The sequence below is a fragment of the Biomphalaria glabrata genome, chromosome 15, assembly GCF_947242115.1.
Source record: "Biomphalaria glabrata chromosome 15, xgBioGlab47.1, whole genome shotgun sequence".
Taxonomy (NCBI): Eukaryota; Metazoa; Mollusca; class Gastropoda; family Planorbidae; genus Biomphalaria; species Biomphalaria glabrata.
Window position 1 is genome coordinate 3805824 of NC_074725.1, and position 54095 is coordinate 3859918.

The 54095-nt window shown below is 35.7% G+C and overlaps 2 protein-coding genes across 3 annotated transcripts; one reads left to right on the forward strand and one right to left on the reverse strand.

Annotated features, from left to right (window-relative positions):
- Positions 1–3663: 3663 nt before the first annotated feature.
- LOC106061000 (calpain-5-like) lies at positions 3664–29054 on the forward strand. 2 transcript variants are annotated; one of them, XM_056011810.1, is made up of 12 exons: positions 3664–3794; positions 12899–13106; positions 14292–14423; positions 15802–16010; positions 17320–17512; positions 18855–19051; positions 19472–19549; positions 20098–20278; positions 22042–22146; positions 22724–22929; positions 23716–23837; positions 25231–29054. In XM_056011810.1, the coding sequence occupies exons 2-12, from the start codon at positions 12936–12938 to the stop codon at positions 25554–25556; spliced, it is 1920 nt and encodes a 639-aa protein (XP_055867785.1). In that variant the 5' UTR covers positions 3664–3794; positions 12899–12935; the 3' UTR covers positions 25557–29054. The 2 variants fall into 2 exon arrangements, with proteins under 2 accessions (XP_055867785.1, XP_055867784.1); XM_056011809.1 differs by having other exon boundaries at positions 12902–13106.
- On the reverse strand, positions 28796–51892 carry LOC106062842 (importin-5-like). Its single transcript, XM_056011808.1, has 26 exons — positions 51766–51892; positions 48771–48851; positions 48478–48670; positions 48187–48289; positions 47863–47959; positions 47235–47339; positions 47012–47137; positions 46763–46883; positions 46562–46649; positions 46357–46463; positions 41821–41945; positions 41564–41653; positions 40723–40896; positions 39714–39814; positions 39421–39622; positions 39095–39227; positions 37006–37067; positions 36343–36499; positions 35950–36122; positions 35265–35432; positions 34367–34489; positions 34062–34136; positions 33149–33293; positions 32798–33026; positions 32023–32164; positions 28796–31211 (listed from the first exon to the last, which is right to left on the reverse strand). Exons 1-26 carry the CDS (start codon positions 51841–51843, stop codon positions 31137–31139), a joined length of 3273 nt encoding a protein of 1090 aa, XP_055867783.1. The 5' UTR covers positions 51844–51892; the 3' UTR covers positions 28796–31136.
- Between the last annotated feature and the right edge of the window lie 2203 nt (positions 51893–54095).

Sequence of the window (54095 nt, forward strand, 5' to 3'; positions counted from 1 at the left end):
AATGTCAAGGCTTCGATTGACTTGCTGAATTTCATAAAAGTGGAAGCGAATTCACAAATAGCAAGCTTGTTGTTGTTTTTGTAGTTGTACCTGCCTGTATCTGGTGTACAGAAAACAAAGTCTATGCCACTGGTCCAAACCAATGGATATTCCGTTTGACTACAATGGTCGCTATTGCTTCTCCTTCATCTTCTCTTGGCAGATATTACTCTGGTCATAAGTTTTTCCTTACATATTAATGTGTGCATTTCGAAGAATTAATTTGAAAGCACGTCATTTAGTTGTAAATCTCAATATCACTGGTTGAGGAAATCAAATATGCACCAAAATACAAAGAGTTTGGGATCTAACCCGATACATGCTGTAGGCCTAATTCCAGAAGACCTGAAACAAAACATTCGCAGTATTTTCACTGTCAGGTATTTTACCTGTATTTGTTGAGGGTTTGAGCTTATAGTAGCTTATGGATCCGGTTTTACCGACACGTATCTACATGTAGGTCTATATTTGTAAAATTAACCATTTTAGTGTTGTTTTTTAATCAGATTTCTTCTTCTTCCTAAACTGTCAGGTAGAGTTGAGCCTTCGGCTCTTGGAACTCTAGGCCAGCAAAAGTGAACAAGAGCTCTCTCTCACCGGCCTGAATGAGAACAGTGTACACTGTTCTGTCTGGCGGGTGGGTCAGACTCGCGGCAAGAGACCGCGTACACTAAAGACCCCCGCCGTTTTCCTTTTTTATACCAGGCTAACTGTGCGGGACACGCCATTTATGTAACGGCCCCTTGAGGAACAGCGCCTGGATTGTGACAAGGGTGTGGGAGCTTTTTTTACAACTCCGCACAGTGCAATGAGGATGCTCTCGCACCCCCTTAGGCACCCCCACGGGAGTCTTGTTTTGCTACCCTTTAGCCTAATCGTTTCCTCCTACGATCGTTTCCACCCGGGCGCCACTATGAGGCAGGGTAGCATGCCAGGGTTAATCAGATTTAAAATTAACAGTGGGAAAATCTTTGGTCTATAACTTGATCCGTAACTCTATAGTTCACACTGTAATAACACAAAACAACTTACACAAACACACACACACACACTTACATAGAAAATAAATTAAGCTCTTCTTACAATATCACCTTGAGGAGTGGTGCCCGAAACGCGGCATGCGGGTCATATCCGGCCTGTCGAATGTCCACAGTATTATAAGTTCGAATGCTAAAAACAAAAATGTTTTCTATTGCCGAATGTCCACCTACGTCCAAAATAAGCCCCTTTGAGTTTGTGGTACAGGGATTTTAAATAACACAAGTGTTAGAAGCCCTGAGACACCACACCATGACTGGCAAAGAAATCTCTGCTGCAATATATGGTTTTGCTCCTCCTGGTGAGAACTAGCGATAGATCTGTGACCGTGTAGCAAAGTCGATAGGTGTGTGACGGATGCAGCACCTTCAAATATTTATAACGAAGGCGAACTAGTGTGTGTGTATTTTTTATTTTGTAATTCCTCTTGAAACTCTTAAGCCAGCAAAAGTGAACAAGAGCTCCCTCTCACTGGCCTGAAAGAGAACAGTGTACACTGTTCTGTCTGGAGGGTGGGTCAGACTCGCGGCAAGAGGCCGCGTACACTAAGACCCCCGCCATTTTCCTTTTCTATACCAGGCTAACCGTGCGGGATACGCCATTTATGTAACGGCCTCTTGAGGAACAGCGCCTGGATTGTGACAAGGTTGTGGGAGCTTACTTACAACTCCGCGCAGTGCAATGAGGATACTTTCACACCCCCTTAGGCACCCCCACGGGAGTCTTGTTTTGCTACCCTTTAGCCTAATCGTTTCCTCCTACGATCGTTTCCACCCGGGCGCCACTATGAGGCAGGGTAGCATGCCCGGGGAGCTTGTATACACAATTAGATGACGATTGGGTGAGTAGACGTGGCAGAAAATTCGATCGCGAAAATTCAAACATGCAAGAAAGAGACAGAGTGACGTAATAGAGGCGTTGTAAAGATGGACTGAAATCTGAGTTGCAACTCAAACAATGTGAACTCGAAGCTAACTTGTCATCCATTCATTTGTTTCTGTGTAATCTGTTTTGATTGGATCATTGATTAAACAATTGTCTACTAGTATAAGTGATTTGGTCTACTGGTTTATTGTCAAGTATTTTCATTTAATTTTAGTTATTGTTGTTTTGTTTTTCTCTTTTTCCGGGATTGGTACTCTAAAATATATATATATATGTTTTTAAAATACTTTTTAAAAAAGAAAAAGCTTATATAAGTGAAAGAACTTACATTTACAGACATAGTTCTCAATAATGCAAGATTTTTTTTCCATTTTTCTAATTCAAACAATCAATTAATCACCACTAATTAATTAATTAATAGGCTCATATTTTTTTTTATTGATTTGTGTGTTGTCAGGGACAATGAATAATTGTGCACAGTTTCTTATTGATCAGAGAAAGGAATGTGGGAAAAATAACGTGTAGACTACAAGATGTGTACCAGACAGACAGAGGGACCTGATATAAGCTTTGTAAAAACATGTTAAAGGTTGAGCGTGATTGCGCAAGGTTTTTTGTTGATGGTGGCATGTTAGGGATGCAAGTGAGTCAGAGGGTGTGACAAACACATGTGTGAATCTTAGCGCGTTTCACAACTTTATGTAGGGCCTACAAACTTTTACATTTACTTCATTCAACGAGATCACATTTTTTTTCTATTTATTTATTTTGATTCTATACATAAAAACATCAAACGTGACATTTTTTAAAAATTACATTATAGTATATTTAGTAGACATATTCATTTAATGTATGCAATGTCCAGAATGACTTCATCTATATCATGGCGAGCTAGAATGTTGTCATTGAACTTCTCTGAAATTCTTTAAAAGTCGAAGACTCTTGAAACTCTAGGCCCACGGAAGCTCCCTATCATTGGCCTGCGCCTGACTGAGCTAATGTAGATGTAATTTGTTTGGCTTTACATCCTTATTACATTCAGGTTTGAATCGAGGCCGAAGGCCGAGCACCTGGGCAAAATCCACCATATTCCTTTTTGTAAAAAATGTTTTACATGTTTCGGATGTTCCTTCAGAGTTGAAGATAATTACTTCCTAGTCCAAACCTCCCGCAGGACGACGGGGGATGGGAGCGGGCAGGGTTTGAACCCGGGACCATCGATAAATCTGAACGACAGGCCAGCGTGCAAACCGCACGACCAGGCAGCCACATCACATCGGTGATCACTAGTGGAGGATCCACACACACACACAAAAAAAGTCCCCTGGTGTGAATAGTTATAGTGACACGGTTGTTGGTGCTCCCCGCTCACCATTGCACCCCAAACAAGGGTTCTTTTTTGCTTCCCCGGGCGCCACATTGAGACTGCGAAGCATTTCCATGTCGTAATTGAACTAAAGAGCAAAAGTTTTTTGTTTTTTTTTCATACCTTCTTCATTATCAAAAGAATTCTCTGGCCATTTTTTTTATAAATGACCTACAAAAGAAATTGCTTTTTTGGTACCGGTCCTTTGCAAACAATAATACTTTTGGGTAACTCATGTATCTGCTGATGAAAATTTACTCCTAGATTCTCTCCCCTCTACCCTCGCATTCTTCAAGGCGACGCGGGAGTCAAGAAAACACAAGAGCTCGGGACTAGGTCACGGTAAGTGTAACTTGCGTACGCTGTGCTTGACACACGGCTGTGTGTAGACAGGCAATACAAACATTCCATTATTTCCATTGAGAAACTTTATGGTCGCCGTCTGCTCAGTGTGTGTGGTGTATTTGTAAGTAAACGAAATTATGTTTTCGTATCTGTATTATACAATTTGTAGAAATGCATTTATTCTACATCTATAAAAATCTTGTTAGTCTTCGTCTTACTACTTACTAGGCTTTTCTAGATCTCTATAGATTGTAGATTCTATGTTCCATGAATAATTTTTAAATTACGAACTTAGACAACTTAGTTACAAATAAATATTGATCTAAAAAACAGATTTACTTCAAGAGAGTAGTTTAGATCTTTGTCTTTACTCAAGTTTTTCATTTGTGTTACATCTAGATTATTTTAGATGCTGTTGCAATAGAAAGGAGGGAGATCAGGGGCGAAATTGAAAAAAAAAATAGGGTGGGGGTGTTTGGGTGTGTCTGTGTAATAGATTGAGTGTATCCATGGGAGGCAACCACCATAGATGATAGGTCCATATATAAATCCAGCTTATTGCGCTGGGCTCAGTTACAGAACATCCTAGATGTAGACATCTATATATACACAAGTGGCTTAGTTTTAAATTAAACAAGCACATATACATTTAAACAAAACAAGTAAACTGTAATGTAGTGTTTATCTTGCTAGGAGTGATCTGATGGTAAAACTGTGGCTACTTTAGAAGACTTGAAGATCAACTAACTCTTAAAATACAACCATACACAATTCAAAGCCAATCTACTAGATGAACACATTTAATTTGCATGCTTTCTAAATGTCAAGAGCAAAATTATATAATTCCAACCAAATCCAACATGACATAGTGAAGTACCATATATATATACATAACATGACAGTAATAAAGTACACAATACATAGCCCGGCATTAATAAATTAACCTAAACATACACCTGGCAGTAATAAAGTAACCTATACATAACCTTGCATTAATGAAGTAATCTATATACTTAACCTAACAGTAATAAAGTGCACAATACATAACCTGACAGTTAATAAAGTGCCATATAGTAATAAAGTACCCATGCTGTATAGGCCTTCATAGATATGATATTTGTAAAAGCTCTGTAGATTTAAAGAATGTCTTTTTAATAATGTCAATATAAAGCTCAAGTTGTCTCTCATGACTTCAAGGGCTGAATGTTTCAGCATCTACTACCTGTGTTCTCAAGCCTGCCATCTTACCTCTATCACATTTACAACCGTTTCTCTTACCTAACTATCACACTTACAACTGTTTCTCTTACCCAACTATCACACAACTGTTTCTTTAACCTAACTATCACACTTACAACTGTTTCTCTTACCCAACTATGACACAACTGTTTCTTTAACCTAACTATCACACTTACAACTGTTTCTCTTAACTAACTATCACACTTACAACTGTTTCTCTTACCTAATTATCACACTTACAACTGTTTCTCTGACCTAACTATCACACTTACAACTGTTTCTCTGACCTAACTATCACATTTACAACTGTTTCTCTTACCTAACTATCACACTTACAACTGTTTCTCTTACCCAACTATCACACAACTGTTTCTTTAACCTAACTATCACACTTACAACTGTTTCTCTTACCCAACTATGACACAACTGTTTCTTTAACCTAACTATCACACTTACAACTGTTTCTCTTAACTAACTATCACACTTACAACTGTTTCTCTTACCTAATTATCACACTTACAACTGTTTCTCTGACCTAACTATCACACTTACAACTGTTTCTCTGACCTAACTATCACATTTACAACTGTTTCTCTGACCTAACTATCACACTTACAACTGTTTCTTTGACCTAACTATCACACTTACAACTGTTTCTCTGACCTAACTATCACACTTGCAACTGTTTCTTTGACCTAACTATCACACTTACACACTCCTTCATCAATACATTCTCTTTTCTTTCTCTTTTCTCTGTGTCACTTCCTCTATTATTCCCTCCCCTTCTGTGGTACATAAACCAGAGAAGTTTCTATAAAAACAAAGAGAAACAACATTTGCATTGTACTGTCAAGAGCTTGGAGAAAAGTCACACTATTGGATGAGTACATATTTTTTGTTTGATTCAAAATACTCCCAACTTTAAGTCTTTCTTCTTTTATTACTCTAAAATTTCATTGCATTGATTTCTGCCACATTTTGACTAATTAAAATAAAAGAAAGTGTCTTAACTGAGCTTATGAAACAAAGACTCTAAAAGATTTTCATGAGAATCATCATGATAAAGAACTGTAACAAACATGACGATACAGCCAGTGGCATCACTAGGGAGTTGTGGGAATGCATCATTTTCTAGCATTCAATCTAGCTGTCGTCAATGGTGTCACTTAGGGTGTCATTCTCCCTTAATAAAAATACACTCTTCTGGCATGACAGTGAACTATTCTCTTAGAAGATTGCAGCTCAAGTAAATTAAAATTAAAAAGGAGTAGGAAAGGTTGACACTGAAGTGTGTGAAACATTCAAAGTAGAAGAGCATTTAAGTTTATAATTGGCTTAATCATCAAGCTTGTAATGGGCTTAATCATCAAATTTGTAATGGGCTTAATTGTCAAGTTTGTAATGGGCTTAATCATCAAATTTGTAATGGGCTTAACTGTCAAGTTTGTAATGGGCTTAATCCTCAAATTTGTAATGGGCTTAATTGTCAAGTTTGTAATGGGCTTAATCATCAAGTTTGTAATGGGCTTAATCATCAAATTTGTAATGGGCTTAATCATCAAGTTTGTAATGGGCTTAATTGTCAAGTTTGTATTGGGCTTAATCATCAAATTTGTAATGGGCTTAATTGTCAAGTTTGTAATGGGCTTAATCATCAAATTTGTAATGGGCTTAATCATCAAGTTTGTAATGGGCTTAATCATCAAGTTCGTAATTGGCTTAATCATCAAGTTTGTAATGGGCTTAATCATCAAGTTCGTAATTGGCTTAATCATCAAGTTTGTAATGGGCTTAATCATCAAGTTCGTAATTGGCTTAATCATCATTAGGTTTGTAATGGACACAATCATCGTAACTTCATACTTATGTTCATTATGACCTGTTATTCAATAGAACGATCATGTGTTCATTCTGAGGTAGGAAGGTACATTAGATTTTAATAGTGCTTTGAAATGTCTTCTTCAAAAGAACCTTTTCAATAGATCTTGTTGCTAATTTCCTTTGCAAAAAAATAAAAAATAGGTTCTTCTTTAAACATTGATTATAATGTCACTTTTTCTTGACATAAATCAACTACTATGTTATTTCAGCAGATATTTTTTTGGTCTATAAAAAAATGCCTTGTAAGTATGCCATGTTTTGGAAATGTGTACAATTGAACACATTATTTCTCTCACACCCATTCTCAGATTTAGTTGAAACTGTTCACAACTATTTATTGTACCTAACAAAACATAAATCAATTTAACTAATTAACCTATTAACTTTTGGTAATTAATTAATTTGGTTTGATATCTAATAAGAGAAATAACTTCTACATTATTGAGAGATAGTTGTAAGTGCAGGGTTTTTGCCCTTAGATGAGCTTTGTTTTTTTTTTTAAAGGATGTTTTATATTTTGCTTGTTTTAATATATCTGCTTTTACAAAATGTAATTATTTTCCTCTTGGATGTCCCCTCGTTGTGGGTGTCCCCGGATGCAGTCAACACCCTCTAGTGATGCCACTGGCAGTAGTGTCATGTCTGTAGCAGTTCTTTATATCTCACTTGAGGCTTCACACTATTTAACATCCTTGACTCTCCCTCAATAAATGTTGTGTCTTGTCATAGTCATAGATGGTAGGACTCTGAAAATAGCAAACCAAAACATTCTAGCTTTTACTAGAATTTGAACTTAATACTTCTTTTCACCATTGACCAGTCAAGAATCTGCAAACCTGCCATGTGATATCAAGCTGTTGACTTGTGCTGCTTGTTTAGTTGTTTTTTACTTTAAAACTTGTACACAACTACCATTCCAGAAAGAAATCAGGTTCAAACCAGTCTGGTTAGCACACCCAAAAGCTCAAACTAAGTTTAATGTATGTGCCTACACATTGTGTGTTGTTGTTCACAGCTGTGAAACTTGTTAAAGAAAATCTATCACTTAGAGGGATTGTTCTTTTTTTTTTTAACTCTTTAACACCTAGTGTTAGTCAAGGTTGGGTCTAGGCAGAGTTCTCATTAAAACTATAAATAGATCAATTGTGACTGGGTAGCCAGTTCATTGACTTGTCACATGAACTTTTGTTTTCCCTTTTATTTGTTAACATTTTTTTTTATTGTAGGTTTAAAGTTGTTGTTTTTTAATTGAAAAGTTAAATTTAGACAAAGGGACATAATATTTTTTAGATCATTGAATAGAAGCTTCTATCTTCAAAGTAATACTATAGCCCTGACTCACTCCATAATGGAGGCATAGCAGATGAGTGGTAAAGTCATTGGCTTCCAAACCGGGGAAGTCCTGTGTTTATATCCTGGTGAAGACTGGGGTTTTTAATCTTGGGCACCTATGAGTCCACTTAGCTTTATTGGGTACCTGACATAAGTTGGGGAAAAGTAAAGGTGATTGGTTGTTGTGCTAGCCACGTGACACCCTTGTTAACCATGGGCCACAGAAACATGACCTTTACATCATTTACCCTATAGATCTCAAGGTCAGAAAGGAAACTTTTTTTTTACTAATAATGAGATTCAAATTCCAAATACCTGTTTTATAACTCAAATTTGGTAAAGCAAATCATGTGCTTAAAACAAGTTTTAAAAATGTCACACCCGAAACACCTGTCTATATGTCAAAATGTATTTGTCATCCTGCTGTACTGTTAGAGAGTCGCAATTTTAATTGGGCCTTTTGTTTACTTTTGAAAGACACCTCAGGCTCCAATATGTGTTGATCCTTATATATAATTATTTCATGAAAGTGAGTGTGGTGGAATGTGGGCCAGCATGTCATGTGACTGTGTGACTCTTAATAGTATGTTCTGATCCACATACCCCTACTGACTTGAAAGGCTCTTGTGGGGGGGGGGAGGGTTGGTAAAGACAGATGTTAGTTTGATATCACTCTTGTCAATGTTGCCAATTTGGGGCCTCCGCTTCACCATATTTTATTATCTTCTTCTCATGTCAGCAGTGAACTTTCTTGGTTTAAACTGTGAAGGAAAGAATGATGGTGAATTCATTATGAAAGATGAGCATCAAATGTATGAGTACAACAATAAGGCTCATAATTGATTAATAACATGTGCTGATTGCTTTGTTTTGTGACATGTGCTGATTGCTTTGTTTTGTGACATGTGCTGATTGCTTTGTTTTGTGACATGTGCTGATTGTTTACTTCTATTTTGTGACATGTGCTGATTGTTTTCATCTGTTTTGTGACATGTGCTGATTGTTTACTTCTGTTTTGTGACATGTGCTGATTGCTTTCTTCTGTTTTGTGACATGTGCTGATTGTTTACTTCTGTTTTGTGACATGTGCTGATTGTTTACTTCTGTTTTGTGACATGTGCTGATTGCTTACTTCTGTTTTGTGACATGTGCTGATTGCTTTCTTCTGTTTTGTGACATGTGCTGATTGTTTACTTCTGTTTTGTGACATGTGCTGATTGTTTACTTCTGTTTTGTGCCATGTGCTGATTGTTTACTTCTGTTTTGTGACATGTGCTGATTGTTTACTTCTGTTTTGTGCCATGTGCTGATTGCTTTCTTCTGTTTTGTGACATGTGCTGATTGTTTACTTCTGTTTTGTGACATGTGCTGATTGTTTACTTCTGTTTTGTGACATGTGCTGATTGCTTTCTTCTGTTTTGTGACATGTGCTGATTGCTTTCTTCTGTTTTGTGACATGTGCTGATTGCTTACTTCTGTTTTGTGACATGTGCTGATTGCTTACTTCTGTTTTGTGACATGTGCTGATTGTTTACTTCTGTTTTGTGCCATGTGCTGATTGCTTTCTTCTGTTTTGTGCCATGTGCTGATTGTTTACTTCTGTTTTGTGACATGTGCTGATTGCTTTCTTCTGTTTTGTGACATGTGCTGATTACTTTGTTTTGTGACATGTGCTGATTGTTTACTTCTGTTTTGTGACATGTGCTGATTGTTTTCTTCTGTTTTGTGACATGTGCTGATTACTTTGTTTTGTGACATGTGCTGATTACTTTGTTTTGTGACATGTGCTGATTGTTTACTTCTGTTTTGTGACATGTGCTGATTGCTTTCTTCTGTTTTGTGACATGTGCTGATTACTTTGTTTTGTGACATGTGCTGATTGTTTACTTCTGTTTTGTGACATGTGCTGATTGCTTTCTTCTGTTTTGTGACATGTGCTGATTGCTTTCTTCTGTTTTGTGACATGTGCTGATTACTTTGTTTTGTGACATGTGCTGATTGTTTACTTCTGTTTTGTGACATGTGCTGATTGTTTACTTCTGTTTTGTGACATGTGCTGATTGTTTACTTCTGTTTTGTGACATGTGCTGATTGCTTTCTTCTGTTTTATGACATGTGCTGATTGCTTTTTTCTGTTTTGTGACATGTGCTGATTGCTTTCTCTGTTTTGTGACATGTGCTGATTGCTTTCTCTGTTTTGTGACATGTGCTGATTGCTTACTTCTGTTTTGTGACATGTGCTGATTGCTTACTTCTGTTTTGTGACATGTGCTGATTGCTTTGTTTTGTTTTGTGACATGTGCTGATTACTTTGTTTTGTGACATGTGCTGATTACTTTGTTTTGTGACATGTGCTGATTGTTTACTTCTGTTTTGTGACATGTGCTGATTGCTTTCTTCTGTTTTGTGACATGTGCTGATTGCTTACTTCTGTTTTGTGACATGTGCTGATTGTTTACTTCTGTTTTGTGACATGTGCTGATTGTTTACTTCTGTTTTGTTATATGTGCTGATTACTTTCTTCTGTTTTGTGACATGTGCTGATTGTTTACTTCTATTTTGTTATATGTGCTGATTACTTTCTTCTGTTTTGTGACATGTGCTGATTGTTTACTTCTGTTTTGTTATATGTGCTGATTACTTTCTTCTGTTTTGTGACATGTGCTGATTGTTTACTTCTATTTTGTGACATGTGCTGATTGTTTACTTCTGTTTTGTTATATGTGCTGATTGTTTACTTCTGTTTTGTGACATGTGCTGATTGTTTACTTCTGTTTTGTGACATGTGCTGATTGCTTTGTTTTGTTTTGTGACATGTGCTGATTACTTTGTTTTGTGACATGTGCTGATTACTTTGTTTTGTGACATGTGCTGATTGTTTACTTCTGTTTTGTGACATGTGCTGATTGCTTTCTTCTGTTTTGTGACATGTGCTGATTGCTTACTTCTGTTTTGTGACATGTGCTGATTGCTTTCTTCTGTTTTGTGACATGTGCGTATTGCTTACTTCTGTTTTGTGACATGTGCTGATTGTTTACTTCTGTTTTGTGACATGTGCTGATTGTTTACTTCTGTTTTGTGACATGTGCTGATTGCTTTCTTCTGTTTTGTGACATGTGCTGATTGTTTACTTCTATTTTGTGACATGTGCTGATTGTTTACTTCTGTTTTGTTATATGTGCTGATTGTTTACTTCTGTTTTGTGACATGTGCTGATTGTTTACTTCTGTTTTGTGACATGTGCTGATTGCTTTCTTCTGTTTTATGACATGTGCGTATTGCTTACTTCTGTTTTGTGACATGTGCTGATTGTTTACTTCTGTTTTGTGACATGTGCTGATTGTTTACTTCTGTTTTGTTATATGTGCTGATTGCTTACTTCTGTTTTGTGACATGTGCTGATTGCTTTCTTCTGTTTTATGACATGTGCTGATTACTTTCTTCTGTTTTGTGACATGTGCTGATTGTTTACTTCTATTTTGTGACATGTGCTGATTGTTTACTTCTGTTTTGTGACATGTGCTGATTGTTTACTTCTGTTTTGTGACATGTGCTGATTGCTTACTTCTGTTTTGTGACATGTGCTGATTGCTTTGTTTTGTTTTGTGACATGTGCTGATTGCTTTCTTCTGTTTTATGACATGTGCTGATTACTTTCTTCTGTTTTGTGACATGTGCTGATTGCTTTCTCTGTTTTGTGACATGTGCTGATTGCTTTCTCTGTTTTGTGACATGTACTGATTGCTTACTTCTGTTTTATGACATGTGCTGATTGCTTTCTTCTGTTTTGTGACATGTGCTGATTGCTTTCTCTGTTTTGTGACATGTGCTGATTGCTTTCTCTGTTTTGTGACATGTGCTGATTGCTTACTTCTGTTTTGTGACATGTGCTGATTGCTTACTTCTGTTTTGTGACATGTGCTGATTGCTTTCTTCTGTTTTGTGACATGTGCTGATTGCTTACTTCTGTTTTGTGACATGTGCTGATTGCTTTCTTCTGTTTTGTGACATGTGCTGATTGCTTACTTCTGTTTTGTGACATGTGCTGATTGTTTTCTTCTGTTTTGTGACATGTGCTGATTGCTTTCTCTGTTTTGTGACATGTGCTGATTGCTTTCTCTGTTTTGTGACATGTGCTGATTGTTTTCTTCTGTTTTGTGACATGTGCTGATTGCTTTCTTCTGTTTTGTGACATGTGCTGATTGCTTTCTTCTGTTTTGTGACATGTGCTGATTGCTTTCTTCTGTTTTGTGACATGTGCTGATTGCTTTCTTCTGTTTTGTGACATGTGCTGATTGCTTTGTTTTGTGCCAAATTGTACTATCTCCTACTCACCCATTATTTGGATTCTTATTTTATATAAAATAAACAAGCACTTTGATTTATTTCTGGTTTTACTATTAATGGTGTGCCATATGTTATATGCACTTTTTACTTAAACCCATATCTGTATGCTCATTCAAACACACACACAATAATTGCAATCCACATATTATTCACACAAACACACACACATTCACAGATACAGTATTTTAAATGCACATGTCATTCACACATCCTCAGTTCCTATAAACCCACACGTAATTCAACAAGACAACAGTAGTTCTAAAATCTTTTTCTCCCATCACAAGGCAGGTCATATAAATTAAATGATTCCATCAACATTGCATTGCGACAGTGGTTCTCGAATATATTCCACCCACGATCAGTTAGGCATAAAATCTATCAGGTTATCATATTATCTACATGACTCAAATTTTCTTTTCCCATCAGCAGGTTGGCCATTTAGCTTGTCATTATTCATATCACTATGGTGTTCTTCAATTCCGTCAAGAAATACAAAAACCAAGATTACGCCAAACTGAAGAAAGAATGTAAAAGCAAGGGGACTTTATTTATAGACACAGAATTCCCACCAGATGAGCGGTCACTCTCCAAACAGCCTGGAAAGTTTGGAAACATTGTTTGGAAGAGGCCCAAGGTATTTCAATTCTTTTCTCAACTATACAATTACTATACCTCAAACCAGGCTTTGTTCGAGATGAACCATAGTCATTCCACTGCTGAAGGAGGCCAACAATACCTCAGACATATCCAACTAGACTGTTGACTCTTTTACTGCATTTGTACAACTGGAGTTAACTATGCTATGTTTAAAAGTCCTAATAATTAAATTAAGGTATGAAACATTGATTATTGATAGCTGGTAGTTTAATATAATTTATTACAATTATTGAAAAAAACAAAAACTAAATATTATTGAGAAGTTAGACATTGTAATGACCACAAGACATCTTTGATGACTGTTGGCTTCAGAAATGAATGTGCCTTATTGACCACTAAGCCTTAAAGAGAGGGATTTTTACTTCCCTTTGCTTAGTCTTAAAATTCAACATGCCTGCACAACTCAGTGTGAGATTGGTTTTAATAGGACTTTATATTTCAAATGTATATTAACTATTGAGTTGCTTTGGCCAAGTACCAATTGCTTTATTTTTCTTTATGTTATGGATGTTCATTGGTCCAATGTGACTTGTAGAGTGTATCTGGGAGAAGGTTTCCTTGCTGTCTTGCAGCTCTCAGCAAACACAGCTCAAGCCAGAACTTAAACATGGACCCCCTTGATAGGTAGCCACTCAACTACACATCCAAAATGAAAGCAACTTTTGAATACTATACTATTAAATTTCTCATCCCCTCAACAAAACTCTGAGCACCAGTTGGAGTTGTTATATGAATCCTGTTACCAACTGTGCATGAGCTAGGGAGTTAGTGAGATTAGAACTGGGGAGATTAGGAGTATTGATCTGCTCACAAATGTTGTGCTGTACTTCTGGTGTTTTCCATTCCTATTGATTACATTTAGTCACTTTTTATAGATAACAGTTGACCTACTTAGACTCACAATATCATCTTTACACATAACTTTCAGAAATAAAATAAACATATTTTGTTATCCATATTGTATTTTTTTAATTGCTTTTTTTTTTCCTTAGATTTTATTGTAAAAAGAATTTTGGTAATGGAGAGGTTTTAGCTGGTCTTGAAATACAGTAATAATAGTAATATTTGAATTGCAGTTTGTATTTAACAGCTATTTATTTATTTTTCTTACTTTTTTTAGACATTCCTTCTACTTTAGATGTTGTTTTTTTTTTTTTTTCAGCAAATCTGTAGTGATCCCAAATTGTTTGTTGAAGGAGCTAGTTCTGGGGATGTATCTCAAGGCAAGTTGGGCAACTGTTGGTTCGTGGCTGCATCCTCTTGTTTGGCTTCTTTCAAAGAAATCTGGAACAAAGTGAGATGCTAAAGTTGTTTTTTTAAACTAACAAAAATAATTTTGAGAGACATTTCCTATCTCATCTCATCTGCCCTTGACCTTTGTTATAAGGGGAGCTGTGACAGTTCGCGTAACTAAGTCTCTCCACTTTTCCCGGTCATGTGGTTTTCTTAGGATATCAGGAGAGATGCCGGTCCATTCTTTTACGTTGTCCAGTCAGTTTTTCTTTGGATGACTCTTTCCTCACGCTTTCTCCACTGTACCTGGAAGGATGACTTTTTGTTGTGGTTCTCCCATAGAGCCCCTCCCCAAGTGGCAGATATGGAATGCCCAACAGGTTTGGTATGTACCAGAGAAATCAAATACACTGGGTGGGCCAAAACCATCACCAGCCTTTTAAAGGGAATGAGCAGATGGAGCTCTTTAGCTATTTAAGTTTTTCAGATCTTATAGTCAGAACAAATAGAAGAGGAAAATTATTTTTTTAGTGTGGAAGTTGTCTGCCTATTACAAAGTCTGGTGTAATGTTTCACATTCCTGGAAATGTGCTGCTACACTTATTCTTTGAAAGAAAAAGTTATTTAATACATTTCTTACCAATCTGGTTTCTAAATGAAAAGTCAAATATGCAATTTTGTGTGTTAACTGGTCCATAGACTGAAAATTAATTTAAGAGCCAATAATTTATAATAATACAAATAAGGTAAAGTTTTTGAGTTTGGAGATTAAAAATGAGTGCAGACCCAGTTATCACCAACATATTTTCCCATATTTGATGCAGGCAAAGCAACTTTTTGCTGGGATCTAACTGCATACTACCAGCGTGCTGTAAAATAAAAAAATTTAAAAAGTAAAAATGTAATGTTCAATCTTTAGTACATTATGAAATAGTTCCCTCCTTCTAACTTAAGTTATGTTAATAACTCATCCTGGTCCGTGTCTGCATAAATAATAAAATAGCAATGCCACAGGTAAATCCACTATAGATTCAATGCAAATATATCCAATGTTTCTGTAACTAAATATGAAAAAATCAAATAAATGAGTCCCTCTAATCCTCATTAAATGAAAGATGTTTTTACAGTAATAACAATCTTACTGTCAGTCATCAAAAGTATTTACTGAGAACAATAATTAGGCAAGGTCATTGAGTGGTGCGTCGCAAGGTTGATATTGCTGTTGAAATAGAATCCCATTGGAAGACAGGATTTTTTTTTATATAGGATATATCTTCCAGAATTTAGATGACTCTGTCTTCAACATGTTTTGGGAAAATTAAAGATCACGTAATCCTTGGTTTAACATTGACAACAGAAATTGATGAACATGGTCCCCGATGTTGGCCATTACTATATTAAGATGCTCATCATTCTCTAGTCTTCTGTCTTCATTGCAGGTCATACCTGATGCCAAAGGTCAAGAATGGGATGCTAACAAGCCAGATAACTATCAAGGGATCTTCAGGTTTCAGTTCTGGCGTTACGGTGAATGGACAGAAGTGGTTATAGACGACTTCTTGCCCACCGTCAATGACCAATTGGTGTTTATCCATTCACAGAGTAGAAATGAGTTCTGGTCAGCTCTACTGGAGAAAGCTTATGCTAAGTAAGTTAATAGATAGTTTTGCTGTATCTTAGGCAATTTAAATAGCTAAATTCTTAAATTGTATGTTACTGCTTAAAGCTTTAAAATATAGCATGCAGATACAAGTAAAGTTTCCCTTTGTGATCCTTGGGACAGATACTTTAATGTATGTCTGTCCTTTAGACCAATTGTTGACTAGGATGACATTTGTCTTTACTGTCCTCAGCAAGTGTCAGATACATTTTGGGGGAAGGGGGGGGGGTCATAGACATCCTAAAATGTAAAAATAAAAAAAAAATCCAAGTCTTGTTGAAAAGTCAGTTTCTGTTTGTAAAACCAGTTGAAACAACGTGTAATGACTTCAAGATCTGGTACAAACATGTTTCATATTATCATTGAAAATTGCACATCAACAATATACAGCACTAGGTACAATGAGAGATAGTGGTGAATCAAATATAGTGAAAATAATGGACAGCTCTGACCAGGGCATTGACATTCCATTGTGACAACTCTACCTTGCAGCAATACAAGACCAGGGGATCAGATTATTCAACCATTCAAGAGCTCATAAAAAGACGTTTAGTTATTGATCAGTAGTATTCACCAGTCCTATCCAGAGGTAAATGGTCATATGACTCATTCAGACTCATTACCACTCCAGCACACCACTAATGGTAACACAGTCAGCACATAAAAAAAAACAGTATGTATACATTTTGACAAAAAAATGCTCCATGTATTTCTGTTTGGACTTTAAAAATTTGTCAAATTGTCAATGCATTCATTCATCCATCCATTCCAGTAGTGCTACAGCCCATAGAGGGCTATGGCCTGCTTCAACACATCCCTCCATTCAGATCTCTCCACGCCCTAACCCCATCTGTCTCCACATCATCAGTCCATCGCATTCGGGGTCTGCCTTTGTGTCGCCTGCCTTTTGTTTTTGGCCTGTATACAATTTTCGCTCCTCTGTTATCTGGCATTCTTTCAAGGTGACCTGCCCAACGTAGTCTGTTCTTATTTATTCCTGTCACTATCGGCATGACTTCATACAATTGATATATCTCATGGTTAGTGCGTGTCCTCCCCCCTGTTTCATTTTGTATAGCACCATAGATTTCCCTAAACATTTTTCGTTCCCAAGTATTTAGTAAATTTTTGGTTGTCTTTGTCAGTGTCCTGGTCTCACTTGCATACATAGCTGCTGGTCTTATTATGCTTTTGTATCTCTTTGTCAATGTAGTTTATAGAATTTGGTTGGCATCACTCTTCCTCCTTTCTGAATTTTGTTTCACACTTTGACAATATTTTTAAATTGTATTTTTAGACTTTTTGGAACCTATGAAGCTTTGGATGGTGGAGAATTGAGTGAGGCCTTGGAAGATTTTACTGGTGGAGTCTCTGACACACTGGACATGATCAAGATGGAGCTAGCCAGTAAACCAGAAGAACGTGTGGCTTTGTTTGCTCGTATGCAGAAGGAAGTTGATAGAAAGTCATTGATGGCAGCATCTATACCGGTAAGTCTTCTGTCAGTGGCTGATAGAACTCAGAACTTAATGCCTAGATAAGTCTTCTTCTGTCATCAGCTGATCAGACCTTACAACTTAATGAATAGATAAGTTTTCTTTCAGTGGCTAATTGATACATTTTTTATAGTCTCTGAATGAACTTTTTATGTCGTGTCAGTTCTATTTATGTGAATGTTTCTGTTGTGTTGTCTTTATATGAGAAACGAGTCCTTGTAATCATACAACAAATTTCCATGAGATCAATAAAGCAGTCTTAGTCCTGGTCTTATGGCTACATTAAATATTTAGCCTCGACTTAACAGAGTTAAAAACTCTTTTCCATAAACATATTGTTTATGAAAAAAACTTAGTGAATCATCTAGTCTCAGTATGTGGTAAAAATTGAATGTTCTAGTCTAAGTATGTGGTCGAGTAGCTGCCACATGTGGGTACTAGCAATGTCACTTTCTCCAGTGTTATATATTTGATGTTGACCTTGTAATCTTGTATGAGACAGCATACTTTTCATTTTAGACTTTCATGAATTTGATTAATTAATCCACATGACCATCATGTTTAATACAATGAACAATAACTCAGTATGCTGTAAAAAAAACTTAAAACTGACACAACTCCAAAAATAAAGTTTAAACTTTCCAAAATGTTATTTATACCTGTTTTTAGCCTCCCTTTCCTGACTATTCTAGAATCTTTTGGTTGGTTGGTTGGTTGGCTGGCTGGTTGGCTGGCTGGCTGGCTGGCTGGCTGGTTGGCTGGCTGGCTGGTTGGCTGGCTGGTTGGTTGGCTGGCTGGCTGGCTGGCTGGCTGGCTGGCTGGCTGGTTGGTTGGTTGGCTGGCTGGCTGGCTGGCTGGTTGGTTGGTTGGTTGGCTGGCTGGCTGGTTGGTTGGCTGGTTGGTTGGCTGGTTGGCTGGCTGGTTGGTTGGCTGGCTGGCTGGTTGGTTGGTTGGTTGGCTGGCTGGTTGGTTGGTTGGCTGGCTGGCTGGCTGGTTGGTTGGTTGGTTGGTTGGTTGGTTGGCTGGCTGGTTGGTTGGTTGGTTGGCTGGCTGGCTGGCTGGTTGGTTGGTTGGCTGGTTGGTTGGTTGGCTGGCTGGCTGGCTGGTTGGTTGGTTGGCTGGTTGGTTGGCTTGTTGGCTGGCTGGTTGGTTGGTTGGTTGGCCTTCATGAAGTAGAAATTTGCTTAGTTTATGTTCAGCATGAAACATTTGAACTGGTTTACTCATGAGCTTGTGTATCTTCAAGAAACAATTGTCTACACCTTTTTGATGACTTGCTTCTTTACGAAATTATTTTATTAAATTTAAGTCATCTGTTTGTTGTTCTCTCACCTAGGCAACTTCAGCGGAGGATATGGAGGCTACTACAGACATTGGACTGGTCAAAGGTCATGCTTATGGCATCACAGCTGTCAAAAATGTCCACCTTGAAGGTTCGGGTTTGTTTGGACTGTTTAATAGGGATAAGTTACCTATGATCAGGCTGCGTAATCCTTGGGGTCAAGGCGAGTGGAAGGGTGCATTTAGTGATGGGTGAGTTCATCACACAAAATTTTTAGTTGTAGTCTTTCAATTATTTTTTTTAAATTAATTGCATGGTTTCTTAGTTAATTTGGTGAACTTTATATTTTCATATCAATAAAAGTTCTTGTAAAAAATAAATCTCCCGTCTTATGAATTTAAACCAGTTTTTAGAAACTGCAACCTCAGAATTGTTTTGCTTGAATCTCGACACTCAGGCCTTACTCATTTTCTGTAGAAATGTTTATTTATTAGAGAAATCATAACAAAATCTTTAAGATCAAAGGAAAAAGTTGATTGTACTTCATCTCTTTCTGCATAGATTGTTGAACTAAACTCATACCTCTTATATTATCTTATAAAATACAGACTAGTTTATTGTGAGCTGTTTATGTCTTTCTGTACCCTCCAATCCTCTATTGTCTCCTTCAGATCACCAGAATGGAATAAGATCAGCTCCTCTGACAGAAACAAAATTGGTTTGACTTTTGAAGAGGATGGAGAGTTTTGGTAAGCTCGCACCCAAATACATTTAGTTCATTAGTGCACACAAGAGTTTCTTTCATTTACTTTTTTTTTTTGTACTGCTGTCACCACCTGGAACAATCTGGAACTCTCAAATTTTGCTTTTCAGTTTTTTTTGCTGTTCTATTTTTTTCTTCTGGCTGTTAATGAGGAACTAGTTAAGTGGTTTCTAAGCTCAGTGTCTAATAGTGATTGGGGATTAAGTAGAGTAGGAAGGAAGGCTAAAGACATTCAATCTAAATAGTGTCCAAACATTTCAAGCTACATATGACTGGCCCACTAACTTTTACTTCATAAATTGGAACTATTTTAAAGATGGAAAGACTGATAGGTATTCAGGATGCCTCTGATCGCACCCAACTCTAATGGGTGGACCTTAGTAAGTAAAGGCGGTTGGTCATTATACTGGCCACATGAGACCCTTGTTGACCATCAGCCATAGAAACTTAGGAGCTTTACATCAAAAAAAGGCTACTTTACTTAAGTTAAATGTTGTATAGGTAAAATTAAAATGAATTTTTTTGTGACCACAGGATGACATTTGAGGACTACTGCAAGTATTTTGTCCAGACTTGCATCTGTCGGGTAGTGAACACTTCCTATGTCAGTCTGTCCAAAACTTGGCATGAGGGGTTAGCACATGGAATGTGGAAGGCCCCCAACAGAGCAGGTGGTTGCCCAAACAACAGAGAGACTTTCTTACAGAATCCCCAGGTATTGTAATTGTGTCTATAGCACCATTCAGAAAATACAAACTAGGTGAAGAAAAAATTTAGATTTCACTTAATTATATATTGTTACGAATCTCACTATCCAGGCTCTCTGCAAACTGCACCATACACCACCAACTTAAAGAACTTGACAACTCAGGGCTCCAAAGTAACGTAACACTTTAATAGTTGAATAAATAACAGCCAATACTGTACAATTGGCAACACGTACACTGTACAAATATCTCTCCGATAACACCGTTCCGCAGTATCAACTCTTGCACTGGCCTCTCCGTCTCGTTCCGGGCTTGCACTGGGTTCAACAGTTCAGGACTGACTTCACACACTAGGCTCGTTGTGTCGGACTCGATCGCAGACCAAGATCAAGACGCCAGCCGTCTCAACTGTACTTGACAGTACTCCGCACTGAACCGTCGTAATGCTCCGTACAGAACCACACCGCTGAACTGTGCTGTAGTCGACCGGACTGTAGTGAACCGGGCTCTGAACCCCTGCCGTGAACCGTCTTGACTGCGACACCTCCGCTTTTATATAGGGTCCCTACTGGCCTTCTCGAACCGGACAGAACGCCGCTCGATGTTTCTAGGTGGTCAGATAACTACAACTCTCGTGACGCTACTGAGCTCTGTTCACGACGTCGATCCTTCCCGGACCGCCGTCGATCCTTCCTGAACCACCATGTTGACACTCGTCTCGGCTGACCATCGTAACTCGTCACGGTTGACCGCTCGTCTAGCGCTGGCCTGGGGCGATTTGCGTCGGCTGACTACACTCACACCACTACCCCCATCTGTGCCACCACCAGGTTTATAACAATATTATATATATTATGTAATATACATAACAATATAAAACATAATTTCGTTAGTTTAGCTCATTACAAAATAAGTGCATTTTTAACAGAAGTGACCAATAGAATTTAAGAGCTTTCTTCACTTAACTCAAAAAATGTAAAGTCCCCCATTCAGACCTTGTGGTCTAAGGGGCTTCTGAAACTGGAGGTCTCTGGTTCCAATCCTGGTGAAGACTGGGATTTTTAATTTCAGGATTTTTTGGTGCCTCTGAGCCCAACCAGCTCTAATGGGTACCTGACATTAGCTGGGGAAATGTGCTGGCCACATGACATTGTTAATCATGGGCCACAGAAACAAATGACCTTTACATCATCTGTCCTATAGATCTATGGAACAAAAAATGTAATTTTCAAAGATTACTCTTAAAGGTAGGAACAAATGTACATATACAGTGTAGCAAATCTACATAACATGTGTATAAAACTGCAGATGAATTTGACAAAAAGTATTTAGTTTAGTACAAAATTTGACAAAGTAGGAACCTACCATAAAGAGAATATTTTAAAAATCCTCTTCTAGTTCTTTAAAGCATAAAATTATATTTGTTAGATAATTGTAATGAAAATTTGAATTTAAAATTAAAACAAAATAAAATACAAATTCTGTTATTTATTTCATCAACTTGAAAAAGAAAAAAATTCTTCTCAAAATGACTTTGACTTTTGCTTTCGTGTATTACAAATCCAGTTTAGAGGTCTCATAATAGAATCCCTTTTACTTTGTAATGTAATATATGCCAGTTTAATTCCTTATACTTGTAGTGTACTATAGGTGTCGAAGTTCTTATACTTTGTATTGTATGCTAATCTCAAGGAAAGAGTTTTCCATTTATATTAAAAGTTTCAAATGCCTCAAATCAACGCTGATCAAAGTCTGTCAATGTTCTCCCCAGTACATGTTTGATATCACTGAAGATGGAGATGAGTGTATGGTTCAGTTGATGCAGAAAGGAAGCAGGGACAAAGAGAATGCTACCATTGGATTCACCATCTTGAAGGTAGTTTTTACTTCTATCGTAGCCCTCTTGAAACTGAGTTGTTTGAGTTTTATTGAAAGTCTTAGTGTTTCTCAGTCATAATAATAGTTGAACTCAGATTTCTTGAGACTCACATTAGAAGCTGACAAGTTATATTTCATCGAACCTTCTTGTTCAGTCAGAGTCTTTAACTGATTACATTTTTTACTGCTTTCTTATCCTTTACAAAAATCATGACCAGTTTGATGTCAATCACTGTCACGGATCACGGCTAGGAGAATGAATATACTAGTGATTGACATCATGTGAAAAAAATAATAAAAACACATGTAGATGAATTTAGACCAGAAGGGTTAATTTAACTAATAGCTTAACATATAATTTTATATATTCATTGCAATTCTTCAGTTTAATTTGAAATACACTCAATCAAATTTAAATAATAACTTGATATCTCTTTTTAGCTTGACAATGAACCACACTTAAAATATTAGCCTCATTGACTGCCGATTGATACAAGTTTAGAACTACTAAAATTAGATATTTTAAGAAACATATTTTATGTTGACTTATTCAATTAACACATTACTTTTTTTAGGTTGAACTCAACAGAGAGTACCGTATCCATGATTTAAATCTCCAGGAAAAGGTTGTTTCAACTGTGTATAGGAACAGTAGGTCTACCTTCTTACGCCATGGTCCTTTGAAGAAAGGTCGCTATGTTGTGATACCATCAACCTTTGATCCCAATGTTGAGGCCTCTTACCTATTCAGGGTTTACACAAGTACTTTCAATAATTTCAAGTGAGTCTTACACATTGTCAATCACGTTTTCATGGAGTCATGATAGTAAGAATCTGACCTTGAAATTATCAACATTTTGACAATTTTTTTCTAATGGGGCTTCCAAAATAAATTACAAATTTTAACAGAAAAGTTTACTTTTTTTTTTACTGTGAAGACTGGGATTTTTCATTTTGAGATCTTTAGAGTGCCTCTGAGTCCATCCAGCTCTAATGGGTACCTGACACTAGTTGAAGAAAATAAAGCTGGTTGGTCATTGGACTCTTGTTAACTGTTGGCTATAGTATGTATATAAAAATGTATATTAATGAGTAAATGTCAGAGATGTCTGCAAGTGAGACATGAGAACCACAAACATTAATGAAAATATATGGGAGGAGATATAGCTTACAGACAGACTGTGCGGGCTGGTAAGAACCTTGCTGAGAGTAAAAGAAACGAAGCTGCCTTAGTCAAGAGAAAGAAAAAGAAAGCTGCCCTGTTAACTACCTTTAAAACAGATGCATATATATGCATGAACTGTGGCAAACTTTGCCGCTCCAGAATTGGCTTAATTAGTCACACCAGATTCTGCCACGTCTCAGGAAGAAACCAAAACTAGTGACTCATCTGGACGCATCCATTGTCTTCCGAGTTCCGAGACAGAATGAGCCATGTATAAATGTCCTGAAAAATAAATGAAATTTTAATCAAACTTTATTTAAGAATCAAGATGTCAAATAAATCAGACATAAAGTTTATTTTAAAATCAATTTGTGTCTTAAACTGTCTTTGTCACTCTTCCAGGGAACTAACTCAAGAGAAACCAGTCAAGAGTTGGTATAACTGCTGTGGTAAAGCTCCTGTCATGGTCACTCATGTCAAAGTGGTCAGAGCAGCTGGACTGGAGAAACAAGACAGATCAGGAAGTAAGTTCATATAAACTAATGTTATAACTTACAAACAAATGTTATAGTACTTGGATAAATCAATCAAACAACTGAACTAAAAATTTCAATAACCAGAAAGATAGCACATGTTGATTAATTTCTGGCTCAACACTTAGAGTTGTTCCAGATTTCCATGCTAAACCATGTCTTGTTGGAAGTGTCAAGTTTTTCTTAAGACTTGAGAATGTCTTCCAAGTTCACACACGTTGACAAATTGACTTTTAAGTTGCAGACATTCCTTTGGAAATGAAAATTATTATTTCCATGTCGAAGTCCTCTGCAGGATCACAGGAGATGATTTTGGCAAGATTTGAATTTGGACCATCATGGTCACAGTCCAAAGCATGTACCACAAAGCCATCCTAATGTTTACCTAATGATATTGTAAAAGTGCATTACAACTTGTCAACCTTGACCTTTTAAAGTTGGAACTTTATTCATCTGCCCTGTAAAAGTAAATTCAGGAAGGCGCAATATATAATACTTTATATTACAGTGGATTGGTAGGCTAAACTAGAATACATTTTGTTGACTTAGTTTACATTTTAAATATCTACCAATACATTCTTTAGAAACACTAACATTTCTATAGAGTTACCAATATAAAATGAAGAAATACCTTCAATAGAATTACAAATATATATCTACATCTATTTATTTATATTTTTCATTGCAATAGATCCCTAGGGTCTGAAAGGGAAACTTCACTTACTTTACTTTATATAGTGCATCTTTCATGCTTACAGCATACTCAATGCTATGGTCCAATTTCTTTTGTAGACCTGTTGGTGTGGGAAGGGGGTCTTGAAGCAGGTTTTTATGCTTCCTTTTAGTTGCTAAGCAAACACGACTCTGCTCAAGTTAGGATTCAAACTCGAACCTCCTTGTTTGGTAGCTAAGCTATTGCCAAGTGGTTTTGGCCTCTCAGCCACACATCCCACCATTTTGTAGAGATACAATATAATGAAGTAAAATACATCATAAGGAAATACAAATACTTTATAAAGAAAAACATTAGATTTCATTATATAGAAATACAAATACATTATATAGAAATACAAATACATCATATAGAAATACAAATACATTATATAGAAATACAAATACATTATATAGAAATACAAATACATTATATAGAAATACAAATACATTATATAGAAATACAAATACATCATATAGAAATACAAATACATTATATAGAAATACAAATACATCATATAGAAATACAAATACATCATATAGAAATACAAATACATCACATAGAAATACAAATACATTATATAGAAAGTAGAAACCCAGAGAGAGAAATACTAGATCTTCTATTATAATTTGTTCAACTGACATATCTAGTTTCTTTCTCTTGTCCATTCAGCTGCTGACCCTTACTGTATCATCCAATGTGAAGGCAAGAAAGTCACAACGTCCACATGTAAGAGTACTATCAACCCCGAGTGGGACATTTCAGCATTGTTTTACAGGTCCAGTCCACTGAAGAAACCACTGGTCATTCAGATCTGGAACAACAACCTGCTTCGGGATGAATTCATGGGCCAGCACGAGTTCAAATCGGTGGATGAGCTCCGTGAGCAGACGGTGGTTCTGAGCTTGTTTGGCAACAAAAAGAATGAGACAACTGTGGAAAAACCTGGCAAATTAACCATCACAATCACACAGCTGAAAGATCTGATGGCAGTGTAGACAAAGCAACATAGTAAACTAACATTCTCACTTTTGAAAGATCGAATGGCAGTTTATAGAAACTAACAATCTCACTGTTGAAAGATCGAATGGCAGTTTATAGAAACTAACAATCACATTAGTAAAAGATGTGATTGTTATGAACATAAAACATTGTTTACAAGCTTTGTCTCTAATTTGTTTCAATGAAATATTTGGTAGAGTTATGTTTATTCTTTCCTTACAGAGTACTGTCTCACATATTACATTCAGTGTCACAATAGTGAGACTAAGACAGATAGCGAGGTTTTTTCAAACAATTTCAATGTCTTTCCTTGATTAATGTAAGAAAATTTCTTCCAATTTTTATTCATTTCATTATTTTGCTACAGTTTATTTTACTTGGTAATTTCAGTCATGATATTTTTATTTTTTAGCATTGCGATAAAATTTCAGACACCTGTCAAGACTGTTTTGAAAAAAAGACAAAAAGTTTAATTTCTTTATTGTTTTGTTCACACATACGAATATTTTTAAACTGTACCAGTATAATGATTAATGAATTTTTTTTTTAATTCCTTGGTTATTAGGCCTTTGTTTCAAATTTTCAGTTTGTTATTAGAAACTTTCACTGTGATAATCTGTGTAGATGTTCTCTGTAACTCTTACTTTAATTTAGACTTGACTTGTTCAAATATTTTGTCTTATTGGAATAACATTTTTCTTAAAGATCTGTCGACAATTTTATTTCTATGTTTACTACAAAGTGAGTGGATTATTTGTTTTTATATTTTTTAACCTCCCAAGATGTGTGTGTGTGTGTAATGTGTACATTGTGGAACACTTCCACATCTTCCTCTCCTGCTGTTGAATTTTCAAAGTGAATTCAATGTTTGTGACCTATTGTTGTGATCTTGAGCTAACTCTTTTGATGAACTTTATTTGATTTAAAACTTAAAAACTGTAAACCCTTCTGTGTACAAACCTTTCCATTCTTTGTTTTTTTTACTTCATATTTATTTGATGTAAATCTATAATTTTTTTACCATAAAATATTTTAGAATATTTTTACTTAATATAATATTTACTTAAAGATTTCTTTTTATTGGTTCTGCCAAAATGAATTTTTGTGTGTGTGTCTAAAAAATTTTATGTATGTTTTCATTGACTTTTATTCTATTCCATTAATGGCCGCAACAGTCTGAAAGAAAACTTTTATACAATTTTTACCAAGATGGCTGCCTGGTCATGTGATATGCACTCTGGACTGTCATTCAGTGGTCTTGATTGTCTCGGTTTTTAACCCTGCCTGTTGCCTGTCACCCTTTGGGATGTTTGGGCTAGGATGTCATTATCTGAAGGAACACCAAAACATGTCAAACATGTTTTACACACATACTATTTTCTGTGGGTAGATGAATGAAATACATTATGTCTGTTCATTGCTTATTGAAATATCTTGTCATTCTAGTTCTACACTTTTTGATGAATGAATTCTTGTATATTTGAATGAAGCATTGTGGATGAGTTAAATCTCTATTTTTTAGCATTGTTTCTATTAGAACATTTTTTTAAGTCTGTAAATAATAGCTTTGGTGCTCCTTTTAATGTTTACATTTTATTATTATTTCATGTACCTTTTTTTAAGAATTTATGAATTTTGTTTTGTTTTTGTTGAATGATATATAATTTTTTTAATCATTTTCAGATCTGTAATGCTATTTACATGATACTTAATAACTCCCCCTTCAACCAAATAATGTTATTGTCAAGACTTGCATGTCAGGTTTGCAATATTGTTATAGCAAATAATCCCATTAAAAAGATAATGGATTCTTCTGCAATACTAGTTGTCCTAGATTTGTCTATAAACAAAGTAATACAACTTGTTCTTGTGTTAAGTGAAAGTCTTGGGGCTCAATGTTTTTGATTGGCTCGTGCTCAACACATGAAGCATTCCTCCATGCCCTTTTTTCTTTTCAATATCTTATCTTATCTTATATAATACAGACGTTACTTCAAAAAAGAAGATGATTACGTCCTACAATATCTGAGTGGTTTGGGATCGTTTGTTTTTTTCTCAGAACTATCGTCTACTCTTTTCTAGTCTTCATTGATTTTTTAAAGCACCTTGTTTTTGTTTTTTAAATTGTACTATTCACCTACACCAAAAAAAAAAGTTTTAAAAGGTAAATTTACTAATTTAACCTTTAACACCTCAATATTGTTTTAAAAAAGTGTTAGGTTATGTGATAACTGCTGAATGAACATATTTTGCATAAATATGGATTTAGATTTAACATAGTCATCATTCCTGTTCAATATTGATTTGGTTTAGCTAGCTGTTGATAAAATTGATCAATTTTTTTTTCTTCTTTGGTATGTAGTCATTAAAATATTCAAAACAAGTAAGAAAATTATAAAGTACAGTCAGTTTTACAGAGTCTACACTCTACTTATATATTAGTCTTAATCAGCATGCCTGATCAAAACTTTTATATTTTTTTATACAACTCATAATGTATTGCCAGTATATAAGTTTATTACTTTCTAACTTTTGAAGCAACATTTAAATATCCTGTATAATTACAACAAATACTATTTTTATAATGCTATACATATTTACACATATATTTAAGTTAATATTATAGAGCATATTTTGTTTGTTTAACTTCTAGTAGATTAATTCATTAATTTAAAATAATTCCAAGTGAACATCTACAAGTCAAATATAAAACTGTTTGTGGCTCACAGTTTTGCCAACTCAATTGTTATCTGAAGTTTGCTTGATATAATTCATATCAAAACATTGACGAGTGAAAGAAATAGTTGTCTAGGCCCTGGTCATCTGACTACAAATCTATTACATTCAAAAGACTAAAGCCAATATTTGTATTGAAGAGCTGTAATATATGTGTTGCTATTTCCTATCAGTTTGTGCCTTCAGGAGAATGTTATAGTAATGTATACTCTGAAAAGATTTGGCTTTGAACCCCTGGCTTATGGGATAGTCCTGTGCAATTTTCTTATCTTGAATGCTTTATTAACTTTTTTTCTTTATACTTATATGTCTCTGAAAAAAATCTAGATGAATTTAGTTGTGTGTGTTTTTTTCTGATAAATTCAAGTTTTTATTAAGTAAATTAAGTAAGTCAAGTTTTTCTGTTCAAAAATAAATAAAAATGTATTTTTAGTTTTTTTCTTCAATTTCAGCCTTTATACATTTTGTTAAAAATGATAACAGATTAGAAGATAAAGAGTTATGTTTGTAATTCAGACTGAAGACTGCTATTCAGCCTCTAAATGGGGAAAAGATTTGTACATTTTCTTCTATCAGGGTAACCATTGATGACAGGATTGTAGATATTTATTTCATTGTTTCTGCTTCGGAAATCCTTGTCATGACACACAAAGCTTATTTTTTATAAAACTTATTTACTGCTCACTTACATCATAATTCTTGCATTTTATGTTCAACTTTTATTGACTTGTGGAATAAATATTTATTGACACCTTAAAGATTGCTGTTTTTATGTAATTCTTCACTGGTGGTCCCTGTACTTCTATATGGTTGTGAAAGACATTGAAAGCTGAGGCTGAAAGAAGAATGCAAACCTTTGAGAGTAAATGTTACAGATAAATGCTGGGTATCAGGAAAAGAAGACAAATGAGTGTGTACTGTTACAAGCCAGCACTCTGACTGGAAAAGAGGTGGAACTCCTCAAAACAGTGAAGAGACAAAAGCTGAGCTGGTTTGGTCACATTGCAAGACATAACTCTTAAGTCATCTTTCAAGATATGGTTGAGGGAGCACGAAGAAAGGATCTTCCAAAGAGAAACTGAACAATGTAAAAGAATGGATCTGCCTTGATAGCTTGCAAGGTGTAGCTGCTGACTGGGAAAACTGGAGGGATTCTCAGGAGTGTAGATTTCCTTTTGGTCTCGAGTATCCTGCAGTCTTTGTAAGTGATCTCCAGCTGTCTCATGCCGAAGCTGCCTGCAACTAGGTTACTTGACCACCTTTCAGCTCACCACAAAAAAGACTGCCTTTGGCATATGTTTTCCACCCACCCCCCATAAGATACATGTCCTGCCATTAGTAACTGTCCCTCTATACTGTCCATACCAACATTCACAAGAACACTTGTTTGTAGTGGGGTCTTGCCACCATGTTTCATTATGCAAACATCTTTGGTGAAAGTATTCAAATAGTCTTAGATAATTACAAATTCAAGAAATACAAATGAAATTTGTTTTAAGCTTGAATTGGTGTGACACAACTTTGTTGTGCAGCAAACAAAGAAAGCTTTTGCTAAAAAGTAAAAAAAAATAGCAAACACATAACAACAATCAAAGCTTGTATAACACACACACACAAACAAACCAAAACAAATTTAAAATGTGTACATGATTTAATTACATTGAAAAAAAAAAGTTTTTTTTCATCTTTTGTACATAAGCCTCATTCATAAAACAAGTTAGTTCAAAATATAAACAATTTTTTTTCCCCAAATGTAATCATAGAAATAACCAGAGGAGTAACTCCTGTGTTAATACCAGTACATTCTAACATGGAGAGGTAACTCTTGTCAATGTAATCTCACAGAAGCAAAGAACTAAAAGAAGGAGAAAGGTGAAATAAAAAGATGACCATATTTAGAGAAGGATGCTCCGCCAAACTAAAGGTTAAAACAGACTTGACACTTTTGTTCTAGGTTTTAAAAGTTAAAAGAATGCCCCATCCTACAGAAAGTCATCCCTAATAAGGAATGTTGGAAATGACTACTACTTTCATTCAGTGAAACTCCAGCCACATAACATGAAGCTCCTCCATTGTTGATGAAAAGAATTCTATTACTGCAGATCTTTGCACCTAAGAAAAACCCATATGTCCTAGTATCATTCTCCCTTCTGAACTTTCCATCCAATATTTAAAACGATTTTAAAAAATTTATTTCAAGATTGATTACTTTGTGCTCCACTTGTGGAGCAGTATTTCCTTTTTTTTTTCTTTGAAGATGTTCATAGACAAATTGCATTCCTTAAAGGGAGATTTCAATACAAAGTGACTCTTTGAAAGGGCAATATCACCTAAAACAAAAAAAAAGCTACATAGTAATTAGAAATCCCATAAAAATTCATTAAGTTCACTTTCATTTCCTTCATTTCAAAATTAAAAATATTTTGAGATGATTCAAAGTTTCACTTCCTAGCACTGGTTGTGGTTTGAAGACAGGGAAAAATAAGGCAAGAAAGAGAGCAACAAGCCACTTGGCCAAACACACACGCAGAAAAAAGACCAGCTGAAAGTGGTCACATCTGAATCTGGTCAAACTTTACAATTCAAACTGCCAGCGCAGTCCTAGAAACTGTTTGTGTTATGTGTTGGCCAAAATGTCTTTAACGAAATTTAACAAGGAATTCTCAAAACTTCACTCTGACCTGGCCCAGAGTAGCAGCCATTAAAACATGCTTCAGTTTGACATGCAGGGAAGATGAAATTTTTCAAAATGACTAAACAAAAAAATGTCTCAAAGCAGATCCTGTGTATGTAGGCCAGTGGTCAATGCATGGAGAATGAATTGTCCTAAGTAGAGTCTATCAGATTTCAATCAAGGCTTGTCTTTGCTGTTCTGTCAACTGGGATACACACACTTGAAACACGTCTGGGTTGGACTGAAAACCAAGAAGAAAGAAAATGTAAACACACTGACTGACTGAAGAGTCTCAATTAATGAAACCAGTTTTTCTCGACCTTACCAACAAATAAATTATATTATATTATATATTTGGAGCACTTGAAGCATATTAGTGCCTTCTGAGTTGATTTGATAATTCGTATTGCTATACATCATTTGTAATTTCTTGCCCAGTGTTGTACATTTCTTCCTTGGACGCTTTTCATTGCCAGAATATAAAACTTATAATAATTTATAATATTATAATGGGGATTAAAACAAAAAGGGGATATTAATCAGGTCCAGAAGTGGGTTGAAGTCAGCATTTATTGGAATAAAAATGGAGAGACCAAATTCAAGGGGGAACGATTGACAAATAAAAAAAAAAAAAAAGAAAGATGGCCTTCATGAGATAATCATTCTCATCTTTAAAAAAAATGTCCACTATTTCTGCCACATCATGGCCTTTGACCATTAAATCCATGCAATATGAGCACAATATTGACATCTCATCTCAATAAACAATAAAATTACATACAAACCCCCACATTATAATGATATCTACTAATTTATATATATATTCATTCATTTCTAACAAATATGTAGACAGGATGAGGAACACTAAAACAACATGCCAAAAATATCTAAAAACATTCTAAATCAACATTTTTATAAATTATATAAAACAAGCAATGACTAGAAAATAATATTTAATTGGGGATGAAATGATCAAGGATGAAGTGACCGGGAATGAAGTGACCAAAGATGAAATGACCAGTCACCTACTGTCCCATTGACTGTGTACTAACCTGCACCTGCCGGACAATATTCACTAATCTCATGTACAATGGTGTATCCTCTTGGACCAACTCTCTGTGAAGAGTTTCAGCTACTATGCTAATAACTTGAGGTAAATTGGATGCATTCTCCCCCATTATGGCAGGATGATTTCTGAAAGAGATACATTTATAGTGAGGAAGAATCAAGCAACATGGAAAAGACTTTTACTGATCCAAATGAATCCAAGTGTAGTTTTAACACTCTTGAGTGTAATTTTATCAGCACAGCATCATTACAATTTTAAAATAACTTTGACCAAAAAAATTTTAATAATAATAAAAATAAAGACATTAACTTCGTCTTTTCCAAAAGGCAAAAAGTGATGCATGTAGAACCTATTTCATGTAAAGACATTTTCTAAGAACCAAAGAATAATACATAACAGTGTTTTGCATGAGTCACAGATGATTTCTTATTCATCTCGTTCTACCCAGTAGGTGCATAAATGTTGGCAGCAAGATCAATTCAATCAATTTTGTGCTTAAATAAGAAATGGGATGTGTGGCGGAAACCACTTGGCTACCTGTCAAAGGGTGAGTTCATATCAGAACTCAAGAAGAGTTGTGTTTGCTGAGCACCTAAAGGCAGCACAGAAACTTTCTCCCATATACCTCCCCACACACACAGAAGTTATAGCATGAAAGATGGGTATATTTAAGTCATTTGTAGTGGTTATCTATAAGTAATGCTAAAAACTGAAGTAGTTCTCTGTAAATGAAATCCCAAGACTAAGTGACCACTTACTTGTCTAATAAATCACAGAAGTAGGTGTACACATGGACTGCTTCCTCCTCATCAGTCAGGATTGGAAGCCAGGAAACCAGTCTGTACAAGAGCTCATCTACATTCACCTTCGACCCATTGTACTGACAGATTTTCACCACAGCTGAAATGGCATTGTCAGTTGCTGGCAAGTTTTCTACCTCTTTGGATTCAGCATGTTCAATCACACTAACCAGACGAGGGATGCTTTCTGGGGAAACATTTTAAAATGTTTATACCAGTGTCAAGACTTGAGTACAACTTTTCATACACTGGTGTCAGGATAAGTCACATCTCTACATCCTACATAAGCATCAAAAGTGTTATAATTACCAGCACAAACATCAGCATAAACATCTCCTCCAAACTGACCAATCACACCCAATCCATAGGACGCTGCTTGCCTTATCTCTGGTGTTTTATCTGTAATCGACTGAATCATTTGCTCCAAGAAAAACTCTCTATATTTGTGAGAAATCTGAAAAATGAAGCATAAAGGGAGATAAAATAGATCCTAACTTAAGAGCTTCAATCCCAACATCCTTTCACTTCAATCCCAACATCCTTTCACTTCAATCCCAACATCCTTTTACTTCAATCTCCCAACATCCTTTCACTTCAATCCCAACATCCTTTCACTTCAATCCCAACATCCTTTTACTTCAATCTCCCAACATCCTTTCACTTCAATCCCAACATCCTTTCACTTCAATCCCAACATCCTTTCACTTCAATCCCAACATCCTTTCACTTCAATCCCAACATCCTTTCACTTCAATCCCAACATCCTTTCACTTCAATCTCCCAACATCCTTTCACTTCAATCTCCCAACATCCTTTCACTTCAATTTCCCAACATCCTTTCACTTCAATCCCAACATCCTTTCACTTCAATCCCAACATCCTTTCACTTCAATTTCCCAACATCCTTTCACTTCAATTTCCCAACATCCTTTCACTTCAATCTCCCAACATCCTTTCACTTCAATCCCAACATCCTTTCACTTCAATCCCAACATCCTTTCACTTCAATCTCCCAACATCCTTTCACTTCAATCCCAACATCCTTTCACTTCAATCCCAACATCCTTTCACTTCAATCCCAACATCCTTTCACTTCAATCCCAACATCCTTTCACTTCAATCCCAACATCCTTTCACTGCCAGTCATGACAACTCTAGGATGAAACTAACTGAAACTCCATAGAGCCCAAGGGAGATAAAGGTAGTGTTGTAATCCACTTACTGGTCCAGTGTGTTCTATAACATCATCCCAAACGCACAAGGCCCATTGCCTGTCTGACCAAGGTCTCTCTGGAGACTGAAAAAAAAAAAAAGAATATTGTTCTAAGTGAACTGAACACAAACACAAAGTAATAGTTTATTGCTATTATATCTTATGTTACTTCAAAAAAGATGATCATGCCTTATGCATGTCCCTAGATCAATCTAGTCATACATGTTAATCAATGACTTAAACTCGGCCAAGCCGTTGCTTTTTGTAATTGTTCTAAGTGAACTGAAAATAAAGTGAAAATCAATGAAGCTTACCAACAGTTTGACAAAATAGGGCATAATCTGCTCATACACTGGCAAGAACGACTCCTTGTGGGTGCCAAAAAATGAATGTATGATGTCTGCAATTTTACTCAAAACATAAGCATCTTCATCATCCTGAAAGAATGCAAGTCAACTCTATTTCAACAAGGTTTTTCAAATTATTTTTCTAGATCAAAAAGTAAGAATTTCCAGAAGTAGCATTCAAAATTGACAAAATACACACCACTATGAGACAAAACACTGTAGGTTTAGACCAACAAAATATATTTATTTTAGCAATTTCTCCAACAAACTATGTGACTTGGATCTAGATCTGGACTAAAATCTCATTGGAGGTTGATTTATCTGAACTGTCATCCTAGATAAAAATTAAATGTGCAAGAAAATTGCAGAACAATAAGCTAAACATCAGAAATCTAGCAGAAAACTGACAGTTACCAAAGTCACTAACAGTAAAATACTTGATATTGGGGAATAAAAACAATTCAAAGTTCACTTTGAAATTTCAGTTTTTTTTTCTTCAGATCTTTGAAAAATGTAAGGCCTTTTCAAGGACCCTACAAACCCTGAATTAATAGCATTACTCAATAGAAGAGTGAGTCTAGACTCGTTTTCATAGAAAAAAATAATTATCACAAGCTATTACTATATTTAATTGTGACTTCTTTCAATAATTTGACCTCTCTATTGACTTCTACTTTCTAATTTTCTTATTTAACCTTAAAAAATTATATATCAATATTAATTAAGGAAGAAAGCCACTATTTATTTTAGTAATCGATTAGACTTAATATTTAATTTTTTAAATTAATTCAGTGTATTTTAAATTAGCAATGTCTGATATTAATTTTTTTAATTAATAAAGTCACAAAATGAACCAAGGTCAGACCTCATCCATCAAAGACTCCTCCACTATGTCATCATAATCTTCATCTTTCCTCTTATCTTGTCTCTCATTCTGCCTCACAAAGTGTTGCTTGAGGAGTTTGTCCAGCAAGGTGACCAGAGTGGACATGTCTTGATCATTCAAACAGCCTTTGCCCAGAGATTCTACACACTAAGAGATACAACAGAGAGAGATGCAGATCAATCATACTGAGCACAGGACAAGCTCAAACACATTCCACACATACATTTTTACTAAATAGAGAGAGAAACATCACTACAAAACAGTGGACCTACCTAACATCATACAAAGTAATAGGGAAAGAAATCCAGGTGGCTTGTATTGTTTATAATAATAGTTTGGATGAAGAAATCTTTTTCAATTTAGTAATTCATACTAATATGATTATTGTTGGACTTATTGAAATAAATATTGTTCCTCTGCTTTCAATGTTTTATTTTAAGAACCAACAAAAAATCAGCTAAACTCTATCACTGCAATAGTTCTATAACACTATGTATTAGTGATCCAGATAGTCCCTAGCTATTCCAGTTGAACCAAGCTATTTTAGTAAACTTGATAAGCAGCTATGTCGCTTGCAATAGCAATAATTATTTGTGTTTCTTCGTGACAGAGTGCAAGACAATTAAAAGCACTTACCACTAGAAATGTATCAAATAAGACTTACTTTGGCAAAGGATCCTAAATATTCTGGCAGGACAGACTGCTCAGGCTCTATCTCAATAGCTTTCAGCAAATGAGGACATATATAAGCCCACATGTTGGCGACATATTGCTCTCCTTGTATCTTTGCACAGTCTAACAGATAGGGCAAACTTTCTGTAGCAGCAATTCTGACAGCTGGCATCTCAAGTTAAAGTCAAATACATCACCTGATTCATTGTATCTTTAATGAGACACAAAAACTTGTAGCACACATTTGAAATGACACATACAAACAACTAGGCATAATTTTTTTTTTAAATCAAAAGTAATAAATTTGAATGCAATAAATAAAGACAAGTTTACACAATTAATGCCAAACATTAATTTTTGTCCAGACTGAATGTCCAAAGGATACTGTCATTAAAATAAAACTTCAGCAGCGGCACCATGATCTTGACTACCTCTTCAGAGTAAGCAGCAAAGCCTTCCTTCAGCTCACGGGCATAGCAGACCAACATCTGACAAGCAGTGGCTTTCTCTTCTAGGCCAGCTGTGCAGATGCCAAAGTTTTGCTGCACAAATAAGATGAGTAAATAGAGAGCGTGAATAACTTGGTGACCAGGAATGAGTCAATGATTGTCTAAGTGATCTCAAACAGCCAAACCTGGTTACATTCAATCAGACTACTTTTAGGAAGAGTTTCTTTTTATTATTACTACTCGACCCATGGCGTAGCATAAGCCGTTATTTTGTAGGGCCAGCCTTAGGCCCCTATGTGACCGCAGTGTGCCCCGCACTTTCAAACAACCCGCGCTAATTCTAGGTGTAAATTATTAAATTAAACCATTTTATAACTTATAACAAAATATATGAAAAAGTCATGGAAATATCCGGAAATTATTAAAATATTTTGAAAGCTCAAAAACAAAATTGCAGAAATAAGAGAGTGATCTTTCCTTTACTTCTTCTTCTCGTCCAAACTCTTGAGGGAAGAAGAGTATTATATATATAGATTGTGAACTAAACATCAAGCTAGTCCTAACTAAAGCTGATGTTGAGAGAGAGTCCAACTACTGACCTGATCTCCAAGAGTAACAAACTGCCAGTCGGAACTATTCTCCATGTCTTTCATATCTTCACCTGGACAACCAAAGGAGATGGAGAGCACTATTAGTGAGGTCTTATATAAATGGCACATAAACAAGGACTATATAAGGTTTCGTATAAACATATTTTCATTTTAGCTGCTCTATGAGTCTCATTTTAATAAACATACAAAAACCAGTGATGGGAACACCTTCCCCCCAGGCCTGTTGCGGCGACTTAAAAAAAAAAGATGTTGCTTAATTTTTTTAAATTATGTAGAATCATTTTATTTCATATTTTCTTTAATTAATGTTGTAATACATAATAATTACACTGTATATAAGCTTTATTGCACACATGCACACAAAATGCATGCAAGGCACTATTGTTTGTACATATTGATGAGAGGAGAAAGCTTTGTGCAGATGCTTTGTATCTGGGTCCAGGCAGTCTGAGCATTCTATAATAGATAACTGCTTTACTGTATTGTAACAAATTCTCTCTCGAACAGCTATAAAGAATAAATGTGTTAGAAAATCTAAACATGCTGAGTTTTGGAAATACTTCAAAAGTATGAGCTACACTTCTGTTTGTTTCACTGATTATTAAATTTTGTACAGGAGTAACTGTTTATTAACTCATTATCCATCTCCGTATTTATTTTTCCACATTCTGACAGAATTGTTCATTTTCAACATTTGTACATTCTACACTGTTATGATTAAACTTCAATAATATTTTTGTTTGTAATCAGAAAACGTTACTTTTGGTATAGTTTTACAGGAGAATGCATGCTCTTTTTATGTAACACAAGTTATGCTTTCTAAAAATCAAAAATTAATTTACTTTAATGGGTCTAATCAATGATGGTATTGTTAATTAGGATAGAAAGAGTTAAACTTTGCACATGAAGTTCACCTAAAATGCTTGAAAAGCAATTGAGAGAAAGCTGCTGAATCTCTTCTGAGTTCTTAAGCAAGACAAAGAAGAACAACCAGAAGAGGAGCAATGCTTAGAGGAAGAGAATGTTTAGCAATAAAACTGCAAATTGAGGCTTCCTAAATCCTTATGTGACTCTTTTCCATTCAGATACAAGTTGTTTATAAGAAGTGGATCTCTACCACGCTGGGCTTTTAAGGCATTAGTAATGATTAGCTAGAAATAGAAAAAAAACTTTAATATATATATTTCTCACAATAGATCTAGATAACTTAAATCTAATAACTTGGATCTACATCTCTAGTAACCCTAGATCCAATATATTATTATTAGATCTATATTCTATTAGACTTATACTCAGTTACTCACTATAGTCATGTAAAGTAGGCATACATCTATAAAACTCTATATTTATGGCCGGTAGCTCTAAAAGATCTAGATCTTATAATAGATCTAGATGTCTAAATCTAATCCCATTAGAACTCATGGAAGTCGACAGGCAGGGTTCAAATTAGAAAAATCTAGAGGCCATCGTAACAACAGAGCAAAAATTAATAGTGCATAGCGGCCGGGCATCATGATACTCTGATACTTTTCTGAACTTTTCAAAAGCTGGCAAGCAGCCAATGAAGTCGACGCTCTCGATCTATTCTAGACAATGTAGATCAAAAGTATTCAAATTAAAGTATTCAAATGAAAGAAACTAGATATCTTATCTTATCTAGAATATATCTATCTAGACTCTAGGCTGATTCAAACCACTGTAGTCTAGACAGAGATCTAGACTTATAAGACAACACGGTAACACTCGAGATTTAAAAAAAAAAAAAAGAACTTATAACTGTGTCAAAAGACAGGATGTGCGCATGTTCAAAACAAACTAAAAAATCTTATTTCACATTTTCCGAAAACGGAAAAATAATAAAATCTGATTTTTTTTTCATTAAAAAAAAAAACTGAAAAAAAAAAAAAGGAAAATTTTTGATTTATTTGCAGAAAATCGGATCAGAAGAATTTTTTTTTTTGATATGACTTTTTATCTACACAAAGAGTATTGGCAAGTGTATCTAATGCACAGATTTGATTCATTAGAAGTAACCAAAATAGATTAAAGTCCACATTGAATGGTGGACGAGACTTACTGTCTATCAGAGCTACTTCTGGCTTTAAAGATGCTGCCTTCAACACTGGGCCCATGACCAATGGAAGATATTGCTCAAATTCTTTTCCTAAGATCTTACACATCCTGGCCCAGGCAGAGATCATATAAGTAATCTAAAACAAACACATTTAGGATTTTAAAACAAAACTAAGACATAAACAGCTAGTACTAAGCAGGCAAATAATTACAAATGAAAATAAACTAGCTCATGGCTATTGAAACATTTTTCTTTGATGATACAAAATTAAATTATTATTTAAAATGATAGAAACTAGCAAACAATGTATACTAATGACAAGGGTGTACCTGAGGGTCGTCATCAGCAAGATCATCCTCCTCTGTCTGAGTCTTTAACAACAGCTGCATAACATCATTACAATCTTGCATGAACTTTTCTTTCCCTACAGCCAGTCCAATCAAACTGATACACTCTATAGTCTTGCCACGCAGCAGCCTGTGCTCTGAGCTTTGGATGTGTTGCATGATATACTTCAGACATGGCATAAACCTGAAACACAGCAGCAAATCAAGCTCAACAAATCTAGCACAGCTGGTCAACAGTTCACACATGATGCTACAAACAATGTCAAAAGACTAACCTATCATAGTACTGCAAAAACTTGTCTTGTGCAGTGTCCGCAACAGAGGCTAGTGTAGTTATGACTTGTTCTAAAACCAATTTATTGCCTTTATTTACATGCTGGGGAAAAAAATGTGACGTCAAAAACATCTAATGAAACAAATGCTCAAAAGTAAAGTGCAATACAGATTACATCTAATGGTCTATCAACTTCTGACAGCAGATACACATGTACATATTTAAAGTGATTTATTCACATACATTTGTTTGTACAAATCAAGCATGAACTAAGATATAATTCACACAAACAAAACTATACTGATCAATGATCAAGTAAATAAAATATCATGCCTAGTGTGTGTGACATTTTGTTGTTAAATCATGCAAGTGGTTGCTTTCAACGGGACAACATAGTGTACAGACCTCTCTAAACTTGTGTGGGACAACATAAGTGTACAGACCTCTCTAAACTTGTGTGGGACAACATAAGTGTACAGACCTCTCTAAACTTGTGTGGGACAACATAGGTGTACAGACCTCTCTAAACTTGTGTGGGACAACATAAGTGTACAGACCTCTCTAAACTTGTGTGGGACAACATAGGTGTACAGACCTCTCTAAACTTGTGTGGGACAACATAAGTGTACAGACCTCTCTAAACTTGTGTGGGACAACATAAGTGTACAGACCTCTCTAAACTTGTGTGGGACAAAATAAGTGTACAGACCTCTCTAAACTTGTGTGGACAACATAGGTGTACAGACTTCTCTAAACTTGTGTGGGACAACATAAGTGTACAGACCTCTCTAAACTTGTGTGGGACAACATAAGTGTACAGACCTCTCTAAACTTGTGTGGGACAACATAAGTGTACAGACCTCTCTAAACTTGTATGGACAACATAAGTGTACAGACCTCTCTAAACTTGTGTGGGACAACATAAGTGTACAGACCTCTCTAAACTTGTATGGGACAACATAGTGTACAGACCTCTCTAAACTTGTATGGGACAACATAAGTGTACAGACCTCTCTAAACTTGTGTGTCAGAACCTGCTCTAGTTTCAATATGATGACATCCAAGTACTGGACTAGTAAATGTTTGGGACACTCTTCACTGAAGTTGACCAGTGCTGCTGCACCATGGGCCTGGACACGAGGGTTGGCCTCATCATCCAGAATGCCAACCAAGGCAGGGACAATCTGCATAAAATCAACTTATTATTATCATTTCATTGCTTTATTTTTATGCCAGGCTAATTAATTTAATTACTCGAAATAAACACGAGCAAAAAAATAAATGTAGCTCTGATTTTACTAGCAAACATTTTTACAAATGAATGCCTTTTCTAGATAAGAAAACAGAAAACCTAAGCAAAGCTGGGTAAAATTATTGCTAGTGAAATAAAATCAAGAGTTTAAAAATACAAGAAAGAAAGCCCATTATTATTTAGAATAAACAGCTTCTCTGATCTAGAAGCATCAAAACTTTGCATGGCCTCAGTCACATGTATGACATATTTTGCCAAGTTAGTCCTTTGGTTCACACAAAAAAAAAATTATTTATGTTTTAACATACCAGTATTTAGCACACTATATTTGTAAACCTTCTCACTCTATTTTTGTATCCCAATTCAATTTGTAAAATCCCTTATGTAATTTTATTTGTAACCTTTTGTTTAATTTATTGAGTACAAACTGTTGAATTGTTCTGTGATATGCTATATGCACAAATGTAAAACTTTATAATTATTATTAGCATAGTCAACCTTATGTTCTAATGAATTGTACCAGCACCATTCACCATGTGAAGTACCTCTACTATAAGCAAAATGACTGTAAAGTTAAGGACAAATAACTCTCCACTAACCTTGTTGTGAAACTTCTTCTGACAGTTGGGCCCAAAATCTGTACACAATTGTCCTAGAGCATTGCAGGCAGCATAACGAACTCTTGGGTGCTGCAATAAAATAGGAATTAAGTTTAGACTAAGTTTCCAGATATACCCAGAAAAACTTCTGAAGCTTAGCCTAGGGCATGAACATACTCCATTCACTTTCAGACAGAGTTAAATGTAGTTATGTGGACACTGTGCAATGAGAGAACTAATCAATGGTAATTACTCACAGGATCAACAGCAAAAGGTAACACAGCATCCACAATGTTGTTGAGCATCTGTTCCATGTGAGTGTGACAGCCTTCCCCACAAGCAGACACAGCCATCAGACCAGCATATCTATACTGCCAATCAGCTAAACAAAAAAATACAAAGGAATATTCTATACTTCTTTAGAGCGCAGGTTCTTATATAGTTTCCCTATGCTTAACATCCAAAATGTCTTTTTCAATTAGTTTTTTTAGTAAGGTGCTTCAAGTTTCTCTGATGTTCTAGATGTTAGTACCATGGGATAATGCAACTCAAGACAATCATTGTATGTGTGGGTATTGTACAGTTTAACAGGGCCTGCTCTGAAAGCTTCAGTATAAACAGCGGAGTCAAACAAGAATTGCGTCATGGCCCCAACCCTCTTTGGAATCCTATTTTCACTGCTAATCCACAACGCGTTTGATAAATCCACCGAAGGCATCTATCTCTGTTACGTGCGCATCTTAGTGTAAATGTGAAATGGTGCGAATGCGTGTTGAAAGGAGAAGAAGAACCAAAATGGAGGAATATGAACAAGAAAGTGTTTTCAGTATTAATAAAGATTAAAGTATTTATAAACTGTGATTTGTCGTTTTCATGTCTAAAGAGTCTCATCCAATATGAAGACGTAACAAGTGGCGCCCAACGCAAAGGTAAAACCCACGTATCCCTCTATACACAGTGGATCTCCTGTCAACAGACAGTAGAGATAGTAAAGTCTAGATCTAGAGACAGGAGAACATTCGATTCGATATTATTAGTAATCGACTATGGCGGACAAGGCTGAGGTAGCAGCGTTGAAGGAAGAGGGAAGGTTGTTGGAGCTTGAAGGGGCAGAACTAAGAAAATACGTACAAGAAAGGTTGATGGAGAGGGAGAGATTAGCGATGGAAAGGGAAAAAGAAAAGGAGAGATTAGCGATGGAAAGAGAAAAAGAAAAGGAGAGATTAGATAAGGAGGACAAAAGAGAAAGAGAAAAAGAAAAGATTAGATAAGGAAGACAAAAGAGAAAGAGAAAAGGATAAGGAGATAGTAGCAATTGAAAGGGAAAGAAAAATGAATTAGTTGCCATTGAAAGAGAAAGATTAGCGTTTGAAAAAGAGACAGCAGAGAAAAAGTTAAAAACAGACCAAGGAAAAGAGGATGATAAAAGAAAGAGGGACTCTACAGGGAATAAACTGGCAAAATATAAAGGTTTGATATTCAACGAAGACAAAATGGACATAGACATTTTTTTGAAGAAGTTCGAGATAGAAATGAGAGAACTGGAGTACCCTGAAGACAAATGGACATTCTTATTGTCGAGATCATTTACAGCGGAGGTGCCTTCAAAAATATGTATGAACCAGGGTAACTACAGCATTGTGAAAGAACAACTACTTCGAACTTTCGGGAAAACAGAAGCTTTCTATCGCCAACAGTTTGTTAATTGTGAGATAGAACCAGAGGATGATCTGCAGACCTTCTTGGACAAAATGAGCAGCCATTTCGATAACTGGATAGAAACCGCTGAGGTAGAAAAAACCTTTGACAGTCTTAAGACATTTCTCATGCTGGACAAAGTGATGTACGAGTGTCAGGAGGAATTAAAAATATTTCTGTTGGAGAGGAAACCGAAATCCATAGAAGACATAGTAAGACTGATAAGGGCTTATAAAGTGGCACATCCTGAGAAGAAATTATCTAGAGGCAGTGATATAGAAGAAATAGTTGCCTTTAACAGAACGTGTGAGACACAAAATAACTCTCACAGAACAAGGGAGACACAGGATAGACAGTATAGAAGTGGTACATATGAAAGACAAAATGATAGCCGCAACGGAAGATATCAAGGAAACAGACAGGAAAGAAAGGACTGGGAGAAAGGTAGAATAGAGCAAGGCTTATCATTGTCATCTGATACTGGAACATTGGAGATTTTTCAGACATTCGTAGGGAACAAGGCAGCCAAGACCATCAGGGATACAGGGAGCACTATTATTGGAGTGAATAAGAATTTAGTGGAAGACCATGAATATACAGGCGAATCTAGGAAGTGTGTTATGTTTAATGGGAATATTGTACAATTACCGATTGCTAAAGTTAGTATAGACACACCGTATTTTAAGGGGACAGTGGAAGCTTGTGTTGTAGATCAGGGTGAGATAGATTTAATTATTGGAAATATTCATGGGGTTCAGTAAGGGAGATTGAGAATTGGAAGAAATATTATGGGATAAAGTCTACGCGAGGTAGAAATAGGGATGTGGAAGAAGACATAAGATATCATACATCAGATGACATGGGTAGCAGAGAGCACGAGAAGAAAGAATTAACAGATAAGGTAGAAAGCAATGCAATAGGAATGGGTCCAAATCAAAGTAAAGTAAGGCAATCAGTGGTACAGAGAAAGCGATTTAAACCCACATATAGACGTACAAGTCCATACATCTTATGCTTTGATTGTGGGAGAAGGGGGCATATTAGAAGACAGTGTCAACAGTTAATTAGAATTAAGGATTCAAGGTACAATAGTGAAGAGGCGTATACGAGAAAAGAGAGGGATATTAGCAGCCTAGAAAACAGTACAGCTAGAACATTCGGTAGTAGGATCACAATGGGACATCATTGCAAAGGAGAGAAGCGGAAAGGATGGCATGTCAATAATGTTAGAATTATATAGATATGATTAGAAAAGGTAGGAATGATGGACACTAATTATTGTTCTATTCTACAATGAATAAATATATGTGTAATGAATTGAAAATTGTTGTTACAATATGCATGGAGCAAGATAGACTTTGTTTGTTAACTATTTGATTGCGACAGGAATGATGGTGTTTTGTACAGACATAAAATTATGAGTGGGGAGTTGTATTAATAGAAATATGATTACTTATAGATACATGTTAAAGTGTTGGAATAGTATTGGTATTAACATGACATTGTGTTTGATTTTGTTTAGTTATTACATTATGGTTTTATATGTTACCGATTTTTTAAAACTTGGAATAGCCTGATAATATATTCAGTGATTTGTATTTTGGACATTCGATGTGCATCGAACTTGTTAAACAGGGGGGGTGTTACGTGCGCATCTTAGTGTAAATGTGAAATGGTGCGAATGCGTGTTGAAAGGAGAAGAAGAACCAAAATGGAGGAATATGAACAAGAAAGTGTTTTCAGTATTAATAAAGATTAAAGTATTTATAAACTGTGATTTGTCGTTTTCATGTCTAAAGAGTCTCATCCAATATGAAGACGTAACAAGCTCCATTCCAGATTTGATGGCAAACTCATAAATATTACCAGACTGAGGGCCAAAACTAAAATCAGAACCACTCTCGTAAGAAATATGCTATTCTTGGATGGCGCAGCGGTAGTAGCTCACTCACAAGAGGAACTTCAGTCACTAATGTCCCACTTCTTTCAGGCCTGTAAAGAATATGGCTTAACAATTAGCACGAAGAAAACAAATGTTATGGGACCACCTGCTAAAGCACCACACTCCATCCTCATAGATGAGAACAAGCTGGATCCCGTAAATGAAATCTGCTATTTTGGATCCACAATTCAAGATGACCTGTCTCTAGAAGAGATTTAAAAAAACACAAAGGGGAAGACTGCCTTGACCTTCGCTAGACTTAGGTCAAGAGTTTGGGAAAACCAGGAACTCACTAGTGACCAAAATGGAAGTCTACAAGGCATGTGTTCTGAGTACGCCACTGCATGGCAGTGAATCGTGGACCACCTACGCAAAGCAAGATAGAAAACTAAACTCATTCTTCTTCTTCTTTTTTCTTCTTCATCGTTCTCATTGTTATGTTGGAGTGTTCATATGACTAGACCAATACATGAGATGAACTGCGCAGTGGTTTCCAAATCAGGGAGCTCTCCATATAGTTTTCTTTCTATTGGGGTGATTTGGGGCCAATGTCTTATACGGGCCTCTTGGTAGAGAGAGCAGTTTTGGAGGACGTGGTCTGCATTTTCTGGTGATACTTAAACTCATTCAATTTGCGATGTCTCTGAAGGATCTTGAAAATCACATGGAAAGAGTGTGCAATACTGATATCCTTGAGCGAACAGGTTTCCCAGCATCTTTAGTCTTTAGACAACGCCGCCTGCGCTGGCTTGGACATGTTTGCTGGATGGAGGATAATCACATCCCGAAAGTCATTCTCTACGGACAACTCACGACTGGCTCAAGAAAAAAACTAGTCACGCCCACCTCCATTACATGGATGTAATAAAACGGACCTCAAATCACTGAACATCGATACTGACCATTGGAAAGACATAGCTCTAGACTGCACTAGATGGAGAGAGAGACAGTGACATTGAAAGCTATGGACAGCGAAAAAACATGGGCCTCAGCTCTGAAAGAAAAGCGTACCATGTGAAAAATGGCAAGCTCTTCTACCATATAAAAAGTTTTAATATGGAATTACAGCCCCCAACATCTACACTGATATTAGACTTAGAAAACAAAATAATAATAATAATAATTAGATTTATATTCCATTCTATTCTCTTACCATGCTGCAACATTTGAGAAATATTTGAAATGATGTGGGGAAGCATTGTCTTTCCTCCCAGAGCGCATGCTAGTCTGTCTAGAGCAGCTTCTCCTGCAATCGGATTCCTGAAAGACCAAATATATGCTTAGTAATGCATTGCTTGATTGTAATGTACAGTATAATAAACAAAGACATGATAACATTTCATCAGTTCTTCACTTACGAATCTGTATCTTCATCATCATCAATATCTTGAATGGACCACTCTGGATCATCTTCAAGGTCCACCATCAAAGCCAAAACTTGTTGAACTGAAGGAGAAAAATAAAACATGGTACAAAATGGCAGAACAAACAAGTTGATCAAATGGACAGGAATTAGCCAAAAAAAGAATTATATTCTAAACTAATTTTTAGCAACTCACCAAGTAAAGGTATGAACTTGGAAAGCTTCCTAACCATGGCTGGCGCAGTTTCAGACATTGTCACAATAACCTCCAGTGCCAGCTGTCTCCATGTGTCCTCTAGGTTAGCATTAGCAACAACCTTTGAGAAGAAGATCACCATACATTGTCAACTGTACTGGCCCTTACAATAGTTCTAGATACTAACACTGTAACTGGATGTAAGGTTAAAATCATACTGCCAAACACAACAAATCTTTTTCTACATACCCCTAGACACAACTCAAATACACTTTCTATGTGGCTTCTTAAATATTTAGGGACGTTCTCAGAAAGCTCTATCAGACATTTCAACAAGCTGTCATCTTCCTGAGTTGTTATGCTGTCAGCGACACCCTGCAAAGAGAACAATATGAATTCATAATTCAACCTACAAAAAAAATAGGAGTTTAGACTAATGATGCAGCCAGTCAAGTTAGTGAAATGACCATACCTGAATGACTAGTGGAAGAAGATCTCTAAAATGATTCAAAAGACCAAGCTCTTTATCATTGTTCACCAGAAAGGCTGTCACTGCTTTTACTGCTTCAAAGCAAATCTGAAAAAAATATAATTCTTTTAATATTTTGTATATACGAAGAATAAATGCTATATATGTACGCTGAGTGTTTATAAACAAATAATTGTTTAACAGGACACCACAGAAGAGAGGATACTTAAAAATGTAAAAAAAAAAACATTTTGACATTTGACAAAATATTTTGCGTCTTGAGCACCTAGAAAAAAAATATATTTTATGTGTCAAGACATGAAAAAAAAAATGTGTGTGCTAAGACATATGGCAATATTACAAGGTCTTCGAGGCACGCAAAGACCTTCCTTTAGGGAATAGTACCAGGAAAAAGAAGAGGAGGCAGACAGAGAATGCGATGGGAAGACAACATAAAAGAATGGACGAGCCTGCCATTGAAAGAGGTTCTATCTAAGGCAAAAGACAGAGAGGAATGGAGAAAGACAGTCAACAAACCTTGCGTGGTGCCCCAACGGTCCAACAGATTAAGGGATAGGTTAAGGTGAAGGTAAAAAAGACAGATAATGTCAACATGTAGGTGTTCACTTACTGCTGGGTGACTTCTGTCCATCAGTGCAGCACCCAACATCTGTTTGATAACTTCAATATATTGGTTTTGTTGGTTGCCAAATATACCTGGGACTGATCTGATAACATTCCAATTAAAACAAGTCTTGATTACACAAAGTTAGGACAAGAAATAAATTGCTGGCTTTTATTTCAAACAAGATACAGATAAATAACTTACAGCAGTGCGACTATTTTCTGCTGAGTTGTTAAATCTTAAATCATACATTTTCATCTTCAGTAACCATATAAAATACAAACCCACCTAAGTACTACAAAGTATATAATCTACTAAAGTAAGACTTACGACAAAATGTGAAGAGCACTCTCTTTAAGTGCTGGATTTTCTGAACTGGCACATTCAAACAAAAACTTGAGAGCTTCTGGCCACTGCATGTTGTTGTCATCATCTGGTCGAACAAACAAATGCTTCATTTGAAAACACCTTGTTCTAAAGGGCTAAAAATATCTTAAGACATTTAATGGATTTACTAGAAAAATATAAAATGGGAACTTTCAAATACCCTGAACTGAAGGTTGGAGAGAAAGGGGGGTGGGGGGCGCCTGAAGCTAAATCTATATTATGTCTAGTACTTACCAATCATATTCCTGACCAGTTCTGAGAACGCATCACAAACTTTTCTGCGCACATTAGGAGCTTCCTCTTGGTGGATGGCCGCCATCAGTTCTTGTTTTACACCATTTTGAATCTCTAGAGATATCTGTGGCCACAGTGTTTCAAAATTGTTGGTAAACAGTCTTCGCAGTAACAATGCCGCAAGTGCTCTTTGCTGTCAAGAGAGGTGAAAAAAATGCATTTTTTATCTCTATATCCACAATTTACAAATAAGCAATGTAAAAAAAAAATAGTTTAATTAAAAAGTTAATTACCTCAACTGGTATATCAATTTTCCTGATTGCTTGTATAAGGCAAACCACCTTGTCAGGAGCTGGGACATTCTCATATGCTTGCTAGAAAAGAACAGGACAGGTATGTAAGGGTACAAGTCTACTGGTTTAATTGTTATTGTCTATGGATATAATCTTACATCCTAACATCTTTTGCTATCTATTCTTCTCCTAATATACACACACACAAAATATTTTAAATTCAAATATTGTTATGTATTTTACAAATCCAGCTAATCAGATTTAAGAACACTTAAACTTCAAAGTTTGACTTTGACTGCACTTTATTTGGTAATGGCTTGACATAGAAAAGAAAATGATGTACCAAAATGTTCTTCTGTTTAAGGAGAATAAGGATGACTACTTATATTTGTACCCTTAACCTATATTTGTTATATTTAATGTAAAAGAGGAAATGTGTCTTCATTTAATCCGAACAGATTTTTCACACTTTATTTGATTTTGAACACCATAATTTATCCCAAACAGTATTGATATTTTGGCACCAATAAACTCATGTTTAATTCTAAATTAATATTAACTAAATTTTAAGATCCCCAGGCACAGCCCCTCACATGAAATCATAAAGATGTTTTCAAATTGTGCATAAATATGAACACACACACACAAATTTGAACACACTTATTCTACCTAAATTAGGTCACTGGGATTGTGACTTCTACACTGACTTTTAGACTGATATATATGTTATGTTGGCATGATTAATTGTGTGTTAAATGTTTGTGTTTTTGTCTATTTTTTCAATAAATTTCTAATACAGATGATATCTTGTAACTCTTGTAGTTTAGTACAACTGTACAGGCTAGGATGGCCATTCTTGCCTAAACAGCTGAATCCTCTATAATAGTCTATATACTGAGATTATACTCTCAATATAAATCTAGATCTAGTAGGTCTAGATCTAGGCATTTAACTTCCTTCAATGTATTAAACTCACTCCAAACATTTGCTCATTTATTCTCTTTATAAAAAAAAAAAAAAAAAATCAAACAAAAGCAACATGTTATTTCAATATAAGATCATTAACATCAACCAAAATTGGTTGTTCTGAATAAATTTTGGTAAGAAAATCATAATTTAATACAAACACCCTAATAATTTTTTTTTGAAATAAAATTACTAGTCAACCGCCGCTATTTTCCAGGGCCAGCCTTAGGCCACTGCAACCTTTGCAACCACGGTGGGCTCGCACTTTCATAGGACCCACGCTAATTCTAGGTGTATAAATTATTAAATTAAACCATTTTACAACTTATAACAGATTTCCTGCGGCATCCTGTCGATTTACCAAGAACTCCTGGAAATCTCCTGAAATTGCAAAATATACGAAAAAGTCCTGGAAATATCCGGAAATTATTAAAATCTTTGAAAACATACAAATCTCATGAAATATATAGATAAAAATTGTCATTTTGGGGTGTCATTCAATATGAAAACCCCAATCCTATGTGCGAAACAAAAAAAAAACGGCATTATGCAATAGCAGTAATTGTGGAATCTAGTGAAAGAAGCTTCCTGCGCCTCAAAATAATGAAGAATTACTTGAGGTCAACAGTTCTCGTAGATAGATTGAAACATTTGGTAATTCTTGCTATTGAGCGTAATCTATGTAGGAAACAGAATTCTTAATATACTGTATGACTTCGCTACACGCAAGGCTCGTGTAGTAATTCTATTTGTAGTAAAGAATGAATAAAATGCAAAGATGAAATATATTTTCTAATACAAAATCTTAATTTTCACTTATTATCCGTATCCCTACCCAAACTGGGCCCTGCGAAATCTGTTTCGCATTGGGCCCCACAATTGTTAAGTCCGGCCCTGCTATTTAGTGATGGGTGAATACCACTTGTTCTCCCCCACCCCCTCTTTTTTTTCTCCTCTAAAATAAAAGAATGATCTTTACATTACTTGGTGTCCAAACTCTTGAGCCATGAAGAGAATTATATATAGAGAGAATCTTAACCCTTGGCCAAGTCATCCCGGTAACATAGGGGAAAAACACCTGACCTACAAATTTAAAATTCTTTTTTCTTACATAAAAAGACAGCAAAATGAATCAGAATCATTGGAATATGGACACTCGCAGTAGTGAAGGTTTCTTATTAGATATCAAAATAAAGATGTAATGATCACAAAAACATGAGTTGTTTGGATTCATGTTAGTCCAAAATAAATAAATTACTCTTATACCTATCATTCCTGAAGAATGTTACTATTCTTACAAGTCAAGTGCGATTCAAAATTTATTCAGGCTAGAATGTCTAGATTACTCTAGACTCAGTCTAGACTCTAGAATAGATCTAACCTAGAGACTGTCTAGATATCATTATGAATCATTGTTATAAATGTAGTCAATCATCAATGTAGAATGTATGTAGATCTAGATCTAAGTCTAAGTATTTCTAAGAATCTATACAAATTTATCCATTTCATATATGACAAAATATTTCATCTTGATCTCATTATTACCCTTTGATTTCAATGCCTTAGTCTATGGTGCTCATGACTATGTCGTCCATGTCACATCCGTCACCCGTAAGACATGCTGTCTGTGTGTTATGTCACATCATCAATGATCAAATCATTAAATCAGTCATGAAAACATGGTCACGTCATGCATGATCATCACTATGATCACTAGATCTAAAACCATCATCAACATGATGAATCTAGATCTAGATTCGATTCTAGTAGATCTATACACAAACAATGATCTATGATCCATACAAATGATCTGATTGATCATCACGGCATTATCATGATCATCTGGTTCTCACTTCACAGTCACTCAGTCTCAGAGTCTGAGTTCACTGTCTTCAGTTCAGAATCAGTTAATTTGTCAACTTTGGGTTGGTCTGTTTTTTAGGACTGTTGTTAAAGCAAGACATTTAATGAAATCATTGTAAGATTCGAAATTATCTTTAAAATATATAGATCTAAGGCTATGTCTTACTTCTGACTGGGTACGTATTTCATTGTCAGAGCTCATGAGCCCATGCAGAAGAGCCTGGATATCTTGTGGACCCGCCATCTTCGTAATTGTAAAGGCATGCTCCACAACCCGGAAATGCTTCTGTTGATTATATCCCTTGATCAGATCAATGTGCCTACGATTTTTTTCGGCGGTGCGTCGAAATTGTTTAAAATTTATTTATTAGCAGGGGGGGGGGGGGTCTGGCTACCCTATTGGCATTTGGGCTGGTATTGGGCCTCATGAATGCCACTATAGAAATTATTAAATTGTCAAATGTTTTATAGTATTCTGTTGTAAAAGGGACCCTCTGACTCTTGAGTATCTTATTAAAAAACAATTTAAACAACCTTTCACAGACTATACAATGTAATGCTAATATCATCATCTATCACATTTTCCGAAATAATGTAATAGCCTACACACGTAGACTACTAGTAGGATTCATCCTTTAAGGGCCTACACACTTAGCGATTAAAAACCAGCCTATATTCAATTCGTATAGAGATATCAGAATTCACCGTGTGCATGCGTAAAGTTATCGATACATTATCAAATTTAACAAAATGATTTTGTGGACAGGTAGACCTAGAATAGGATGCCCATCATAAGATATACAAGTTACGGGCTGAATTGTATAAAAATGCCAGGGCCGATTTTGACACCCAGTCCGTCGCTGTTTATTAGGCTTCTAGATATAGCTCTAGAGCAAACAAAAAATCGACAAGTTAGTAGGCCATACTGTGAAAAACTTTAATTCTGAACAGGACGATAAAAGATAATAATCTGGAATTTTTAAATTATTTTTTTTTTACATTTAAAAAAGCATGAATTCATAAATGAATTTCAAAGTTCTGCCGATTGTTAGTTATACCTTGCAATTTGCATTCCTCCCTCTTGATAGTGTTTTGTTGTTTTTTTTTTACAAAGCTTATAACAATCACGCTGTCTGTCTGTCTGTATTTCTCCCACACCCACTTTCTGACCAAGTTGACATTTTGCACAATTATTTCTTGTACCTGACAAAGCAAGAATCAATAAAAAAAAAAATTAAAAAAAAAGAACAGTTAGTTTTATTAACTATTGGTATTTAATTTACATTGGTATAGAACAAGGGAAATAAATCGTACTTAACAGATATGGTGGTATAAGCGGAATTAGTCCCCTTGAGGCTTGGGTCTATGGCTTGAACCCTGTGAACACTTTTTTATTAGGCTTAATGCTTTATAAAGCGATCACGGTAACATTAGTCCAGATACCCCCCTCCTTCTCCTCCGCTTTCCCTTTTCCCAACTGGTCCATACAAGTGATAGTATCATAGAAATCTAAAAGCATGAAATTGCGCTCAACCAAAAACAATAGCATATATTTTTATTATTAACAGTCTAGATTTATTGATTACATGACTGATCCAAACACCGTACATTGATACCATTGCACATAATATTATTTTTTAAAATGTTTTTCTTGTTTTGTTTTTCTTGATTGTCCCCTTGCAGTATATGGCATCCCCATTTGCTTTAAAGGTCGCCAAGCTGGACAAAAAGTGTTCTTTAAAGAGTAACTTCTGAGCCGTTGTAGGCCTACTGTCAAAAAAAAGAGCTGAGCCGAAGCTTTAGGCTTCTAAGCCTGATTGAACAAAGCGCTCAGACTGGGAGAGGTCCAAACAGGGACTAAAATATGTGGACGAATACACCGGGTACCCCCACCATTTTCCTATAGTTTACCAAGCTAACCGTGCAGGACTCGCCATTGATAAAACGGTCTCTTGAGGAACGGCGCCTGGATTTTGAAAAGGTGAAGGAAGCACTCTGTACAACTCCGCACTGTGCTATAGAAATGCTCTCGCACTCCCTTAGACACTTGCTCTACTACCTATTGAACCAAATCGACTCCTCTAGCCATTGTTACCACCCTATTGTTGAGGCAGGGTTGTGTACCAAGGCACTAAAAGTATTTTAGAAAAAGGTTTTTTTTTCTTTTTACTCCTAAAATTGTTACAACTAAAGGAAAAACGTCCTTTGTTTAATTTGGTCCGGCAAGGTTACATATATGCAGGTTTTCCGTCGTTTATCCCTGCAGCAGTAAATATTTGTTTGTTTTTTTGAGTCTTTGAACTAAAAGAAATGATGCAGCCAGCTTGCATTGTAATATTTACATTTCTGTTTTGTCAACACAAGGTTCCCCTGCCTTCTAAGTAACAGGGAGCTCCACATTTCTGTATTCTCATTTCTAGGCAACATTGGATCCATTTGAAATGCCCATTTGTTAAGGTCAGAAGGCTCAAACGTTTGGTACATAATATACATTTT

Excerpts from the sequence above, each read along its gene's own strand:
- LOC106062842 (XM_056011808.1), bottom strand. The coding sequence starts at position 51,843 with ATGGCGGGTCCACAAGATATCCAGGCTCTTCTGCATGGGCTCATGAGC. Across the intron at positions 48,852-51,765 it reads AAATACGTACCCAGTCAGAA|CAAGCATATGAGAATGTCCC; the intron begins GTAAGACATAGC and ends GTTCTTTTCTAG. Across the intron at positions 48,671-48,770 it reads AAATTGATATACCAGTTGAG|CAAAGAGCACTTGCGGCATT; the intron begins GTAATTAACTTT and ends CTCTCTTGACAG.
- LOC106061000 (XM_056011810.1), top strand. The coding sequence starts at position 12,936 with ATGGTGTTCTTCAATTCCGTCAAGAAATACAAAAACCAAGATTACGCC. Across the intron at positions 22,147-22,723 it reads TTGGATTCACCATCTTGAAG|GTTGAACTCAACAGAGAGTA; the intron begins GTAGTTTTTACT and ends TACTTTTTTTAG. Across the intron at positions 22,930-23,715 it reads AGTACTTTCAATAATTTCAA|GGAACTAACTCAAGAGAAAC; the intron begins GTGAGTCTTACA and ends TCACTCTTCCAG.